Here is a 71354-nt window from a genome sequence, read left to right as displayed (position 1 = left end):
CTTGACATTCAAGTAGATGTTTTTAATTATGATGTGAGGCCATAACACATAGAAGTTTATTTTAATCACTTGTCCTATGATAACTTAGATAACAATTATGATTGTTTTCCTATTCTTTGATAACAATTAGGACTCTTAATTTTAGTGACAATAGTAACTTTAAACATTAATACACAAAACTAATATATATAAAAAAAAGAAAATTTTGTACCTTTTTGATTGAGAAATAGAATGAATTTTTAATGGAGTTCATATTAATTTGGATTTAGCATTCAACTAACCCTCTGTTGTAAATCGTGTTTTGTTCTGTGATCGTCCCATGTTAGTGATTCCTATAGGTATCAATTTATAATCTTTTTTTTATAAGAAATATCTATCTTTAGTCATGTAGTCGACATTGATATTTATATGTGTAAATCTATATTTTATTTTTATATAATAACGAGATACGTTACCCGGACGTTGCCCCGAGAGATATTATATTTTTTGTGTTCCGTACTATGTAAAAATTATTACATGTTTTTAGAAACATTATATAGCTCAAAACCTGAATTGATATTGATTTTTTAATGAGTAACATATTATAAATTAGAAAAAATCAACAGATTAATATATTATATAAATTCTAAAAGATAATAAGTATGAAAGTATAATATTTAAATAAAAAAACAAATTAATAATAAACATAATTAAAGCTAATTTCCTAAATCATTGAAAATAGAAAGTGAAAAAAAATAATCCACAATAATAAAACATCAACCGAAATAACATTGAAACTAATAAGTATTGCAAACAAATTTTTCGGAGATGGTTAGGTGTATATATTCCAAATATACACCCTACTATTATGTGTATATATCTATGTAATAGTTCATTTGTAATAAGATGAGATAATCTTAAAAATGTTACAAACTTAAAATATAATAATATGTAATTAAATAAGTGATCTCTTGTAAACAAATTGAAAGCAATTTAAAAGATCAAAACATAATTTTTAAGTCCAAAATTAAAAATATAAGATGGGTCCAAACGAAAATGAAGTAGCCCATTAAAAAAATGAAAACGGGCCAGAAAAATAAAATGGCCCGCTACTATTCTTTGCACGCATTTCCGTACCTTTGTTTTTAATATATATATTAATAAGTCAAGAAAAGTCAAAATTGAAATCTTGAGAAAGTCGAAAGATATGATTACACGGATTGTTTATAGCATTTTAAAGATAAGATAAATCATTAAATATAAAAATTTAAATATAAAAATGTAAGTAAAAACAAATTAAAAAGAATATACTTCTAAAACATTAAACACATATATTATATTTCATCTTTTGAAATATTTTTTTGTACATAATATTTTATATGTTGAAATTGTTTTAACTAATTAAATGATTAATTTTTTTTTAAAATCTTTTCAAGTTGATGGCTAAAATCAAATATAAATTAAGTATTAAGGGTTAAAAAGTGTAAATTATTGATGGAAAATCAAAAAGTGTAAATTAATGAGACTTTTTCAATAAATACTAATATAATAATATATTTGGATAATGATTATTAAAATTTTGAATTTATAATTAAATTCAATGTTGACATAAGCGAAAGTCAATCTGATAAAATTAAAAGATTTGATTGATAAATAAGTCATTAGTTCAACTGTCTTATAATATATATTAAGATATGTTTTTAAAAAAAATTAGCTATTTAGCTCTCTTTTGGAAAAAAATTGTAATAATAAATGTACTAATAAAACTTCTGGAACAGACTGAATTGAAAGACATTAATGTTTAAACATAAAATTTTTTAAAAGTTGTACGTGTACTCCCTTGGATCATTTTAATTAATTATGACATCATCATACTTTATTGATTTAAAATTTAAAATATTCTTTCTTTTTTAGATATATCTCATTAATAAAGATTTCTATTGAATGCTCACACTATTATATTATATATATCTATAAATCTATTAAAAGAGTAGTTATCTTAACATTTTAAAATCTCTTTCAATTTAAAGCTATTTTTAAAAATTGACACATAAGCTTTTATCCCATGTGTCATTTTTATAAATTTTTATAATAGTTATCTTATTTAAACATATTTAATGAATTCCAAAAATTCTATATATGGCAAAGATATTTTAATAAATTCTCATCAAATATAAATATTAATAAACTATTTTGGGTTTATGGAATTTTTTATGGTCATCGTTTGATTTTGACAAAAAAAATATATTATTTAGATTTTTACATGTATAGTCAACTTAATCAGGTTTAAGAAAATTATTAACATGTAAGTTTGTTTGTTACTCACACATATAAATTATACTCGGTAATTTATAAATAAATTTTTTATCATTAAACCAATTCTTTTTATTATCCGTGTCAAAATTATTTTCAAAAAAAAAATTTAATAACCGCACATCGTGTGGGTAAAACACCTAGTATATATATATAACATTTTATTCATCTTAATTTTTCGTTATAATAGGCCGAATACTGTGATGTCTTTTAGGATATGTTTTACTTTTTTTGTTTTTACCACCCGTATGTGTTTCAAATATGTGTCCATAGCTACACAAGTTTAGTTTCCGTTTAGTTTCGTCATTTATATAATAACTTGTCACAACTTTTTAATTTATTTAACGTTGTCATTATACATTTAACATGATAACATATTTTAAAGCTACCCGGATAGAACTCGGTTACCTGTAAAGCGTTTATAAGTTAGTCCGGGTTGAACCCAGGTTGATTAGCCAGTGTATATTGATTTACGGATTAGCCACTAGTATAAATGGAAATAATAGGCTAGGCCCAAAACCGATATTTGGCCCAACCCGAGGCCAATTCTAAAACCTCATTCAGTGGTACATGAACCAAGCAAACCTGTATCATTAACCCAATATATAACTGGTCTGACACATCAGAAAAATCATCTAAGCACCACCAATCAATAGCTAACCCCTTACAACATCCGCAATACGCAGCTAACCCGTCGATAGTATGGGACCTACCAATGTCCAATAAAAACAAAAAAGACATTGGCTTCACTCGTGGCGAGATAACAAATGTTAAAAGGGTTCAAATGAAGATCTGATTTTCAAGAGAGCTTTTTTGTATGAACTGATTAAGATAACAAATGTTAGATTTTTGGTTATTCGTGAGTAATCTACACTTTAAAAAAAAAAAATCATATGTGTTTCATGTTAAAATAAGTGGTTAATTGTATATATAAATAGTGAAATTTATATAAAGTAGAAGGTATTACCCTACACCCCGAGGCTAATTCAAGTATCGTAAGCATATGATTAATACAAACACTTAATTGAAAATCATTATGTCGTTATAGATATATTTACTCAAAAGTTTGTCATGTTAAATATAAATCTATATATGGGCAATATTAGGTTCCACCTATGGGTTATGAGATTTCGATTGTTGCAATCAGGCTATATATGTTTAGTAAAACTTTGACATATACTTCAAGGATAATTATAACAATACTTTTCAAAAGTTTGCAATATTGATTATATCTAATATTTATTTACTTTGCACAAGGAAACCAAAATATTTTTTAAAAAAATCATGTAAAAAAGTCAAAAGTAAAACAAAAAACGGAAAAATAGAGGGGTTAAAGTAACCATAAACCCAAAAATGAAAAGAACTGGCCAACTTGGACCATTTGACCCGTTAGCGTTTACCCCGATGAACTATAGCAGAGTATGTAATTGTCATTATATATTTATACTAGTCTTAATACCCGTACAATGTATTGATGTACGGTAGCTATATAGATTATGCCACATACATGATTCGTGAGTATGAATAAACTGTGGTTATAGTAAACCGATGAGCAGAGCTAAATTTTAATAAACAGTAATTACAAAAGTAATATATGTTTTGTTAGAGTTTGGGATTTACCTTAAATTTCTACAATCACATCAAATTCAAAACTTGTAAGCATAGTGGATGATGGCAGATAGTATTGTGATTTTGGAACATAAACTCAAAATTTTGAAGTATTCGTGTTAATAACTTATTATAAACTCAAATTCGGAACTTAATATAAGTAATAGGATTTGAAGAATTAGAAAAGAAAAAGACAATTTTATTAATGTAACATGTTTTGTATTTATGAGCAAATAGTTAAAGTTTAATTATAAGTTTAATAATGAAATTGAATCTATATACAATTAAAAAAGCTAATTTAATAATTATAAATATATTAAACGGACACGTGTCGGTCAAGGATTACGCAACATCGATCAAGGATTACGCCACGTATCGTTTCAAAAACATCTCAATCATGTTTTAGTTTATTAGTAGATATGATGTCGTTCAAGTTTGTAGTTTTGTGATACTTGGTAATATAATATTGAAAAAAAATATAACATCTGGTTAATTAGACGGCTTTTAGTTCTTTGCTAAAAGTCATATATATTTTTTTAAATATATCGTCTATTGCTGTCAAAAAATAAAGATAAAAATCAATTATAAATATTTAAAATATATACTTTCAAAAAATAGTATTAATAAATAAACGATTGAGTATATGTTAACTTTTATATAATGTTAAGATATTAAAATATATACTTTCAAAAAATAGTATTATAAAATAAACTATTGAGTATATGTTAATAGATATAATAATAATTGTAAATTCGATAAACCTAAATTTTTTTATCCAAATACGATATGGAGATATTGGAATTTCGTTTGTTTCTTACGATTGAAGTTAATTAGTTTTAACTAATTAACATTACATTTTAACATAATATATATGGTAAGTAAAAATATAGATATATATTAATAATAGTTTGATTAGTATAAGAAAAATACAATTTAGGATATAAAGTAAAAAAGACAATTATCGCTTAAAATATTAATATAAATCCATGTGTCGATTAAAGAATACCTCACTCTTATTTTAATTTATTGGTAGATGTTAACCACTAGATCTTTCTGATATACTCGTATATACTTGTAAATTTGTATAAGAGTTGCTAATTGACAAATGTTTCGTCCTCGTCATTTAACGTAAACTTCAATCTGAAACTAAGTGATCACTTATAACAATATTATGATCACGTATACAACCTTATGATTTCGAATTTGGAGTCACCATATAATTTATCAATAGTCGGATACTTTTCTAATAAAGTAGTTTCAACTTGATTATATTATATTAGGTTATATTATACATACACATTTTATAAATAGTCAAATACTTCTTGGAATCATACTAGCTTCTAAAATCAAACATAACTTTCATAGAGCATGGAAAACGCAAGTTGACTTGAGATTATATATTGCCTATGGTTGGATCGAGATACTATGATTCAGATCCAATATGCTTTGACCCATATACATTCTATAGCCAGATTAACAAGAATATACTAATTTAATTTATAGGGATATATGGAAATCGTGTCGCATTTGGATGATACACTTTGGTGTGTTGACGGGCTAGCTAGCGTATGTCAATCTATTTTAAATCTATTTAATTACTAATCATTCGAACTGAAATTATTATCTTTGTTAGTTTTCCAAATTTTAGCTTTTGATGGATTGACAAATTGAAAACCGGTTACAAAGGTCAAATCAAACATAACTCATATATTAAACGTGTTAGTAATATTTCGTCAACCCATTTGTGAGTACGTCGTCTAACCAATTTAACCTCAAGTCAAATGTGTTAGTCACGTCAACCCGCTTCTCTAGTCTCTACCCTAGCTATTTGACTACAATTTCTTTTTGTGTACGTACATTAATTGTTCGCAAGTATAACTTCGTATGTAATGAAAATTTATAGCCGGCCACTATATATATAAAATACATGCATGAGATGAGAGGAAGGATAGGTTTTATCAATCAGTTAATTAGCTCCAAATTTTGGGTACGTCTCCTTTTAAAGTGTCTTTCTAATCTTAAAAATGAATTGAAGTGAGTACTTACAAAATTTTAACTATATATGGCTTCGAAGTTAGAAACCGGCAAACGGAATTAGATCAAGTGTTTGGTGAGCGAGACAGTAGTGAAGATAAAGTTGATGATGATGCTGTTGTTGATCATTTGATCATGAAGAAATAAGATTGAACTAAACAAAGTAAAGCTAGTGGGAGTAGAATAAGATTCGATGAAAGTACTGAAACACTTTAATTATTACTATCAACCTGCCTATTCACTCAAAAGTCAAAAGACAATGTTAGAACTTATTTGGTCGTCCCAAAACTATAATCATTTTGGCTAGATATAAGGCCATAAGGGGGAGGGAGCAGAAAGGTTGAAACCTCTCATCTCCCTTCAAATAACCAATCAAATTACTCTATCTCATTTAAATCCTTTAACTTTTTTTGCAACCTTTTTCAGTGACATTCGATACTCTCAACCTTTTCTTTAAAAAATTTCAATACTTATCCTTAACATTAATAATTTTGCGTTTTAAACCCTTTAAAAATATAGTTTAACCAAATTATATTAAAAACTAACATTAATATTAATTCATAAGTTCGTTACACAAATATTAAAAATACGATAATGCTTCTAAAAGTCACAATTCCAACCATACTTCTCGGCAATAGCACGCTTTCGATTGAGGACCCATTCCAACATTGCCCCCGTGGCTCGATGATGTGATTTGTTGAAAAACTTGTAATCTTCATTTTGTTGCTTCGTGTCGATTAGTTGCTTTTTTTTTCTCCTTTTCCTCAATGTATTTTTCATAGGCTTGTTGATGCAACAATGCGTTCTCGTCTAACAATTGAGCTTTCTTCGTCGTGTTCTTGTATACAAATGTTTAGTGTTTGTGTGGTGTTTATATGTATATATATCAATCGTGGAACCGGTTTGGTTAATCCAAAAAACACCCCTAAACTTTCAAAACGATGCACCTTTAGTCCCTAAAATGGTAACTATACCGTTTGAAATATTTACATTTAACCCCCCCCCCCTAACGGTCACCTCTTGCAGCCACACCCCAGCCCTCCGCGAGAATGCAGCTCGCCAACTCCGTCTCCCTCCTCAACTCGCCGCAGTGGCGGTCGTAACCTTCACCATCTCGCGAGCTCGCTCCATCTCCCGTGTCATCTCGATGTCAGCTCCCTCCCCCTAATGAAAATATAAATACAAACTACTGAAATTATACAACATTATGCTAATTAAATACAACCTTATAGGTTATAGTTATTAAGATGTATTTGCCGTAAAAATTCATGGAAAACTTTTAATATAAAAAAATACAACTAATTTATGTACGTTAACTAGAGCTCTTAGTTTTGTATATTTAGCATGTTCCCAATCTATAACATAGTATATTAGGTATATATATGTAAGGATAGACGTATATTAACTTGTATTTTATTGGAACGGAAAATGTACCAACATGTAGGCATAACAGTATCGACGTTATTCCACAAAAATCGTACGTTATAGACGTTTGGAATAGTTTGAGTGTAAAAATAAAAGTATGATAACTTGCCGTTTAAAAATAAGGGATTTGTACATTAGAATGTAAACAATTTTACACGAATTGTCCCGTGTTTATCAAATTTTGCAATCACGTGCATTGTATGTAATGAACTTTCAAATTGTGTGCATTATATGTATCCGGATATATATATGATAGTCATATAAGCTGTCACTTGTAAATTTTTTAATTGGTCGAATACATACAATACACAGAATTTGAAAGTTCTTATCACACAATGCACAAGATTGAAATTTAATATACACTATGACAATTTGTGTAAACTTATTTACATTCTGAATTACTAATCACTAAAAACAAATGTAAAAGTCTTGTAATTTACATATCATGAAAATAGAAAAATAAAAATCGATGAGATATATGTACACTTCTACGTGTGTGTGTATAGATACTAGAGAGACAGAGACAGAGAGAGCGCGCTATAAATACAAGTGTGTAGGGGTATGTATCTCTCACTTTATAGTTCATACCATCCACAAGCCCCAACCTCTCAACCCCACTTTCACTTTCAAGTATATATGCCACAACAAAAAAAACTCTGTTTGCATTTCTGAATTCTGATTAAATTAAGTTTTAAGCAACAAAAGGAGAGTTGAGACTGTTTCTAAATATGGAAAGCAACAACAATCATGGCGGTGGGACAATGGTGGTGAAACAATCAAGATTTAAGCGTATTTGTGTATTTTGTGGTAGCAGCCCCGGCAAGAACCCTGTCTACCGCCTTGCTGCCATCCAACTCGGCAACCAATTGGTATGCTACTATACATCTACCTTCTTCCGATTTGATATATTTTTTTAAAAGAGGAAATGTTAATGGTCAACAGTTAGTTTTTCCCCATATTAGTAATTAAACTTCAATGCCTGTATTTAAACTAACTCCATAAAACCTTTCACACCTCCTTCTTGAACTACTAAGTCAAGAGCGCTTATTGGCAATTATTAGTAATTTGAAAGTTGTTAACATTTTTTGTTTCATCAAAGTATCACCTGATATTGCATGTAGTATAAGTGTGATCATTGTAAAGATCATATACTTTAGTATCATTATTTAGTGCATTATTGATACATATTTAATTTACTAATCTTTTGGAAAAAGCTAGTAAAGTAAAGACTCTTTTATAAGATTTTGAGGGACTTCATTTAATGAAATTTTTACCACAAGAATATACTGTATCATTATTAGTGCATTATTGAAACATATTTACAAAATGTTCTCTATAAAAGGACATATTTTCCAATTATGCGGTTGCAACAAAATTGATGTTTCTGGTAATTCTTTGTATTTTTGTGGTTCGTCATTAGTAATTTTGTCACATTTTGTCATTTGTTTATAATTCATCAACTGTCGGTACAACACTAGACTACATATTAATTATTACTTTATTAGAATTCTTAAGCCATAATTAGCAAAACTAATTCACCAAAACATGTTTAAGATGAAATGCATTAGTACATCCATACTCATGAACTCTCTTAAATCACTAAAACATGTATATTATGATATATTCATCATTATGTGTGATACTTTAATCATTTCTTGTATACAATTGGGTCGGGCTCAAGCCCGACTAATCCCAGGCTATATTATACTCCCTTGGTCACATATTAAGTGTCATACTTTGACCTTCTGAGTCTTTTTCTAACGACTTTGACCGTAAATATCTTTGTTTATGTTATATAACACTTGATCTAACATATATAAAATATTTGAGTTTTAAATGTACTTTTCATTGATATAACTTTCATCAACTAATATATAACATAAATATAGATATTTACGGTCAAAATCAAAGTTGGAAGAAAAAGACTTGACAAGTCAAAATAGGACGAACTAAAATTGGACGGAGGGAGTAATAACCTCTACCTATGAGAAAGTTAATACGAGTAAGTTATAGTTATATAGATAAGCCTCTCAATTAGTCTAAGTAGCTATCAACTTAAAGTATATTTTAAGTTAGTTTAGTTCTAAAATACTTAGATTAACTTAAATAAATATTTAATGATTGCGCGTGAGCATGAAATTTCTTTTCATAAATAAACACAATTAATTATAAATAACTAAACCAACAAAGTATATATGTTGTTTTATTATATTATTGAGGTTTTACTTTGATTATATTTACAATTAATATTAATATTAGAAGGAAATGCTAGATAGTGGGTATGAGAAACTAGATACATAAATCAAAATCTAGTTTTGTTTGTCTAGAGTTTAGACAACATCATTTAAAATTGTAAATAAAACTTTTGACGTTGATTTTGACATGAAATTAAAACTGTTTAGAGAAGTGTTATTACATGTACGCGAAAAACAACGTATATTGTGTAAACAATGTACGTGGACACTTTTGTTATAAGCTTATCATAAATCCAAAAACAACATCTCATATTGTGTAAGTTTTCAATTTCAAATATATCCTGCCAGGTTGAAAGGAACATAAACTTGGTATATGGAGGTGGAAGCATTGGTTTGATGGGCCTCATCTCTCAAGCTGTTTACGATGGTGGTCGCCACGTTATTGGGTTGGGCCACGTATTCTTTTCTTATTCTTCAAATAAATATATTTATTGGGTTGTGTTTGTATATAAAACATTAAAACCTAAATAGTTGTACTTGGACTACCTTTTTTTTAGAACAGACTTGGAATACCTTTTAATTTATGCTTTGTTCTTATAATCTTTGGACAGGGTTATTCCTAAATCCCTTATGCCTAAAGAGGTAATATAATTGTTACATTCAATATTTGGCTTAGATCTTTTTGATAATGATAGTTTTCTTATCTGTTTTGCTCCGTATTAGTTAAAATTAAAAATGGATAAAAATGTTTGAAATTGAAGATCATCGGAGAAACCATTGGAGAGGTAAAACCGGTATCGAATATGCATCAAAGGAAGGCTGAAATGGCTCGTCAAGCCGATGCATTTATTGCTTTGCCAGGTAAAATATTTAGACTCTTGTTTGTAGTATTTCGATATATTATATACATACTAAAAACCAATGTGTTATATATAAGTCTTTTAAGCATGAAAAGTACAAGCTATTAAAACACATACTAATTTTAACTAAATTTCATTTTAACCCTTTTAATTTTAACCAATATTCGTTTTAACCCCCCTAAAATTTATGTTTTTTTAACTTTTATCTCATTTATAATATACTAAAAACATATATGAATGTATAAGTGTTTTATACGTAGAATGTACAAGTTCTTATAGCACATGATAATTTTTACCATTTTTCAGTTTAACCCCTTGAATTTTATATTCTTTTAACTTTTGTTCCACATCAAAGTTTTCTTTCTACGAGTAATTTTCTTGACACTAAGTTTTTGGGTTCTCAGTTTTTCATCAAATAACTTTCACGTGGTTACGATTTTACTTTTAAACATTTGGTTTGACTATATTTATCCGTCTTTATATATATATAACGTTTTTAATATATAATAACTTTCATTATCGTTACGTTTTAGGTTCATGTAACATTTAAATTATTAACATAGTTATTATTTATGTTTTTATACAAAAGGTCTATACAAATTTACAAATCCTTTGTGCCTTACAAGTTCTTATAACATATAATAATTTTTACCAATTTTTTCGATCTTTTAACTTTTGCCTTACATCAAAGTTTTCATTTTCGTCACACTAAACTTTTGGATTCTTATCAGACAACTTTCACACAGTTACGAATTTACTTTTAAACATTTGTTTTGATTATTTTAATCTATATTTTTATATAAATAATAATTTTTATATAATAACTTTTGTCATCATTACGTCTTACGTTCTTATAACATTTAAAGCATTAATATAGTTATTGCATATGTTTTTATACATCTTTTTACTCTTTTGCATTTTTAATTATTATTGCTACATGTTCAATTGTATTTTTTAAATTTTGAGTTCGAGACATAAAATTGGGAACAAAACTTTGTCGTGTAGAAAGCGTATCCCACGGCAACGCGTGTGGTACAAAAACTAGTTTCAATCTATATTTAATCTACAATGTTTGTAGGTGGTTATGGCACACTTGAAGAACTTCTTGAAGTTATTACATGGGCACAACTCGGGATACATGAAAAACCGGTAAAGAATAATTTTTAGAATACGAAAATAAATAAAAGCACTACTCATCTTGATAAATTTATCATTGTGCATAAAATATTGATACATTATGCTATACAATTTGTATAATATGATATGTTTATCAAAATATGTGGTACCGATATATACTCTCATTAGAATATATGTGATAGGTAATACAAAATATTTGCAAAGAGCTTCAATAAGAGAAATGTTATATATGCAAAGAAATGAAAATGTCATTTTTTTCATGGCTTATAAGAATATAACATTTCACAGTTTATAACAATCGTAGTATTTTTTTTTTTAATTTCAATTTATACAATTTTCCCATTTAGACCACTATCTGTTAATATGCGGCCCACAGATTTTGTCAACACTCACCAAACGAGGCCCAACTTCAAATTCCTTTTTCCTTTTGGTTCCTATCGACTATCGAGTACCATTACCATACCGTCATTTCTAAGCAACCATTTACAAACAAAAATTCACCAACTACTAATTAAATCACTTTCAAAAGAATATTGTATGCAATTTTAAAATAGATAATACCCAGTTCTCAAGTTTAAAGAACTAGCTAGAGCCTATTGAAATCAGAAACCTAATATTGAAGAGATATCTATAATTAATTTCACATTTTATAGAAGTAAAACTGTTTAGTCAATTTTCGTTAGCGACAAAATGGTTTGAGCTTCTCATAATATGATTTATACAGTATAAATATAACCAAATAATTACATTTTCTTACTGAATACAGGTCGGATTGTTGAACGTAGATGGATACTACAACTCATTGTTGTCATTCATAGATAAGGCCGTCGATGAAGGATTTATCACACCTATTGCTCGTCGCATTATTGTGTCTGCTCCCACTGCTCAAGAACTCCTCTCTAAGCTTGAGGTACCACTTCTTTCCGCATACATCCCTCTATACAACCTCCTTTCTCAAATAAATTTTATTAGACTAACAAAGGATCAGTCCATTAGCCACTCGTTATATATATGTAGTTGAAAACCTACTAGTCCTGTACTAATATTTTTGACAAAAATATGTGAACTAGAGTTAAATTGATATATATAAACTTTAATAAAGGTGAAAAGCAAAATAATTTTTAAAACTTGTAAACAAGACTTAGGCCCCGTTTATTTAGGACTTGATAGACTTTATAAAAAAGTAACCAATCCATTAAGTCAATCAAAATTGTTTGTTTTTTAACTTAATAAATAAAAAAACAATCGTATTGACTTAATACGTTCAAAAATCATTTAATCATTTAGTAACTTAATCCATTCAGTCACTTGATGGTTGAAAAAAATAAAAACGCCCTTACATTATTACATTATTACATTACATTACATATTGTAAAACTATTTATAGATATATTATTTTATTATTAACATAAGGATAACAATATATATAGTGATAGATTTAACTTTAAAATGTGCTAAAGGAATATGTACCAGATCACAACGGAATGGCAACTAAGCTGAGTTGGGAAATGGAGCAACAATTGGGTAATACTACAAAGTCAGAGTTTGCACGTTGACTTTATCTTATACCACAAACTCAAGGCCCATTAACAACCACCACCAACAGTTTCCATCGCACTCCTTGACTGTTTGGAGGAGACTTCTATGTTCGGTATATACAGCAAAGACCAGTATTTCACTCAAATGCACGTGGTTTAACTTGTTTCCGAACACTCCTTGAGTGCAAGTCAATATATATCATCAAGTATATTCAACTTATTTCCTTTTGTAGTGTTTTTTTTAGTTTCATATTAAAGATGTATATAAATTAAAGTACTTTTATAATAATAGTAAAAACGTTTGCTAGTTACTTTTATTATGCTAAATGATACGAGTAGTTAGTTCAATATGATGAAGCTCGATGCCTAGATATACTGATAATATTGATGATATTTGGGACTTCTATCCTTCCATTGCTCAACACAAACTACTTCAAAGCATCGGCTAATGTAACTTCCAAAAGAGCCTTTTGTAATAGGTTGGTTACATTAGACACTTCTATACATATAATAATATAATAATCTATATAATAATAATAATAATAATAATAATAATAATAATAATAATAATAATATAACTAAAAGAAGGGGTTGGGGTACACTTGGCACCCCTAATCCTCCTCCTTTAGTCTAATCCTCCATCCTTATTAATCCTCTAATTTTTAATGTTAATCTAAATTTACACTTTAACCCCAATCTAAAACAGTTAATTTACAGTTTTTGATTTCCCATCAACAAATTACACTTTAACCCAATTTAAAAATATTTAACTTACACTTTTTGATTTTCCATCACCAATTTACACTTTAATCCAATTTGAAAATAATTAATTATACTTTTTGGTTTTCCATCATCAAGTTACACTTAAAAATAATTAATTTACATTTTTTGGTTTTCCATCACCAATTTACAATTTTACCCAATTTAAAAATAATTAATTTACACTTTTCGGTTTTATTAGTAATCTATAATATAACTCACGTACGACAACAAAAAAAAGAAGAAGTTACGATCAACTACAAAAGGGTTTTTCTTTTTATATACTTTGCACATAATTAATCATTATTATTATTTTTTAACATTGAATTCTTATGTTATTGTTATTATTATTTCTTTTTTATTTAGTTTGAGGTTCATTATGACTTTTTATTCAACAACAAAAATATGATCACATTAGTTCATCTTAAAGATCTTAAGCCAACACATATTAACCATCATTTACGACTCCGTGTTGTGCATGTATGGACTGTTTCGGAGTGGAACAACCCGAAGCAAATCAAAACGTTCGAGATGGTCTTTGTTGATGAATTGGTATGTATTTTTCAAATTATATAGTTTACACTTTTTGTCACACCCCACCTTAGGCGGAATCGTAGGATATGACTAAATGACATAGCATAGCACATGGAATTTGTAATAGAGTTATACTAAATGAAATCCAAATAAATGTAATTCTCACAAGCGGGATAAGTCTAGGCAAATAGGGTTCAATGATTAAATGCAACTAGGAGTCCATGAAGGATCTCTTTATTGGTCTTCCTAAAGTCCATAAGCTCACTCTCCTTAAGCATTGTTATTACCTGAAAATGAATGCTCGAAAATGTCAACATAACGTTGGTGAGTTCGTAGGTTTAAAGGAATACAAATGAGTTTGTTGTGCATGATATATGAGGTTTGGACAATAGTGTAAATATAAACATGTAGCAGCCTGTATGCAATCCAAATACTGATCAATGTCATCATAGTTATCCAACAACACAATCCCCATCACTCCTGCCAACAACTCAATCACACATTGTAATACCAACAACTACCAGCTGGAGTATATAGTTGGTCGATAGTTATCCAATAGTCTTCAATAGATATCAACAGACATCTATTGCATCATAGAAATCAACACAAACAAGCTAGCATACACATTTCATAATTACACGTATTTGTCCAAGAAAACAAACAAGTTTTGGCACAACTAGTAAAGAAATGAAAGGTGTTTTGAGCATCATTTTCCCCCAAATAAATAAAATAAAATGGGGCCACGAAACTCACCTCAACAAGCAAGTAGTTATGCAAATCCAACAAGGTCGCTAGAATCTACACAACATATAAATATGAACAAGTTACAATTATGGACATGGTCAAGAACCGTCCATTGTAACCCGTATTTGATGTAATACACATATGGCTACTTTCAAAATATTCACAACTGATTTGTCATATATTATTAAGCTACAAGTCACATAACTTAATATATGGTATTTGTTTTAATGATTTAAGATTAAATTCTACAAGTTCATATTTACTGAAATTTTTGGTAACTTTATCTATTTTTTATTAGGATGAAACGAACGATTCAAGATTCCAAATCTTAACTACTGTTACCTTAGAGTGTTATATACTTACATAAATTTTTACATAATTTATTTGGCACGTTAACTATTTTTAAAAATTCAATGATTACAGACTAGCCAGAAAAATCACTGTTTGCGCACAGAAAAGTTTTATAAAAGTTAAGGGCCTTCGAAGCTTCAAAAAAATCCAATTTTTTTACTGTACAATCTTAACATCTCAAAAACGTTTCTGGAGAAAAATAATTTTCTAGTTCATAAAATCGACCAAGATATGACTATTTGAAGTCGACCAAAATCTGTTCGGAAAACTCAGCTTTGCGCAGTTTTGTTATAAAATTCGTTTGACAACCTTAAACCTCATATTTTGACATGAAACCACTTCCACAAGAAAGTATACTTCCTGAACTTAATTTTAGACACCAAAAAAGTGACTTAACCATTTTCCATGACCAAGATACGACCTCTTAAAGTTAATAAACTGAATCTGTCCAGATTCTAAAATAACTCAAACTTACTGTTTTAAAGACTACTACAATTAAATACTTATATAAAAACTTTCAAATCTTTCCAACACCTATATACATCTGTTATTATGATTTTCATGCCTTCATAATTGAATTTTTTTAATTACATTAATTATTATGCTACAATAAATACGTAAACTTTTAACATTAATATGATTTATACTTCAAGCTTTTGATTTAACCCTTAAAAAAACCCTTTCATTCATTATTATAAATTTGCCATAATATATATTCATCAAATAGGTTACTTATAAAAAAAATTTAATAAATAAAAAGATATGCTTATATATATATATATATTATGAAAATAGAAGACAAGTGATTTTACCCCAAGATTGATGATCTTCTTCTTAGATACCTTGAAAAAAAAAGAATAGAATATAATCTTTAAGAACTTTATTATTAATTGTAATTTAAATCAAGATTCAATTGAATTATAATTAAACTTACCAATAAATTATAGCTTTGATCTTGAGAGAGTTTTCCCTCTTTTTTTTCTTTGGGTTGACGGCAAGAAGGAGAAGAGAAACAAAAATAGTTTTATTTTTTTTGTTTAGGTATTTACTTATATTTATTATAAGGATAAGTGTTTTAGAGTTTGAATGTAATTAGGATATATTAATATATAATTTAACAAGAGTTCTAATAGAAATACAATTTTTTTTTTCTTTTGGTCGTTGCCCCTCCCCCTTAAATGCTATACTTTCAAATTTTTATTTATTTATTTATTTTTTGTTGTTGTATAATCTTATTATTATTATTATTATTATTATTATTATTATTATTATTATTATTATTATTATTATTCTACTACTACTTGTATTGATTATAAATTACTTTGATAATTATTGATTTTATTCACCAGAAATCTACACTTGTTATACTATATAGGCACATTGACTAGTCAAGAAATTTGGAATTTAAGTTAGAGGCTATAATAAAGTACCGGTTTTGGTGACGGATGTCACACTTTTAGAATATAAGAAACTATAACTTTTTTATTTAACTAAAGTTGAAAAAAATAAGGTAAACTGAAATCAATATTTATATGAAGTTGATTTTCGTATGTTTCTTCTTTAGCTTTCGTATTGATTAAGTTGTGATATATGATTTAACTAATCTAGATATTATATATTAAATTTTGTATTTGTAACCTACATTAACTTATAGGATTTACGATTATATTTTCTATAGCCTTTTAGATATAAAGTCTAAATTTGCTATGAGTAGGTTTCTGATTACTTTAATATATTGACTTTGATTATTTTGATATCATTTTGAAGTAGATCATTAATGGTGTATACTTAAGATTTACAATTATATATATATATATATAACATCTTGTCTTGCAAGACATGAGAATAAAAAAAGGGTAAATTACAAAAATCATACATGGGGTTCGTTCAAAACTACACTGGTCATACTTACAATTTAAAAATTACGCGAGCTATACTTATCGTTGTCAAAAACTTACATTGACCATACCTATCACTGACGGCCGTCAATTTGGCCGTCAAGTCAATATATATATATATATAGGTTTTAGGTAAAATAAAACAAGTATTAATGTAAAACAAATAAAACAATAGGTTTTTCTATAGTGATAATCACCGTGCATCATAAAAATCATTGTACATCAATTGTTTCGTGAATCTTCGTGCATCAATTTAAACATGATCTAAGGGTCAAGATCATATCCTATTTGTTTTACTTTAATACTTGTTTTACAATACCCAATCCCTATATATATATATCTTAGATAGAACTTGATAACAACCTCTCGAATTAGGTAGGGATAAAAATGTATACATTTCAACATCCTCATATACCGTAGTAATATTGGGACCCAAAATCAGTGAAAGACGATGTTGGGTGTTATTAACTTTTTTTAAATTTATAAAATCTAGAAAAGAAGATATAATTTTCTACATGACTAAATCTAAACTTTGAATCTTTGGATCAAATGGTTAACAACATTACCTATGGAAACGAAGATCAATGACTTTATCCTCATGAGAAATTTTATACGCATACGTATTATTTCTTTCAATTTTTCAATGAATTTTAAAATTATTAATCCGCAGCAACGCGTGATACTTTTGCTTGTTTTATATATATAAAGTTATATTCATGACTATATAAAATATTAATGACTCATTCTAAAATCATTGTTCATACCTCCTTTTGTTGAGACCCAAATCCAAAGAAGGAAAAATATGTGCGATGTGAACGACTGGATAACAACTCTTATTCATTCGATATCAGTCATTCTTTTTATCTTTCCAAGTCCATAAGATTTGATGTTTCTATAGCTTGACGACTTATAAAGTAAATTGTTACACAAATCTCAAAATTTTGTGCTATTTGTAAAATTCACCAATTACGTACATATTTATAAGATGTAACACTAATTTCATAATCATAATAAAAATCAAAACCACATAGTAGCCAATTAATTTGAAAAGACTTATAAAAAAATCATAGTTTTGTTATTATGTTGTAAGTGAAATATTCATTTGAAAACTAAATTTTTTGTAAAAACTTGATAACTGACCAAAACACACTGTGATCTGAATTCAACACAATGCATGTGTTTTAATTGTGTTTTTGTGTAATCTTAAAACACACTTGTGTTAAGTTTTAAATCACAGTGTGTTTTTGATAGCGCGTGAAAATCAGAAAATTATTCAAACACACTGTGATATGAACTTAACACAATGTGTTTTCAAAAAATACATTAAAAACACATTGTGTTAAATTTAAATCATGGTGTATTTTGGTCTTCACGAAAATTTTAGTTTTTATATGATTAGAACCCTATGTTGTAAAACCAAAGTTAACTTCTATCAATTACGTTACTAATAGCAATAATTGAAATATATATATGCAGGTCAAGTTCTATCGGTTACCTTTTAGTTTCAATCAATTGTTTAAGGTTATTATTATCATATAAATTTTTACTTTATCAATTTAAAAGGCCTAGAATTCTTTAATACGTGTTAAATACATGAACCAACGGAGTAAAGTAGAGGAACATGAATGTTCATGTGTTTAGTAACAATAATACTCGACAAAGGCCCCAAAAAATGTACTTAACTTGAAATCAAGTACACAAAATGTAGTAACTCCTAAAAGATGTAGGTTTTTTTTTGGAACGGAATAATAAAAAGGAGAACATGCACCGAGATTCGAACTCCTTACCTCTTCCAAGAGGCTAGGTGCGCTCAACTACCGCACCAAGGAAGTGATTCGTAAAAAGATGTACATTGATCGGGGCATTCTTGACCTCAGGTGTCTTTTTAGCACTAACCATTGTTCACCCCATTAACGATATACTGCTCCATTATCACACTTAAAACAAAGTGCAGACAAAGTTTGTACTCAAAACTTCCTTGTTTCTCAAAAGTACTTTAAGAGGGGAAGGAGTAGAGGCGGGGAAGGGCACGGGCCCATGTGGGGTGAAGCGGACACACCGCCGCCGGTCATTTGGGGTGGGGAAAAAGGGAGCGGTTTTGGTGTAGTGAAGCCGAGGAGAGAGAAAAGCGTGTGGGGACCGCGTGCAGGGAAAGAACCAACCACAGCAGGCTACGTGGACCTTTGACCAAGCCTAACGCCTAGTATGTTGTTGTCGTTTGTTTTTTTCTCTTTTTAAACAAATTTTTGTTTTACCTCTTTCTTTATATATATACCCTTTTTTCTTCCCAAAACAACACATAACTACTCCCATTTTTACACAACTACTCCCATTTTCATTACATTTTTATAAAATTCAAACAACTCAATCTTTTCATCACTAATTTCTTACACCCATCACCAAAAAGTATGGCTTCCGGTAATTTGAATAATTCGAGCGACTCTCCCGACGAATCAAACGATAGCTCTATGGAATTCTTTCTTAACGCGCTACACTATCTTGAAGATACGTCAAGTTCTAGTGCTCCTCAAACTCGCCGGTATACGGACCGGGGTCGGGAAATTGGTCTTGCCACTCTTTTGAACAATTGGTTCGTTCAAGAACCAAAATACGAAGACGATTACTTTCGTAAGAAGTTTCGAATGGACAAGACCATGTTTTTAGATATCGTGTGAGACATTGAAGCAAACTTCCCGTATTTCCAAGAACGTTACGATGCAAGAAAAAGTTTTACGGCGATACAGAAATGCACATCCGCCGTTAGGCAACTCGCGACGGGTAACGCACCAGACGAGTATGACGAGTACATGTGCATGGCCGCCAGAACCGCACGTGAGACCCTTGATTATTTTTGTAACGCCATCATTCGGTTGTATAGCCGAGAGTACCTACGCAGGCCGACGTCACACGACGTTGCGCGCATCTTCGAGGCCCACGAGCTTCGACATCATATGCCCGGGATGCTTGGTAGCATCGATTGCACACATGTCGAGTGGTCGGCATGTCCTAGATGTCAAGATTTGGCGTATATCGATAATTAGTTTTTTTTAGTATTATGTAATGTTTCTTTTTTTTTAAGTATTATGTAATGTTTCTTTTTTTTTTTAAGTATTATGTACTATTTCTTAGTTTTTAATATAATAAAAGGGTATGTTTTTTAATTTTAATATAATTTGTGATTTTTTTAAGTAAAAATAAATGAAAATTAAAAAGATGATGTGGAAATTGGGGTTGGGGTGAATGGCGCCACCCTTTTGGGATGATTTGGGGTGAATTGGGGAAGTTTGAGGTGAAAGGTTTTTATTGAAAAATGATGATGTGGAAATTTGAGGAAGATTAGGGTTGAGGTATCCACTCTCACCCCCTAAGTAGACCTATGTATTATGCAGGTATCGATACCACTCATTTATGCTTTATTAGTATTAACCCTCTTGTTTTAATATTTGGGTATACTCGTATAACATATGTATCAATTGATATCTACATCTATCTACAGTACTACTATTACTATTGAAAACCCCATGTTATAAACTTTATATATCAATCAATCTATATCGATAGTACTACTATACATAACCGAAGCCCCATGTTAGAAACTTTATATCAATCAATCTATATCGATAGTACTACCAGTGTTTTAAATACCGGTACGTACCAGCCGGTATTACCCAAAATACCAGATACCGGGTGAACCCCGATACAACTATCCTGGTATTTTGTCCGGTATTTTCACTATTCAATACCGGCCGGTATTTCCGGTATTACCATATACCGGTATTTTGAATTTTTTTTTTAAATTGTTTTATGATACTTTAATGTTATGTTTTGTTATTTGTAAACTTTAAAACTTATATTTTGTTATCAAATATCTATTTGATATTATTTTTTAGTGGATTGATCTTGTATTTTGACTATTTTCGTTAAATTGTAACAAGTTTTGTAAGATTTTTATAAATAAAAATAAAAAACTAAATTATCGTGCCGGTACATATCGGCCGGTATACCGGACTGGTACGACCAAAATAGTGGTAATTAAAACATGAAATAAGTATCTTGTAATGTAATAAACTTTGAATGAATGTCTATAATAGTAAATAACTAAAGTTGTGTGTATTGTATGTAAACAACTCGAAAACATTGTTTATTGTATGTAAGAAAATGTATTCAACCAATTAAAATCAAATAAATGACACCTCTATATGGTTGTCACGTATGTTTTTTTACATACAATAAACATTTTTTAAAGTTGTTTACATATAATACACACAACTTTAGTTATTTCCTACTATAAACATTCACCCAAAATTTGTTACATTGTAAGATACTTATCCCTTAAAACATTGAGTACTGCTATTTATTCATTGTTTAGGCCACATCAAGTCTGTCAATGTTAGGACAATTTCAACGGGTGCATTATAATTTTGCACCATTTTATCTATACTTTTATACTGTTATATAAAAGAAATAACATTCTCTCTCATCAAATGTTGAAATGTAACCATGCGAATGTATAAGAATGTCCTTCCTTTATTTCAATTAAAATGATTCCTATTTAAACTATTTTCATAATTTCACTTCAATTGAATATCCACTTATATTGTTAATACGTGTATTTTTTGTTACTGTTGGTTGATATTGAAGCTACGGTATCATCGTAGTATCTCGCTTAATTAATTGTTCACTGATACTGTTTTTGGTAATCACGACATCGAATGCATTGTCAATGGTATCCGTTGCAACAGTTAAAAAAAAATCTACTGAAAAACTAAAATAGATACTCACATGTATTCGTGAATTTCCCATCTCACAATATGCGGAGATTCTCTAGTTGACTTTGACTTTTATGTGTTTGTGAATTCATGATCAATCAATCTAGTTGGCACACAAACTCTAAGTCATACAAGGATGTGATATAATGATACGTTATACATAATAAACTAAGCGGACTCATGTTATATCGATAGTGGTCATAACCTAGGAGGCTAAATAAGAAAAAAAATGTGGTACAACTTTACTTGAGCTGAAATATCATCAATAGTCATTATTGACATGAGTCTCATTCATACGTTCAACATGCCGTCTGATTATTTAATGTGCTTATATATTTAAGGGGTGGAATCTTTGTACATTTTACTTAAACATGAGCCGTTGCATCCAAATTATTAAAAAAACCATTGTGTTATACCATAGCCTTCGATCTGTTGGATAATTGTCACTTAACCTTTTTCATAAGGGAAATGATATTCGTACCATCGTTTTTAATTAATGTACCACAATGTATACCTTATAAAGTTCACTATACAAGCCGGTAATACATAATTATGGTACATTAATAAAAAGAAATAATACGAATATCACTTCCTTTTTCATGACAAAATAGTAACATATGGTAATCTCTCTAAAAGTTGTAGAAGTAGTTGTTAACATTAAATCTAAAATAACATTATGAGATAGGATAAGAGATATAAGTATGAACACATGTCATTATTTTTATATATATGTAAAAAAAAAATAAAGCATATAAAAAGATATAATGTTACTTTGTAATACAATAAGTATAAGTGTTACAATAATTCAAAATATATGTTATCTAACACACCATTCTTAAGTTTATTTTTGGTGGGATAAGATAAGAAAGGATTAGAAAAGTTTAAGTTTATCCATTCTTAAGTTTTTTTAGATAAGAAAAAAAAGCAAATGATAAGAAAAAAAAAGGGTTTTTTGTTCTAATATTTTCTGCTCAAAATGGCCAACAATAGATGAAAAGTTTTCATTGTTATCTAGAATTACCAATTTACCCCTCAAACTTATATGTGGGTTTTAATGAGCATAAGGTTATAAATGTAATTTACATCTTTTTATCCTTTCTTTTTATTCTCTACTAACTCAACAATTCATTCAACTATCAACTTTCTTTTCTTTTCTTTTATTTAAACTCAAGAATGCCTTTTTTGATATAAATTTTTTTCTTTTCTTATCCAATTCATTCTTATCAAATATTTTCTTATAAAAAATTCTCGAGAATACAGTGTTAGACTCTTTAGTATTAACTAATCATATGCTCGCGTGATGCGAGGGCAATTGTGATAGCGGCGACGACGGGGGATGGCGGCGGCGGTGATAGTCGTCATTTAATTTTATTAAAGGTATTATAGTTATATTATGTGAAAACATTTAAATCGGTAAATAAATGAGATCGGTAGCTTGGATTATTAAGTTTTTTCTTTTGGAAAATAAAAAGATCAATCGCTTTATAAGGTAGTTAAAAAAATTAAGATAAATACATTAGGTTTAGTTGGTTCAAGAGTTCAATATTTATATTCAAAATTGATAATTTATTAAGGAAAAATAATTCTTGCCATTAATTTTTATGGTAACGGCACTGTCAACAGGAGAGATGATTAGCCCATTTGTTAATTACTCGTATAAAAGTCCCCAAACAATGTGAGGGCGAGGCCCAAGAGGGAGAAAGAAATACAAATATTACAAAATAAAGTACAAAAAATTTTCAAACTTTAGAACGACAAAAAAATCTCATTTCATTTTCTTTCTTCTTCTTATTCTCTCTCCTTCAGCAACGGTTCGCCGTCGCGTAACGGTTGCGCTTTGTTCCTTTTTCTCTTTTTCCGACGTCAATATTTCCGCCGTACCACTACCAAGCTGATTCCTCTTCTACCAGAACTCTGTAAATTTTGCTTGCTTATATTCTTCACTTAACATTTACCACTTCACAGTTATCAGTAAACCGTTACGGTAAAATTTTCAGTTATTTTTAACTGCATTTTATTATTCCGATTTAACAGTAATTCGTTTTTATTAAATCTATAATTACATTATTGTGAAATGCTGAATTTTAACATGCTTTATTTAAGTTTTAATTGATTTATTAGTTTGTTGATTATAGATATAGATATAGATATAGCTACAGTACTAAACATATTGTTTAGGTTATGTTGCAGAGCATAGAAATTAATTAGCATCTGATTCCAGTTTTTCAATAATCTAGAGTTAGATATAGATATAGTACTTTAAATCTAGGCTTTTTCTTATTATTTTAAAAAATTGTATTTTTTTTCTACGCTTGTTATGTATCAATGTGGATGATTAATGTAGGTAAATTAAAACGAAAATGTAGTTTTGTATTTTAATTAAATTTTTACATTTAGATAATAAAATATGTGAGACTAAGTCAATTTTGTTATCTGTCACAAATAAAATGATTAATCGTGCTATATTTAAGCGTTGACATGTGAATTTTTTATTCGTTTCGCTTAGGTAACACATCAGAGCATTGAAAATTATTTATAATATAAGGTTGCTTGCAGCATCTCATGTTAAATGAGTATCTGATTTCAGCTCTAAAATATGTGCAGAGTAAATTGACTTTGAGTCTGTTATCGTTTCTTTTTCTAAATTATATTTGAGATATTCGAGGTTTGTTTTCTGCTTTCATTTAATTATGGATTAATGTCTAGGTAAAGTAAGAAATTTGTGAAGCTATCTTTTTTTTAATGCTTTGTGATTTCGATTAGTATACGACTATAAGCTTTTTTTTGAAGGTTTGGATAATAATGTATATGAGATGTGTGGCTTTCATTAGCATATATGCTTTTTTTACTTAGTGTAGGCTTTGATGTCTTCATTTTTGGAAGTGAAATTATAGAGTAGAAATGAAGAAAGTTGCACATGTGTTTGTTTGTTTTCTATTCGTAGTTGGTGACTGCGTGATTTTTAGTATATCGTTTCAAAGTTATCTCTCTCATGTTATCTTGTACTGTATGTGGTGTGATGTGTTGGAACGGTCATATTTAGATTTGTGTTTCTATGTGTAATCGTTTGATTTGTCATATTGGTGTCGCTGAAAGTTGATCTGTATGTACAGATAGATACCAATATTATGTTTTTTTTTTGGTGGTCAATGGGTGTTGGAAGTATGATGATGGGCATCTTGATGTTTCTTTTTTAGAGATAATACGCTTGAAGTTACAGAGTTTTACTTCATATTAGGCACTTGATACGTTGTATTATGAGTAGTTTAATTGGCTTTGTTTATCTATTTTTACATATGTGCAGATTTTTATTTGAAAGCAAAATGACTAAAACTTTTGAGTTTTGACTAACTATTGTGATGAGTCGAGAAATCCATGTATTGGCACTATCAACTATGTTTATATTGATATCTAAACAAACTTTTGCTCAGCCCAATAAGTTTTAAATCCACTTAACTGTGTTGGACTAATTCATTCATTTCATATTGTTTCAACTCTGTGTTTTAATGATTCTTTTCATCATTTCTGACAGATTTGCAAGATGATTGGATCCTTCCTTACCAGAGGGCTTGTGTATGTTGATCAAAATATCTATTATATCTTATTTTCAGTTGGGGGAACCTTAATTCACTTTCTTTATTGATAAAATTACTTGATACCATGCAGGATGGTGTTTGGTTATGCATATCCAGCCTACGAGTGCTTTAAATCAGTGGAGAAGAATAAGCCTGATATTGAGCAACTTCGCTTTTGGTGCCAATACTGGTATAGTGGTATTTACTATGTATTACTTATGTCTAGGTGATGATTCTGCTCGCCTTGTGCTCCAAACTTCACAGTTATAATTTTCAGGATCTTGGTTGCTGTATTAACTGTATCTGAACGGATTGGCGACACGTTTATTTCATGGTAGGAGCATCAGCTAGATGACTTATAAGTTTTTAATAATGTATTGTTTTTACTTGTTCTTATCTGTTTTCTACTTGTCAAGGGTCCCGATGTACAGTGAAGCAAAGTTGGCTTTTTATATATACTTGTGGTACCCCAAAACAAAGGTTACTTGTCTTTGTTTTTTTTTTTCTTTCGATCTTGATCATTTATGTTTATCTATGTTGTTCTGAATCTGATCTAATATTTTCAGGGGACACTATATGTTTATGATTCCTTCTTCAGACCATACATTTCAAAGCACGAAACAGACATTGATCGTAATTTGTCAGAACTGAAAACAATGGCTGCAGATGCTGCAGTTTTGTATTGTCAAAGAGCGGCAAGCTATGTTCAAACCAGAACTATTGATATTATTCAATACGTTGCTTCGCAATCAACATCACAACCACGACCTTCCCAGGTAATGTGATTCAAGGTGTTGAAAATAGATAGTTCAGGAATGAAAGAAAATTACAGAATGAATTGAACCTCTAAACATTGTACTTCCAAATTTGTAAAAAAATAACTTTGCAGTTCATATTTGGTAGTTTATTGTGTTTAGTAGCTCGTTTCATTGTTAATTGATACTGATTTATAACTTAAAATTGCAGTCACAGCCTACCAGAGTTCGTCAACCTGTACCTAACCACAAGAAGAAAGTTGCAGCTCAAGAAGAGACCAAAGAGCCGCTACCTAACCACAAGAAGAAAGTTGCAGCTCAAGAAGAGACCAAAGAGCCGCCATCACCTTCCACCAGCTTATCATCATCATCAATGGCATCAAGTTCAGGTATTAAAGAAATGGATCAATCAGATGCAGCAGCACCTACACAAGTGCCACCGGTTGCAGTTGTCTTGAAAGAGCAAAAAGCAACCACAATACGAAAGCTTCTTGGGACTGAAGAACCTAAAACAACTACTGAAGCAGAGACAAAACAAATCGAGCGTTCGTCTTCTTTGAATGTAAGTCCTACTCCTGCACCTAAAGACACCATCATGGAAGAGCCTGTTCGGGTAACACGTGCTAGGTTGAGGAAAGCTACCTCAATTGAATGAGTGTGTGAGATAACAAATGCAACTGTGGGAAATAACACAGATTGTGGTCCAGTGAATGGAGATAAGAAGTTATCGTTTACGTATATTGTTAGCAAAAGGCCCAATATTTTGGCAATAGAGTAAGAGAGATGAATGTTGACATATATCGATGCTATCCCTTTTTCTGTGTTTGCCATAACATATATTGATTTGCATAATACAAGTGTGTTTTCTCACCCATCTTTTTGATGATTGAATAATCGAAGGGGTTAAGAGGCCAGCCTGTGTAAGAACCAATGTGGCCATATAGGTCAAGACTGTAGCTGGTGCAGGGTGGGATTATAATCAGAATTATTAATTGTTTTGAGAGTCAGTTAGATTTTAAATATAGTGAAATTGAAAGGATTGTTGATAGTGTAGAACCTGGGAAGGTTTTAATAAGAGTTTTCGGTTGTGATGTATCAACATGATCAGAAGTAGTGACATATGACTGTATGAGTGTATAAAAAGGGTGAACTACCTTCAGAATTTTGAAGAGGCTGATTAACCATAAAGAACTGAAAACTGAATAAACACAAGATAAAGAAATAGAAAGATTTGGTATGTTACCGTTACGTTTGAGCTTGACCAAAAATTGATCAATTTTGTAAACTAACAAAATGAGTCTACTGCATAAACATAGCAAAAGAAAATGAAGTTTCCAAATTCAAAATCAAAGTTAGACGTTAGACTTGGTTTAGTTACATCCATAGTTGTCAAACTCGTACGAGTCACGAGTTGACTCGTACGAGTCGAGTCAAAATAAGGTGAAAACGAGATGAATCGGTGGGTGACTCGTGTTTGCTCCAGACTCGTAACATGACTCGTGTTTTGTTGTGCGAGTCGGTCTGAGTCATGTTCCGAGTCACGAGTCGAGTCACAAGTCACAAATTTTAACTTTTTTTTTCATTTTTTTTTATAAATTAACTCTTTTATTTGCTATTAGTTTGACATTATTTTAAAAGTATTTTCTATCTTTAGCTGAATATATCAATAAAATACAATATTTTACAATAAATACTTATATATGATTATAAAATTATATATTATAATATATCCTAACTCTTACGATTCGAGTCACGAGTCAAAAAATTAGATTTCGAGTCGAGTCGAAAATCACGAGTCGATAATTATGGTTACATCAGCGGTAGTGTGTCTTACAAATTTATGCTCATGGTGTCTCGTAGGCTGGACGAATTTGTGAATCAAATCCCTTTCCAGAGGGGTAGAGCCCGTGAAACCTGACCCGAAAGGGATAATCTGTAAAGTTAGCATATAACACGACTGTAAATGTAATTAACTCTACACATCATTTCTTATGGGTATGACTTATGTGGAATTCGATAGACAAAATATAACATGCATGTCATAAGTTTCTTCACTTCACTATGCTTATTAAAAGAGCAGTTTTTAAAGAACGTACCAATATGTAAAAACTACAATTGACATGTCACATGTATTCACATAGGAGTATTTGTCTCTAATGGAATAAAAATGATATATCGTCTCATTCATCTTTGTTATCGGATTACCTTGAATACTGTTAGGTCAGATTTTTTATTTTTAGTTAAAAAAAAAAATTAGAAAGAATTTTTATTTTTATCTATATATAAAAAGACACTGCATGATCTAAGCATAGTTCGACCTGTGTGGATTTATTGAAAGTCAAGGAAAAAAAGTAGCATGATTATGGCATACAACACTGATTTTTTTACTAATATTTGATTAATTATATTGGAGCAAGTAGAAATTTCATTTAAAAACAAAAACTCTTAGCGTAGGTTCTCAACCACAACACCTTCCATAAACCTCTAAAAGTCACTATCCACTTTGCAATTCGAAGATCGTTCTCATGGCATACAACACTTCTTCTTCACGACCCGAAGCTTGGGATGATTTTCAGCATAGAAACATAAAGCAGCGACGATCGTTATGGAAAAAACTTACAAACATATTTGGTTGCAAGAAGGTTGAACGTTTTGAAGTAGAGGATCCCGCAAAGACACCATCACACTATTCAAAAGTACGAGCTTCCTCAAACACGTCTATCTCCCCATCACCGTTGCTGCTTCATCCATCGCTACGCTCTCCAATAAGACGTCGTTATGGGTAAATAAATGAATACAATGTTTTATACCATTTGATTGTGTATTTTATTTTTCATTTTGCTACGTGACTGAACTGTTGTTGATAAACAATTTGGAATAAACCATGAAGTAAGTTGTGTTATGAACTAGTTAAAGTTTAAATGGTCTATAATAGCTCCTTTTTCTTCTTTATTTTTATTTTTATTTTTTTGACTAGTAAAGAAATTATTGATATTCTAAATAAAAAGACCTTCTAGCCAGATGCTAGAAAGTAGAAAAATCATAGTACAATCAGTAAATTTAGCAATACTACAAACAAATTTAACATCAAGTTTGATCTAGCTAGTAAGGTCATGTGCAGAATCAAGTTTAATTTTCTTGAGATGGGCATTTGCTTTCACTTTTCGTGTTTTAGATAGCTAAACCCAAATGCGGATTATTATGATTGTATTTGTCTAAACGTACTAAGTTGGATATAACGTACTGATGATTTATATTTTCATCAAAACTATCATTAGCAGGGATTAGCGAACTTAACATCCCTACCAATGTTAATTCCTAAAATTATAACGAACTAAATGCCAGAGTTATAGAGAGCATATCGTAAACAATTCTTTGCGAAGGGAGTAAATTAAAGAATGGATCAAAATAGTTGCAATATTTGTTTTTAATGACTAACTTTCGAGTTGAACATGTCTCACACCATCGAAAGGCGAGGGCATAGCTCAAATCTGGATATTCAGTTGTCTTAATCATATCAGAACTTGTAACATCCAACATTGAGTAAACATCCAAGAAAGAAACTATTCTAGGACTCTCACACACATTATGATATTTGGCTCTATCGAAAATCGATTTCCCCGTCTCCAATGTAAATCCTGGTGACTCTTGAAGACTTGAACTAGTATCATTATCACTTATAGCATGTATAGTGTTAAAAACACATGGTTGGATCAGTGATAAACACTCTTGACTCTGGCATTTATAGTGTTAAAAACACATGGTTGTTTCCACATGGTTGTCATTATCACTTATAGCATGTATAGTGTTAAAAACACATGGTTGTTTCCACATGGATGTCATTTAACCTCCCCATACACCGTCGAGGTATTGAGGCTCAAAACCCGCGGAAAGCGGTACTGGGCAGTTACTTACTTACTTACTTTTTTATATTTTTTCTAAAAAACAATAATATGTTCACACATTTGTCACAAGATAGTGAAGATACATGTACTTTTTAATGCTGGGAGCCATGGATTGTAAATATGGCCCAATCGGTGACCACCTATATATCATTTGTAATTGTTTTTAATAAAATCCCCAAATATGAACTAAGAGCAAAAAGGATTACAAAATAACATATAACATAACAAAATAGAAAAATGATGTAGAAGGATTACACCACACTACCATAGATACAAAAATAACTACTTTACTTAGCCTTATTTAGCAATAGATACAGAATAAAGTAAATAACTACTTACTTTCACAACTATTTACTTTAATGCACCAGTGTTCATATCAAAATCTGAAACATTTAACTAATCTCTGCAAAGTACAAAAACTTATTTGTATGCCTAGAAAGGTGCGAGATAGTGCCTGGTAGTTTTTAGCATATGAGCGTACTCAAATGCCCAATGTAATACGAGTACTACTATGACATTGCATTTAATTGAATGGATCATTCAATACACTTCATATATGAATATGATCATACATATTGGCCATAAAATGTCAACTACTTTTCAGGTCCCCTTTCATGTATAGCATTAACTTACCTACATTCTGAGTACTTAATTTCTACATATATCTATAGAACCTTTTTTTTTTTTTTTTAATTTTTAACTTAACATAAAATTTGTAATTTGAGGTGATTTATTTAAAGCCTATGTAACAATCACATAACTTTACAACAACAAACACTTTATAAATTAAGTTTATGCTACAACAATAATCATACTGAAAACCATAACCATAATACCCTAATCATATCCTACAAATTGATCAATGTAAATTATTGGCAAAAACTTGGATATGTGCAAAAACTTTAAATAAATTGATTCTCTCAAAAACTTACTTTTAGAAAGAGTAAAAGAAAAATAAAATAGTAATTAACGTTACTATAAGCTTTCTGAAACTTAGGAGTTTTACATGTCTCTTATGCCATAAAATAAATTTGAAAAAAGTGAAATGACGAAAATTTGAAACACAAAAGTAATGGTTTTTTTTGTTTTAAATTTTTAAAAAATGACACAAAGTTATGGGCTTTTTGGGTGGATATCAAAATGCACATTAGCCAATTAAACGTACAAGCAGTTAATGGAATCCAAAAATCTTAGGCCCTCCACGTACTACAATAATAATTCTTTAATGCTCACCCCTCCCTAAATATTCACATTTTCGATCTTAAGATCATTCAAATTATTTTAAAATAATAAAACAAATACTTTTTGAAAGCTTGTTTATATAAATGTAACTCGAATATTTTAACATTCTTCATGCAAAATTTTTGAAATTGGCTAGCTAGCAAAAATCACTTTCATGATACATTCTTCAATTTTACTTTTATTGACATGCAATTCAACGATAATTACAACCATGCGTTCCCGGGTATGGAAATAATAAATATGATGTAAGACATGCAATGCAACGACGTGTTATAAATCTTAAATAACACAAATGTTAAATTTACTCAAATGAAAGTTGTTGATCACATATATCTTGAGGTCAAGTGATCAGACTGATCCTTAAATTGAGCTCATGTAACTATATATGTAAGATACACGGCCTTTCTAGATATATAACAATATGTTTTCATATTTGTCTCAAGATAGTTTATGTATTATGTAAAATACCAATTAATGTAGATAATAACTCTTATAAATTGCTAATTGTTCAAATATATAAGTAATATAGTAACCGGTTACTGCCTCAACTGGTAAATTTGACTTTTTGAGGTGCTAAACTAGCTTTCAAAAATTTTACAATTATAGATACTTAGGTACTATAGTAAACTTCTTAATATGTACTGTAATACTTACGTACTCTATCATTCTTTATATTGATATTTTACACATATATACACACATTATATCTAAAAGTTTGCTTAGATACAATTAAGAGATACAATTTTTATACATATATTATAGTTGATTTTATTTTTGCATATATGATTTTTAATGAAATGTAAATTATTACAAATTTATATTTTCTTTTGTACGTTTAATTTATTTGACTTAAGTTATCTATTAATTTAGTCAAGCATAGTTTTATAATTTATCACACTTATAAAATTAAGTATATATCAGATGAAACTAAAGACTATCTAAAATGTAAAAGAAAAGAAAATAATAAGATCGTATCTAGTTCACAAAATTTGATGAAATTGATATGAATTGCATTCCATAATATGTAAAAACCCATTAAATTTGATGGAATATCTATTCTAATGTAAACATTCCGTTTAAAGATACATAAATCCCATTCCGTTAAAATGTAAACATTCTATTATTTGATGGAATATCTATTCCTAGGGATGGGGAAAGAATTTCATTCATTCCATTACTCAAAAAAGCAAAAACAATCCATCAAATTTCAACCGTTCTAATAAATTTCATTCATTTCAAAAACATTAATATGAACTAAACACGCACTAAGTAAATATTACTAAGAGAAAATTACATTTTTGGTCTTTCAACTTGGCAAAATTCGCAGTTTTTGTCTTTAAATGAATTAATTGTAAAAAAAAACTCTTAAAGTTGGTCTTTTTTTCATTTTACACTCCACGACCTAACGGAGTCCAATTTTCGTCGTTAAACCTTACATGTGCCAAATACGTGAGGGCATTTATGTTATTTCCATCTTTAAAACCAAAAGTGAAAAAATATACAACTTCAGGGACCAAAAACGTCAAAAATCTTGATCTGGAATAATGAACTTTTATACTACTCATGTCCTTTCCAACTCCCATTTTCTTCTTCCTTCATCATCCTCATTCATCCCAAAACCAAAAATTTACATCCCAAAACCCAAAATTTACAACTCCAATCTTCTGCCTTCATTATCCTCGTAATCCCAAAACCGAAAATTTACATCTGATCTTAATAAAACTCATTTACAACAAATATAATCATACAAATTCTAACAAACATCAACTATATAGATATGTATCTATTAGTATTATATATTTATAGATTAAAAAATATCAAAACTCAAATATACACTACAGCCACTACCAAACTCCGGCCACCATTACCACCACCAAATTATGGCCACCATGAGCACAACCGCCATCGTTCTGCTCATCTCTTATCGCCACCGTACCACCTATCATTCTGGGTTAGAATTTGTAGGATTAACTCCGGTTTATTTTGGGTTGAATATATATATATATATATATAATACTAATAGATACATGTTTATATAATTGATGTTTGTTAAAATTTGTAGGATTTTAGTTGTTGTGAATGAGTTTTAAGTTTGGATGTAAATTTTGGACTTTGGGATGAATGAAGATGATGAAAGAAGAAGAAGATTAAAGTTGAAAATGACATGGATAATATAAAAACTCATTTTCCAGATCAATATTTTTTACCTTTTGGGTTTCTGAAGTTGTATATTTTTTCACTTTTGGTCTTAAATGTGAAAATAACAGAAATTCCCTCGCGTGTTTGGCACGTGTAAGGGTTAACGACCAAAATTAATCCTCGTTATGTCGCGGAGTGTAAAATAAAAAAAGATCAACTTTAAGGTTTTTTTAATTAATTCAATTAAGGAAAAATACTGTAAATCTTGTCATGTTGAAGGACAAAAATGTAATTTTGTTTATTACTAAATTCCACCAACCTTTATATATTTCCCTCTCCTAAAATTTACCTCAGATCCACACCTAGCTTACATCAAAAGAAGTAAAACACTTTTCAAAGGCATCTTTCATTTAATTTCTTCATTCCACGAAACAAATTAAGTAAAAGAGTAGTAACCTTCAATTCTCTCTAAACTCTAATTTGCAAAATTTTGTTGTACTATACTCAACTCATGGCAGTCCTTTCACTCCCACCTTCTGAAACAACACCACCACCTAAAGTCAAGCGTAGAAGAAAACATCAAATTAATCCTCCTCCTAAACTCATCAAACAACAACAACAAAACACTACTTCATCAACATCATGGGACCAAATCAAGAATCTTTTAAAATGTAAACAAATGGATGTTTCGGGTCATAATCAAAAAATCCAACAAGCAAATAATAATGGGTATTCAAAGTTGATGAGTATTAATTCTTGTAGTTCCATTTGTAGTTTTAAAGCAGATGTTGCTGCTAATTCTACTACTAATAATAAGAGTACTAGGGTGGTTCATAGGGCTGATGATAACTCGCCGGAAAGTAGTACTGGCGGTGGTGGTCAAGATTCCGGCAGTCATGCTCTTAGAAGGAAGAAACATAGTAGTATTATTGCTAGTAGTACTAATAATAATAATAATGGTGTATCTTCTACTACTTCTTCTTCAAGTAATTCTACTAATAGGTCCATGAGTAGTAGTTCAGTAGTGAGATCCAACGGTCATGGGAGTTACACGTCATCATCTAGAGGCATGCAATTTAGGAAGCTTTCTGGTTGCTATGAATGTCATGCCATTGTTGATCCTGCTAGGTACGTACGTGAGTAATTACTAGCTAGCTAGCACACTGATTAATTAATTAATCTTTTTTTATTTTTATTTTTTTTAAATAGCAAGCTTGTTTTGTATCTTTTCGTTATATATGTACTCCGTCTTTTTTAAGTGACTAACTTCTAAAGAAATAAAACAAATGAATCTAATCTAATTAATATTTAGTGTTAAAAGTTAAATATTTAGCTAGCACACTTAATTAATCGTTTTTACTTTTGTAGTACTTAGTAAGCTTGTCGTATCTTTTCATTTTGTATGTATTTTTTCAACTAACTAGCTTCTAAAGAACCAAAACAAATGAATCTAATCTAATTAATAAATAGTGTTAAAAGTTAAATATTTTAATTATTGATTATATGTATAATACATCTTAATTAAGTGTGGTGATTAAAAGTACGTAAACAATTTTAACTACTTTATGTTATGTATAATACATTATGTGTGGTATTATATGCACATATATCTATAACTCTTATAAAACAATAATTAACCAAATATTTTAAAGCCCTCTTGCAATTTAAAACTAATTTGAAAAATTGTCACATAAGATTTTATCCTATGTGTCAACTCCATATTTTTCTTTAAATAAACTATATATTTAGAAAACAAATGAACCTATATATGTTAAAATAAATAAATATATATATTGTAAGAATCTAAGATCTTTCTCATTAGATAAAATGATAACTTCTCTTTAGTTTAAAAAATCACGTCTATACCTAATGATATTTCATTATTTTTTTTATTCAACATTTATGATTTATATGAGGTTCCTTTCGTTTTTTTTATTGTGATTATATAAAAGTTTGCTCAGGTCGTTGGTTAGTTGGAACTCTCATCGCATTAATCATTAGTGGCAATATTTAAAGTTTATAAGCTTTTTTATCACCACTAAATTATATTCATCTTATATGAGTTAAGAGCTTTGTATAATATCATAACTTTCTGAAAGAGTTATGTTAATTATTTCGTTCATATCACCATGAAAATTATGTACAGTTTTTGGTTTAATTCTTTTATCTTTTTTTGAATTTTATGATAATGGTTAATATAATCTCTTTTTTCTTTTGTTTTTTAACAATACAATTTTTCATTGTGATGATGAGAAAAATATTATGATGGTAGACGAAGAGTTAGTTCAAAACAAGTATATATAACAATTAGTTTAATGATTGGATAATGAATACGTTATTGCTAATTTAATTAAGCGAAACTAAATAGATTGTTCGTCTATATGTTTTTTTACGATCATTATTGATCCATTCCATTAACTCATTTGTTCACATATTAAGTGTTTCATTAAATATTTTTTTAAGCAAGTTTAACTCAAATCTCACTTTATTGAGCACCTTTTTAAAGCAGCCACACATCGTGTGGGTAAAAAAAGCATAGTATATATATATACAAGTACACAACACTTCATTCTAACTCTTTATTATACCATGCTACTTATACCTTTAAAGATACTATATTCATAGGAAATCCGGCCTATATATAGACAAAAATATGTGGATTTCTGTCTAATTATAAAACTTAAACACATAACATTAAATTGATAGACGACACTAAGTATTGTTAAAATATCTTGGTATTGGTAGACAAAAATATAATAATTTTTGTCTATTTATATATGTAGACTAATTTTGCTCTCTAACCAATGTCGTTGTTTATTAAACATACATTGGAAGGCTCCATTAGTTTTGCATGATTTTTATAAAACTTGTTAAAAAAAAAGATAGTTGGTAATCAAAGTAAGTGATGACTTTGTATTTATTAAATATTTACTTGGTCGACAAAATTAAGACAAAAAAGTTTATGCGATAAATGTGTCGAAATGTAAATAATTAAAATAAAAAGTTAGAGTGTTTACGAACTATTAGAATCTCTGTTGTCTGCATGAATTTTATAAAAATGTTCAAGTTATGTAACTAACTATGAGTGACCAACTAAAAACTATGTCACACATGTCATTTTACATGAATTGAACATTTTTACTAAGTTCATGCATACAACACAACTTCTGATAGTTCGTGCACACTGTAATTTTTTTGTCTGTGTGACTTGCACTTTTGGTACACTTGTCACAAAAATTTATGTGTAAATGATTGATTACGATCATTATTTTTTTGGGGAAAATGATTAATGTTCTTAAAGATTCTCCTAAAACCTTTAATTCTTGACATGTGGATTCCATTAATTCTCTTACCTAATCTCATTTCTTCATCTTATCAAATATCATGAATTTTTGATTAGAAAGATTTTTAAGTCGATTGGTTAAAAAAACTTATCATTTCCTTTTAATAAATTGTAACAAAATATATTATGAGACTATGCAGGCATGCAATTCCAAGAAGTACAATTTGTTTATGTTCAGAATGTGGAGAAGTGTTCCCCAAAAAGGAAAGCTTAGAGCATCATCAAGCTGTTAAACATGCCGGTACAACTATTTTACTTTCTGTTAGTTTTCTTATTTCATAAATAAAAATATATTATATTAAATATGTATTTACATGACTTTTTCAAACTCTATGAAGCTATTTACGAATAGCTAAGTTTTTGGACTTTGATTAGTCGTAACATAAGAAAGCAGAACAATTCGATAAAACTGTTATTAGCTCTTCATTTCTTTTTTTAGTAATGTTGTTTCTGACCATTTTGGTATTATATATTTATTGTAATATTTATGTCACCGAATGCTTGACCAAAAAAGATAGACATGAAGTGACTTTAGTGTCTTTACCTTGGACAAGTGTGTGGCTTTTCTTACCATGGGTAATCATGTCACCACATTCCTTTTGGCCGGGACCATTTTGTATTATTGTAATTCCTACGTTTGCCTTCACATCCTAAATGAGAAAACAACATTTCCCCATCGACATGTCCATATCATTCTCACTACTAATCATCTAAAAGTTATCATATGTTTGTGCATGTGCAATGTTACCCTTAATTCTTAGTATTTGTTTAACATAATCATCAAACCAATATTTGTTCATTTATTATATTAAAAAACATACCATAAGTATAGCATTCTATATTGCCAAATCTTATTAGAGTATTATTCTATTTTCAATATATAAAATTATAAAGGATTGTGTAGATGCATAACACAAATTTTGTATATAACTAGCATAATGTTTGTGTAATGTTGATCTTGTGTGTATTTTATAATTTGTTACATTAAAATTAAGACCTTTATGTTTATTTTTCTGATTAATAATTTTAACTTGACTTGATTTGATAGTATCTGAGCTGGGAGTCGAGGATTCGGGTCGAAACATAGTAGAAATAATATTCAAGTCCAGCTGGCAAAACAGGAACCATCCGATCTTCACAATTGACCGAATCTTAAAAGTCAACAACACACGTCGAACAATCCAACGGTTTGAAGATTGTCGTGACACCATCAAGCTCCGCGCCACCGTGACCGCCACAGCTTCTCGTTGCGCCGCCGACGGAAACGAGCTTCTACGCTTCCATTGTACCACACTCGGTTGCTCACTCGGCTTAAACGGCTCATCCAGCTTATGCGGCTCGTTCCCAGGCTGCGGCGTGTGCACCATAATCCGTCACGGGTTTCAAAGCCCAAAGTCGGGTGAAGGTGGCGGCCGGAAAGGTGTGTGCACCACCGCAAGTAGTGGAAGAGCACATGACTGTCACGTGGGTGGGGCGCGTGGGGTAAGAGCAATGCTTGTATGTCGAGTGATAGCGGGGAAAGTGAAGCGCGTGGCGTCAAATGCGGTGGTAGATGAAGATGGGCCGTACGATTCGATGGCCGGGTTACCCGGGTCATACTCGAATATTGAGGAGTTGTATGTTTACAACCCGCGAGCCATACTTCCTTGTTTTGTTGTTATTTACAAGGCAATGGAAAGCTGATGTCATATTATTATTTTTTTAATTAACGGTTTCTTTTTTTTTTACTGATTAGTTTATTGTAGCTAGACTTGTTAATGAGTTTTAATTTACTTAATCTTTGTACTACTTTTTTTGTAAATAATAAAATCAGTGATCATGAGTTTGTATATGCTAGGAACATAATTATAGTCTTTGCAAGCATTTTTCAATTTTCTTATATCACCTATATGATATATTTAAAGGAATATCAACAATTAGTTCGTTAACTGGTTTATAAAAATTTCTCTTGGTAACCGGATTTTTACTCATTGTCAGTGTCATCTCTGAAAATGCAAAAACAATCGAGGGTCTGACTCAAGAATAAATATTAGGCCCTTAAAATAATAGAGTAAGTGAAAATTTAAAAAAAAAACATTATACTACGATAATTACTATTTTCGTCATTCAAACGAAGTAGGACATTTGTAAGCTCACACATCAAACTTTAAAAAGAAAGTGACATACAATAGAATTATAAAGAACTTAAAAAACAGTTTCATGACACAAACTTTCGGATAGTTTATTTGTTTGTTAACAAAAATAGATACTAAATGGAAAAAAATAGATATTGTTAGAGGTTTAAATTGTAATTATGTAGAAATACAAGGGGTTATTTGTACAAAAATAATACTGGTGATAGAAGAAGTAAAGAATGAATCGTCTTTCTTTATTTTAAAACTACTGGGTAACCTCCAAAATCCTCCATTAAAGCTGTTACTTCATCTGCAGATATTTATTTTTCAAATTTCCTGACGGGCCCTTTAAAAAAGTACGTCCGGCTTGATGGCACCCTTGCACTCTCAGAGCCGGCCCCTGCTCATTGTGTGGACTGTGGATAGTCATGATCATGAATTTAAGGTGTATTTTATGAATACCAACACTATTTTGAATACAACGAAGTTTGACCTAATAAATGAAGCACATTCGTCCATGCTTTTCGGTGGGAACTATACACATGTTTATACTTCGATTTCTCTCTATATAAATTAAACTTTTTTTAAATAAACAGACTATAAGAAAAGCCCAAATACCCAAACATGTACAACGTGTTAGTTAATACATACGACTATATGAGTACAAGATTTTACTAACACAACCGAAAAGAACTTTGACTAATGAGACTACATTCCAACCTTTTCCAAACAATCCACATAAAACTATTGGTAATTGCTAATCCTACAAAAAAAAAAATTGTACGTAGCAACTATAATACGAATAATAAGTCCCTTCACATTTAATGTTAAAAACTTTAGTTTAGTTTATCAATGAGATTGTAGTGTTTGAAGTTGTTTCGACTAAAGCTTGAGCCAAACAATGCCCCCACACTTTCAAGTTACTAGGGCATTCCATCATACATGTTCATATGTTCTTAATCGTATCCGTTTTGAATTAGGTTTGAACTTAAGACCTATCTATACTATATTATAAAGCAAATCTCCCATGTTTACATTTTAAGTTTCAACATTTACGTTTTCAAAATGTCCATATTTCAATTCTATATTTACCTAACACCCTTTCTCTCTCCTCAAATCTCAACCAATCATTTGTTTTTTCTTTCCTCCATAAATCATTTATTCCTCCAATTCATTCAAATCTTTTATCTCAAAAACCGTATATCGATAAATTATAAAAATTATATGGGTGTTCTTAAAATTTAATTATCTTTCATTAGAGATGTCATTCGATATACTTTTGACGAATTTTTAAATCCGAGGGCGGAGCCCGTAAGGCTAAGACATATGGCTATCACACTCTATGACTTATCACCCCCATCATCTCACCGCAGCAACGCGCAGGTACTTGCTCTCATTATATCAAATTCATTTTTCCAATTTCTTTTTTTTCATGTCAATTAAGCTCATTGGAATTCATATATATATATATATATATAAAGGGAATATAAGATTGTCCGGCACTTAAAATTAGGTGTGAAACCCTTCACATACTAATATTTCATTATTTCTTGTTTAATAAATAAATGCATAGGCCCTCATTATTTTTATGGATTAAAAAAATAATATGGAGTGTTCCACACCTAAGCTTAAATACCCGACAACCTTATATTCTCATCCCTATATATATATACGGTAAAAAGGATTACGATGGTTCTTAAGGAATGGGAAGTGATCTTTCCCCCTCACCATTTTTTTACATTCTCTCTCCTCTTATCCCCTCCCCTCCCTCATACAAGGATTGCCCTTGTTCCCCCCTTCACCACTTTTTAATTTAATTCAGTAGGTGGGGGACCACTTGCCAAAGTGCTACAAACAAGACAGCTTCGACGACCACTATTTCCTCACTCCTCCCTTCCTCCACAAAATCTCTCTTGAGGAGTGGTGTTCACCACCGATACCATGAGATACCGGTTTGCTCCCACTGCACTCCTCGCTCCCTTACAAATAAATTATTTTTAATGTAACTCACGCATTTTTTTACCAATACCTAATATATATATATATATATATATATATATATTGCCAATGAAGGTTAGTCTAACTGGTCAGGACGCACTTCCGGTTTTATCCAAGGTCTTGAGTTTGATCCTTAGCGATGACAAAACCTTGGGGGTTTTTTCTTTGAATACTTGTAACGGCTCATGGTCAACATCTCGTTGTCTAGGGTATGTGTAAGACTTCATCATTATACGGCGAGGTTTCACCGATGTCGTATATACTGATTGAATGTTCGGGAAAAAAAAATTATTTTTGAGATTTATTTTGTTCCAAAGTTTTTAGAAGAAAGCTTTTATTATACTATCAGGGCGCGTTTGGTTCACATAATGTTTTTCTAAGGAATGAAATTTGTCAACGGAATTAGATTCCGAAGGAATGAAATTTGATAAAATGATTTTTGTTTTCTTAAAATTCAAGAGAAAAAATGAATCAAATTTCATTTAATAAACCCAAAAAATAAAAATTTCAATCATTTAATGAAATGTAAACAAACTTATCACAAAATGGAATTGAGTTCTAAATCCATCAAATTATATTAGAATACGTGAACCAAACGTATAAAACTTTGGGGTCCTTTCTCAAACATTTCAACCAAAATTAGTCAAACTCTCAAAAAGTCAAAATTGGTCAAAACTTCAACTTTTAGGCCTCAAATTCCCAAATTTTCAGAACAATCGACAGTTAATTTGCTGCAAAAAAATACAAAAAATCATCCCATTAATTGCTACTCATATCACACAAAAAATGGTAATCCCCAAATACTTATTTCATTAACAAATTTATACTAAATCAATTCCATTTTATTTTGTTTATATTTTTCATAAATAATTTATTTTGGTGAACAGATCCGATTCATTTTGCTACAAAACAGGCAAGGCAAGACCCGTTTAGCTAAATATTATATTCCTCTTGAAGAATCAGAAAAACATAAAGTTGAATATGAGGTAGTAATTTTTAGTCAATTTTTATTAATAAAGAAAATCATTTTTTTTTTATAAATTATATATATGTGTATAATGTAATTGTATATATGTATAGGTTCATCGGCTGGTTGTAAACAGAGATCCCAAATTTACTAACTTTGTTGAGGTAATTCTTTTTTATTTTATTATCTATTTATTTGTTACTATATTCAAAGAAAATAAATATAAAAGGTTAATTTTTTTAATTGTATATTTTTGTTGACCATTTTGGAATTGTAATTAAGGGTTGTGCTTAAAATTTTAATTAGTGTTTCTTGATGTGAAAAAGTTCAAATCTTGATCACTGCCACTTATGTTATTTATAAGAAAGATGTAGATGTATGCTTACATTTGCTAAGTTCATCAAGTAAATAAGGTCTCTTGACTGGTTACTTTAGCTCAAATAAACCCTTTCTAGAACGGTAGTTGGTACGGAAACCCTGTGTGTTATCGAGCGTAAATGAGAAGTGAAACTGTAGTGAGTGATCTGAGTTGCATTGCATTAGTTAGTCATAGAGAGATATTTTGAAGTTGATGCTTGTTTTAGCCTTTGCAGAGATGTAGGTTTCATTTTCTTCTAAATGTAATCAATAACATTAACTGGTGGTTTTTAAGTTCATGTATCACTATTATAAATAAGGGCATTGAACCTCTAGCGGCCCCTCACTGTTCGGTTCCATGGCCAATATGGGACACGTAGACTGCATAACATATTTAATATTATGTTTCTAGAAATGTTAAGCTACGAAGACCAATGAAGCGAGTGTGATGACTGGTATAAAAGAATTTAAATAAAAAGTTATTATAATTTGGAACACATAAGACCATATTGCTAATGTTGATTGTGTCTTCTTCGGATCATAGAATTCTGATAAATTATAGCTCGGACATTTATTCAATAGGACTATATAGATTCTGTGACTTAGGTGTGGTGTTTTGTAATTTGTTTTTGCAGTTTCGTACACACAAAGTTATCTATAGGCGATATGCTGGACTGTTTTTCTCACTTTGTGTTGACATAACCGATAATGAGCTAGCATATTTGGAAGGCATCCACTTATTTGTTGAAATACTTGATCACTTCTTCAGCAATGTTTGTGAGCTAGATTTGGTCTTTAACTTCCATAAGGTACAGTATGTTCATGCTTTTTTACAGATTTTTGTTATATACTTAATGTGGGTCTTTTATTTACATGCAAATTTATGCTCCCCCGAGAACGTAGGTTAGGGAAATGGTTTGACTTTTTGTTGAATTTATAAATCCCTAGTAATGCATAGCCGCATAGGTGTGCTGTTTTAGGCCTTTTTGAACCATTTTGCATGTTGGCTGCTCTGCTAGCAACCTTTGTATGGTAAGCGCATAACTATCCTAACACTAATGCAAAAGGAGAAATTTGTATTCAAACTTCTAAGAAGGGTAGGACAATACTTTTAGCAGTTTAAGTTTTTTGTAATGTAATGAACGTTGGTTAAGTTTTTCGAAATAGCCTTCTTTTCATCCGAAAAAGGTTCGATGTAAGACATTATGGAAGAATAGGTTTACAACAGATTTCGATTTGACCTGGTTACCCGGTCATAATGATAAAATAGCAGTTGTGACTTGTTGTTTATGGTGTCCATGTTGACATTGTTCTATGGCGGCGCTTGAGAACCGGTGAATCATTTAGCTGACAAGTTACCATAAGTGGTATCATTTTGAAGATTTCTTTGTGGCTGCAAAAACATCTTGTTCGTAGAATTCAGACTGTTCATTGCCTCTCTGAGCTATTTGCTATTTTAATTACCTTTGTCTTTTCACATTATTTTCAATAGTGATGACACCTAGTATTTTTTTGTGAATAGGTGTATCTGATATTAGATGAGTTCATTCTTGCTGGTGAATTCCAAGAAACAAGCAAGAAGGTATCTAGTATTCTTTCTTTCTTTATTATGAGATTACTTGTACTTGTTTGCAGGTTAAAATACATTCTAATTAACACCATAACAAAGAATATCCATAAATGCCGATAAGTTAGGTTTTGTAACGCTACTTGTTTCAATTCATAGGCGATCATAGAGAGGATGGGAGAATTAGAAAAGCAAGAGTGAAAGGCACTTATATGGTAGCTATACCTGAGCTCGTGTATTCTATCCGGAAATCAAGCACAGTTTCTGCTTTTGTCTTCTTATTGGCTCTTTGAGCTCTTAAACATTTCCAGCGTTCATAGTCGATATGTATTTTTTTAAGATGTTACCATGGCTATCTATGATTTGATCCATGGATATTGTACCTATGATTTTTGTATATGAAATATTGAATACAGCTATTTCCCTTCCAAACCTTTTAGTTACTACATATACCATTCTATTGCTATTAAACTGCTATTTTGCTTCAGGTAGAAGTCATTAACTCATTATAGTGCCGTTTGTATGCTGTAACTATAATATATAGTACTGCTTTTCATTTCATGATTCCAAAATCTATACCCACAAGTTGCAAACAACCATTCTTTGGAACTTCTTCCAAACATAACTTCAAATGTCGGGATGCTATCAACAAAAAATGAATCTCTCCTTTCATGACGATTTACTGATCTTTGTTGGTGGCTATAATTGGATAGCACTTCACCCTGCCAAGAACAAGGTAAAAGTATGGTATATACCTTATGACTTATGTGGTTCATATAGTTTCAAGGTTACCCCAAGTTTCGCATTCAATGAACCCTACGCAACTGGAACGTGTTTCCAAGTCCCGACACGAAAATTACTGGTTCACATCTGGCATGAATGTGAGAAATAGCCATCAAATGACAGTATAAATCTACAGCCAGCCTACTAAAGGTTGCAAATTGCGATGGTTGAGCGGGCTGGGTAAAGGCTGAAAATGCCCCCAGACGGGCCAAAGATTATAAACACAGTTTTGCTAGTTTCTACTTTCTTAGATCTGACACACTTTAGTGTTGAATACTTAAGTATGGCTTCAAAACTATTTTCCTACAACTTCAATCTAAATTTTTTTTCTTGGCACAGCTATTTCAAAGGTTATATGCATTTGGATAACATAAGGCCAAACCAAAGTAAAACCAGATATGGATTGAACTTATTAATAGACAGTTTCAACTTATTTGGGGTTTGCAACTTATATTAGTCTAGAATGAACTTTGGACTCTAGAGTGAGTATATAGTATACAAACTTTCTTCTATCATAAAGAATAATGATACATGACAGAAAATGCAATGGAACTTTACATGTACGTAATCAATTAATAGCAAAGCAAATCTTCACAAGAGGAGAAGGAGAAAAACCAAGAAAATCAACTGTCTAAATTTAGATCTTGGATCAATGAAAGCTCCTTTGATTACATGTCTAACAAGGTCACACTACTCCTGAAGGTAGACGTAGAACTAGCTGTCCGCCCATAACACTGCAACCAAAAACACTTCATCTTAACACGTTTTTGTGTAAAGGGCAAAAATATATTTTTGGAAACCTTGACCAGCTCATGTTTGACGTCCCCTGGCCTAACACATGGGGGTTAATTCGAGCTGACCAAGTGGCAAGGCAATGGAGTACTGTCGGTCAGGCACAACACCTGACCTAATGTTGTAAAGGACAAAATTGCTCCACCTTTAACCAACTAGCAACGAGCCCAAGGCATCTTTGAGCTTAAAAAATTACTACAGGAGCATGAAATAGGAAAACAATAATCGAACCTTTGGACATAATAATAGCAGAAATCGGCAAGTATAAATGTTTGAACAATTTCTGAAAGAAGGACCAATGAAGGCCACATTCCATAACCTAAAGCCGTCAAAAGACGTCCCCTGGTATCCACAACCTATATTATATAACATAACGAGCCAGTTAATCGTTATGGTAAGATTTATAGATATATTATAAGATACATTATAAGCTCATACCTGGAGAATCCAATGTGCACAGCTTAAAAACCTTGCAACCCCTAAAGCGAATACATAATGGGCTGTAAATGGTTCAACAATCTAAATAACAATAATAATTTCAGGTTAGAAGAAAACTTAGTTCTAGCAATTGAATAAAAGATTATGAGTTATAAATGTAGATTATAATTGACCTTGGTATTTTGCATGACACGAAGTTGTGGAAGTACAGAAACAGATTCAAGATAGACACAGAAAGCCCACATGATTCTGTATACCATGTAATGTTGTGTTGTGGGATGAACCAACAGAGACAATACAGCACAAGGAACAACCTACATTCAAATAGAACAGAAGATAAGCACGCTATTGAAAGGTTATATGTAAACCGGGCTATATAATATTAGAAACAGGACATTAGGATGGTTAAGAAGCTTACAACATACAAATTTGAGATGTTATCTTTTTCGAGCATGTAACTGGAATTCAAGTTGACACGCATCATATAGATAACCCAAATGGTTGTTGTCAATGTAGCTAAGTCGAGTAAAGTATGTACATCGCATTCCATAACAAAACTGCAGTACAATCTAGCACCTAAGAATATAGCCGTCAATTCTTGTGATTTGAGTGAAAGACCTGATCACAAGAAACACCATTTCATAACATGTTAACATTTGAGTCACAAAAAATTTCATCTATCAGTTTTCTAAAGAATTTCATTACATTATTGACATTGCAAAAGAGATAGAACCCACAATAGGCCTTAATTTGTTTATGAATGTGTATAGAAAAATCATTACTTTATTCTGGTTTCAAGGTATTTCAAAACCAATATGCGATGGAAATCGATTATTGATGATTTTAAGATAATTTTGGAATAATGCTAACAAGAAGATAACAAAAAAAAAAAAAAATAGAGGTTAAGAAAATAGGTACCAACACAAGTTTTTTCGGTTGCAAGTTTGTAAATAAGGACAGAAATGCCAATTGCATGGACAGCTTCCGCGGCAATAAAGAGGTTATCATGGTCATAAACCACCATACGTATAACAACTAGAGCTGCAACGGTAGAAACCAAGGCCATAAAGGCCTTGATTTTTGGGGGTTGATGACGCAGCCATGCCTGCAATGCCTGGGCACGTCTGTCCTTCATATCCCGTTTGTTTTTTTACAAGAAGATATTCGTAAAAAGGTGGGATAAAGCCGCGAAATGTTGAATTAGCGCGGCTGTTTTTTGTTGATTTAGAAATTTGCATGTTTAAATACCAAAGGAAAGCAATTACTTGAGGTTGAAATAAATTGGTTTTGTTTTACCCGAAGTGTTTGTTAGAGGTTTGTACTTGATGGTTTAAGAATTTTGGTTTTATATATGTCATCAACATCTGAGGATGGTTAAATTGATTACATGTTGTTTTAATTTTTTGACATTTGTTTATTGTCATTACATATATGCTTTATCAATATATATTGGTAAATTACACAGATTTTCCTATGGATTGACTGGATTTCATTAAACGTCATTAACTTTACATAACTACATAACACCTATAAAAAATAAAAACTCCAAAAGGATAAGTTGTCTATGGATTCGAGAAAGTTACGTGGAGTTCATAATTGCATAAAAGGAGTCAAAGTAAAGTAGTGGTTGCGGCGTGTTGAGGCACTCGTCTTTACCCAAACTTCAGACTACTCTCAAGCGGTTCCATTCCTTCTTACTGTACTTCTGGGTCAACCCGAATGGGAAAAAGTAGCTAACAAGTTTACATAATAGTTACAACTTACAGTTTCAACTAAAAGCTTCAACTATTTTTGTCAAATATACCCCAAACACTTTTAAAAAATAAAAGTTCTAATTAACAGCTTTGTTTACGGCTACCAAGTACAATCAATTTTACCAAACTGGTTATCAGCTACAACCAATTTACCAAACATACCCATATGGATTTGGTAGAGACATAAATACCCACGAACATATATAATAACAATCCTAGAACTCCACATACGACATGGTTTAGATACCTTAAAAATTGTTTGATCCGAATGAAACTCCTACTTTGTACAAATGGCCCAAACTGTAGGCATGGCCCATTAAGACTTCGTCTCCCTAGCCCATAACCCACATCACAGTTTCCAATCAATTTTTTCCCCCTTTTAATTCAACCTCACAAAATTTCTTCCTCAAATAATTTCTTCAAAACCCTCGACCTTCCTTTTAAAACTAAACAATAACAATGTCTTCTGAAGATGAAAAAAAGCTGAAAAAAGAAGAAGAAGATGATGATGAAAATGATGATAAGCCCATCACTTCTCTTCAAAACAAGAACAAAAAATCACTTTCCTTAAAAGATGCAAAGCAAAAGAAAGAAGCTTCATCTTCATCCTCTAAAATCAAGAAAGAAGAACAAGATTCCGGTGAAGATTTTACACCCAAGAAAAAAACACCTACTAATGTTAAGCCCAAAAAAGAAGCAGCCACTGCAAGTGCTGAAAAGGTTAAAAATTGTTACTTTTTTTTAAAAATAAATTCTGGGTTTTGTTTTTTGTGTTGAGTTTGATAGTGGGTCTTTTTTAGTTTGCTTAAAGTTTTGATCTTTTGATGTTTAATAGGCGGAAAAGTGTTGTACATTGCAGTTAGTATTTATTTTATGGGATGCGATTATTTTTATGTACAATTTTTTTCTGCTAAGAAGAAGATACCCATTAAAGTTTGTGATTCATTTTTAGATTTGGTGGTAATTTTTGTTTTTCTTGTGAATAATGTTCTTGTTTTGTTTTATTGCAGAAGAAGGTACCCAACAGTGAGGTCAAGAAGGAAAAAACTGGGACTTCTGACAAGGTTTGAGATACAAAATCTAAAGTTTTGAACTTTTTTATTGCTATGTAATAATGTATACCTAAATGTAGGTACAGTTTGAGTTTATGATGTGCTAATTAATTAGAAATCCAAGTACGTAGGAATGCTTTTTGACAGGAACTATTTCTACTTAGGGTGTGTTTGGATTAGCTTATTTTATGGCTTAAGGGTTTGTTGAATTTTTCAAAATACCAACAACCTCACTTATTTTAGCTTATGAGCTTATCAACTTGAGATTATGTAGTTGAATAAGCAATAAGCTCAAGTTGAAAAGCCAAAAGGCGGAAAAGAATGATCTTATAGGTATTAGGCTTGATATGCCCACAAATTATGAATTAGGTAATCCAAACACCCCCCTTAGAATCAAATCCAACAATTATATGACTATTGCTAGACCATGTAGTAGCTTTCGATTTTATATTAAGAGCTATTCCCATGTTAATTGCCGTATTAACGATATCTATTTTCTTAGCTCTGTAATTATTGAGAAAAAAAACCCTCTGCAATTCAACTATCAAGATTTTCCTTTGATGGATTGATACCAGTTTATAGCTACCAAATGCATAATATCATTTCATCCTAATCATTGTAATTCAAGTCCATTGTATTAGGAAATTCACTGGCCAAGATTGATTTAAAAAAATCCGTGCTCCAGTAATCTTTGTAGTAAAATCTTGGTCCTGGTTTTATATGATGGTGAATGAGTAGTTCTTTTTGGGGGCAATGTATATCCTTTAGATGATTAATGTGGCGTATTTCGAATTTAGAAAAAAGGGGGGAAAATAAGTGAGCAAAATGGAAAGAAACAAGAAGAAAAGAAAAGAGGTGGAAAGGTGGAAGATTCAACTGTTAAGAAGGAGACGAAGCAAAAGAAGGTGTACGATTTACCTGGTCAAAAACGTGACCCTCCGGAAGAGGTATGCTTTTCGGTTTATATTCCAGTTCTGGTACCAATATATGTGACTATACTATCTTCTCTTGGTGAAGAGTTGTATGAATTTTGGTTTTTAATGGATTTAGTTGACTCAAACCTATACAAATGGACCTATATGGAGCTATTTATGGACTCCAATACACCCATTTAGGCTGTTTAATGTTCGTCTATATTTTACTGGTTCGTTTGCTTTTTGGCGGAAACTAATTAGTGTTTCTTTGTTTGTATCTTATAGAGAGACCCGCTAAGGATTTTCTATGAATCCTTGTACAAGCAGATACCAAATAGTGAAATGGCTGCAATTTGGTAAGGACAGCACATCACCTTTTTTTTGTGCCTTTTAATCTCTTTCTGCTAGCGATTAGCCCATTATTGCAGTACTTATATTAAATGGAAATCCAAGTTAAACTTAGTAACCTTGCATCCTCAGTATATGATATCTAATGATGGTGATTTTGATCCACTAGATCTCTATTGGTTTGTTAATATGCGAAATTAATTAGGGAGGATTTGAGATATAAAACACTTGCTAGTATATTAAAGTCCATATAGAAGGTCATGTCACTGTCTCTTATAATGCTTGGATACAATCTTCTTTTTGGCTGTACATCTGACATATTTACTCTGGATTAGCTACAAGATCTTTAGCTCATCGAAAAATAACTTGGTTTTGGTTGTAATCTTCGTATAAACGTGCTATTCCGTAACTTTAATAAGTGAACCCTCCGACTATACAAGCATGGTAGTAACATTGTTTGAAGAAGTTTGTGCTTTGTAGTCCTATACTCTTTATTTATCTTAGTGAGTTACTAGGGAAAAGCTATGAGAGGTGGGAATTCTGACATATATACTCTGGATTAGCTACAAGATCTTTAGTTCATCGAAAAGTAGCTTGATTATGGTTGTAAACTTCATATAAACATGCTGCTTTGTAACTTTAATAAGTGAACTCTTCGGCTATACAAGCATGGTAATAATGTTGTTTGAACTTTGAAGAAGTTTGTGCTTTGTCTATACGGTTCATTCATCTTAGTGAGTTACTAGGGAAAGCTATTAGAAGTGGGAATTTTGATTCATTTACTAATGATTCAAAGTTCAAACAGTTTATTTAAATGTTTGAAGGGAAGCAGATGAGAACAAGTGATTGTGAATATAAGCTTGCTTGAATTTTCTGTAAATCAAATCTCTTCGTTTAATAACGTCAGAAACTGTAGGGATCGGAAAACATCTTGACTTGTTGAAGTAACTAAACTTTATAACATTGCCCAATAAGTTATAACAACACTTTCAACTAGTTTACTGCTGTAAATTCTTATTGTTAGACTTTAGTTACACATGTAAGGCTAATCTCAAATGCCAGATTATGACTTAAGCAGTTAGGTTTTCTACACTGTCGACGTTTTTTTAAGTATCATGGATCTTGTCTATATAGAAAAGTGATTTGACAGTGGGTTACAATCCAATAATCTCTGCATGATAGAAGTACAGATATGGTCCACTAAACTAAGACCCTTAGAAAATGTTACAATATGAATCAAGCCGTATATATTTCTGATTGTTGGCCCATACTTTAAGATAGAATCTGGTCGTTCTTTAGTGTGCGTCTTCTTTTGGAAGTTTTGTAACTAAAATCAGTCTGCACACATTAAGCTTGTCTCTTTTTTTTACTTGAACAAACCAGTCAAACACATTTTAGTCACTTTCTAAAATGGTGTGGACACCAAGTTTAAAGGATTAATTTAGGCCATTTCACATAATTTATATGATTGTTTAATTTTTCTTAGTTTCTAGATTTCTTGATAAAAGTTGTTCCCTGCAAGCTCTTGTTACTCCTAATAATATTACTAATAGAGAAACACAATTGCAGGATGATGGAATCAGGCTTGCTTGCAAAAGATGTTGCTAAGAAAATATTTGAGGCAAAACATCAAAAGGCTCAACAACAAAAACTTGGTTCACCCATGAAAAAAGTAGTTACTGTGAAGAAACAAAGTGCTTCATCTGTTTCAATCACGAAAAAGACCAATGTTTCAACTGAAAAGAAAAAAACCCTACCAACTAAAGCTCCATCTGCACAACCAAAGAAAAGAAAGATTGTGGATGAATCAAGTGATGATGATGATGATTTTGTTTTAAGTCGAAAAATCAAGAAGCCAAAAGTGGCTTGATCCCGGATCATGGTTAGGTATTTCTGTTAACTTAGAATGTAGTTTAGTTTCTATCTGCTGACGTTCAAAGATACTGTACTTTCTGAATATGAAATTGTGATCGTTTCACATTCAATGAATTCGCTTCTTGTCTTTTTAGTGGAGTTTCATTTACCATAAGCAAGCATTGTTGATGGAGATTTCATTATCAATTATATAAACTGAATGAAACAATCGATATATTGATTAATGGGGAATAAAACAGAGGGGATTATGTAAAATTCAGGGGGCTATGTATGTTTATCAAATTCAAAGGTTTAATTTGTAACTTTTTTTAAAGTGACTTTACTTAAGTTTAAATAAAGTCTGCAGTACGGATCATTTTCTACATGATTAATATACACTAAAAAGATACTTGTGAAATGTGGCGGCGATGATGATAGCAAGGGGCAATGGCAGTAGAGAATGGAGATTTTTTAGATAATAAGAGACTTATAGTGTAAATTAATATATATTAAAAATAAAATAGTCATTTAACATGTTTTTTTTTTTAAGTTTGTCTTTTTTTTTTCAAGTTTTTTGACAAGGGTGTAAATTTTTTTATAATACTAGTACAGAAGAAGCATAGATATAAAATTCTCAGAGAGATATCATCTTTAATTATGTCTGTCTTTTATTATCATTTATGTATCAGAATGTAATAATCAAATGTATCAAGTAACATCGAAATTTTAAAAATGATATGTCACGTTAAAGTTACATTGTACCTATAAAAATGATTTAGAAAATACAAAGCTATACGTTAACCTACATTTTCTAATTTTCCATAAACATATCATCATCATAAGTAAAACTATTTAAAAAAATTAATATACATTTTTTAACTTAACTTTATGTGTACATGAGTTTAAAATCTAGTTTAAATAACTAAAACAAATTTAATCAAGTAGTTCCTTTAAATACCAACTATCATATATTAATAAGTATTTGGAGGAATTGGAGGTACATAAAATTTAGAGTTTTTAAGTTGAAATTTTAATATAGATAAATTTTTTGAAGATTAAAAACCTAGAGTTCAAGTTTGTCGTTAAAAAATGCTAATCTATCTAAAAAGATTATAAAGTCTTTGAGCATTAGCTCAAGATTAAAAGGTCATCTTTCATTCAAGGGTCTTGTGTTTAAGCAATGGGGAGAATATAGAAAGTCCCTTTTATGAAGATTTGGTTTAGGTATATCAATGTTCAAGTCTGAAGGGGCAGAGTTTATCCCTATTAATTGTCGTGTCTTCAGATGGATTAGTAGGAGTTTCCCCCAACGAGAATTTGAAATAGACATTTTTACTTCGAGTGAACTATTTGGGACGAACTTGATTAAAACAATGTATGCTAAACCTGCCGCTAAATGAAATTTTCTGTGAAATTCACCTTTAAAAAATTAAAATGCTTTACCATCAATTCACACAATTACATTACCATTCTGCCCATTCAAAACGTTTCAATGTGAAAATGAAAAATCACATAAACTACATTGAAGTTTGATGGCCTAAATTAGATACCCCAATATCTAACCAGAAGTAGACACGTCACACCCAGTTTATATCTACTGGCTGCACACGTTACCCCTTTTCTACCCACCAGACAAGTGGCATCAGCCACTCCCCTTCCTTCCTTCCTTTTCCACAATTTAAATCATTCTACTTTTAAACAAACTTTATAAATTAATATAGTACTACTTTTTCTTTTTTTTTTTTTGGTTTGCTTAAGATTTAAATTAAATAATCACATGAAAAGCATACAGTAATAAAATGTCCTTTGTGCCTATGCTTATCTTCTCAAAATGTCAAAGTTTTTCATCTTTGTGTATATTTTATATGAGCTTAACTTGAATAAGTTAACTGCAATCATTTCTTTTTTATGAAATTACCTTCAATATTAACGATGTGCATTTTTGTAATATACCAATAATATGATATGTGTGTAACTGCATCTATGAATTTTATAGTCAACTGCATATTCAATTTTTCCATTATATATATATATATATATATATGAAAATGTGAAAACAAGTCTAAAAAACATAAATAATACAAACAAAAAGAGTTGTTTAAAAAACCAAAAAGTTCATTTTTCAATTAAAAAAAACATCATTAATTTATTAATTTTAACCAACACCACTTAGATAATTTGGTCAAGGGTATTTTCAAATCCATTATATGGATCTCGAAGGTGAGTTTTTTTTAAGATATCGGGTTCGAGTATTGAGTTCCATTAAAATTGACAATCGAAGCTAACTTAAAAAAATAATAATAAATAAATAACCTGTTTGGCTGTTTTCACTAAATAAACAAATCAAATATATTTAAAAGTCTCAAAACATACTGATGATATACATACATAATTTTTATATTTCCAAACCTCAATATCCAACTCATCGTCTCATCCTTCATTCATTCTCTCTCATTCTATACTCTTTTTCTTCAAATCCAATCTCTCATTCCCTTCAAAAAGATTCAAACTTTTTGTGAAACTCCATCTGGGTATTCATAAAATGAAACGGAAAGTTCGCGGCGGCGGCGGTGGGCAGAGAATTCCGGCGGAAAATGAAGTTGAAGTTGTTCAAATTTTACTCACTTTACCAAAACCAGTTTCACTTTCTGATTCATTAGCTCAATATACTTTTACTTGGGGCAGAAAAAAGAAAAGATCTGTTTTGGTTTCTAAACCGGAATCATCTCTGGCACCGGTGCCGGCAAGTCAACTGCCAGTTGATGAGAGTTTGCCAGAAAAACCACTTATTTTTTTATTTGCAGATATTAAGAAAAAGCTTAAGAAAAAGGTAATTCATTTTTTTTGTGAATAAAGTTTGGATTTTGACTTGTGGGCTTTGTTTTATGCATTGTTTTTTGTATCTGGCCATCTGGGTATGTCAACATTTGTAGTGATTCTTCAGTTATATGTATATCAGTATATTTGTAGATATTATGGCATGTTTCTGTATGTTTAGTTGTTGTTTTGGTGAACTTTTGATATAGTTGAAGTGAAGTTATAAGTGCTTGAAAGTAGATTCACATATTGACTACACTATCCATAATTCCGTAATTGATATGTTTCCATGAATGCCTTAATACAAAATGCAAACTTAGAAACACTATTAGTCACTTTGCTCGAAAAAGGTTAAAGCTTGACCGTTAAAAACCGGCACAGCATTGTAGGATTAGAAGTTGCATCTTCTTGACAACTAGGCCTGTCACATTATGCGATTAGCTTTGATATTAGCTGCATCATTCGTTACTTTAGTCCAGCTTTTGATTATAGTGCCATGTTAGAGCAATGTAGACCCCTGATATGCTCTTAAGTCTTAACTTGACAAAAATCCCCATTTAATGACCATCTTTGGTCCATTTAAGTATGATCCACGCCATTATTCTAAGTTGAACTACATTCTAGGAAGATTTGACGAACGCCACTCACTTGCAAATACTTCAATGTTTAACTGTCCTTGACATTACTCAAATTAATAGTCCAAGACGAGCTCTTCACATATTAAGGCTTGTCTCGCTTGCTTCTTTCAGTCAAATTGTGCATATATTGCTCGATATATTGAACTTATTTTAGGAGCCAATAACGACAACTTTTAAATTTTGGGATGAACGGAAATCTATGATATTTGCTGTTCTCCATCTTATAATTCAGCTTTGACTGTTCTCCATCTTAGAATTTAGCTTTGATTTTTTATTTGCCTTTATGCAGAAATTAGAAGCCATGAAAGCCCATCACCAAAAACTAAAAGCCATGAAAGCTCATCATCAAGATCTAAAAGCCATGAGAGCTTATCATCAAAAAATGACTGTTCAAAGTATGGAGTTAAAAGCAAAATGGCAAGAGGTAAGTAGTAACTAACCTTCTGTATCTATTTGGTTATGAATTTCTACTTCTAATAATTATACAATCCCTCATTTGATTTTGATTAAATCTATCTTATTTAATCCAGTGCATTTTATTTAGTTTCAGATTCATTACTCAAGACACTATTTTCAGTTATGGAATAGTTATATTAGGGCAAGAATGGCAGCAGCTGCCAGAAGGGAAAGGATTATGAGGATGAGAAAGAACAAAACTAATGGGAAGACTTGTTATTCACTGGCTTCATCTCAGCCTTTCGATCAAAGTAAAGGCAATGCTATGCATGATGATACAAAGGCCAGAACTGCCGCAGCTACTAGAAACACAATGATTATGAGGAGGAAAAAGAACAAGACTAATGGGAAGACTTGTTCTTACATGGCTGTTCTGCCTTTGGATGAATGTAAACATTTAGCGACAAATAGTGATACAAGGCCTATAACTGCTGCAGCTTCAAGAGGGGCAAGCATTATGAGAATGAATATTAACAAGACTAATAACGAGAGTTTTGATTCCATGGCTTCTTTTCGGATGGTGGATCCAAGTAAATACATAGCAACAGATAGTGATATAAAGGCCAGAACTGCTGCAGCTGCTAGAAAAGCAAGGATTCTGAAGATGAAAGAGAAAAGGTTTAATGCAGAGATGGCTTTTTCTGGGCTTTTGGATCAAAGTAAAAACATGTTAAGTGATAATGAAATAAAGGCCAGAACTGCTGCAGCTGCTAGAAAGGCAAGGATTATGAAGATGAAAGAGAAAAAGATTAATGCGGAGATGGCTTCCTCTCAGCTTTTGGATCAGAGCAAAAACATGGTTACAGATATTGATATAAAGGCCAGAACTGCCACAGCTGCTAGAAGGGCAAGGATTATGAAGGTAAAAGAGGAACAGATTAATCAGGAGACTTGTGATTTTATGACTTCTTCTCTGCCCTTGGTTCAAAGTATAAATATAGTACCCGATGATGACATTGTGGCCAGAACTATTGCGGCTGCTAGAAAGACAACGACTAGTGGGGAGACTTGTGATTCTATAGCTTCTTCTCAGCCGTTGGATCCAAGTGAAAACATAGTACCTGATAATGACACTAAGGCCAGAACTGTTGTGGCCGCTAAAAAGACAAGCATGAAAGAGAGCGAGACTAGTGTCGAGACTTGTGAAACCATGGCTTCTCAGCCGTTGGATCCAAGCATAGTCATAGTACCGGATAGTGATATTAGGGCCAACACTGCTGGGACTGCTAGAAAAACAAGGATTAGGAGGATGGAAGAGAACAAAACTAACGAGGAGAGTTGTGATTTGATGGCTTCTTCCCAGACATTGGATCAGAGTAAAAACATGGTAATGGATAATGATACAAAGGCCAGAAATGCTTCAGCTGTTAGAAAGGAAAGGATTATGAAGATGAAAGAGAAAAAGATTAATGACCAGTCTCGTGATTCCATGAATTCTTCTCAGCTTTCGGATCTAAGTAAAAACATGGAAATAGATAAGGGTATAAACTATAAAGGCCAGAACTGCTGCAGCTGCTAGAAAGGTAAGAATTATGAGGCTGAAAGAGAAGAAGATTAATCAGCAGACTTGTGATTTCATGTTGGATCTTTATATAGACATAGAAAGAGATAAGGATATAAAGGGCTGCTAGAAAGGCAAGAATTACGAGGTTGAGAGAAGTGAAGATTAATTGGGAGACTTGTGATTCCATGTTGGATCATAGTAAAAGAATAGTGAACAACTCTCTGCTGTTTATGAAAGTATCGTGAGAGTGTAGATGATCGTGGGTTTAACTCTTTGGGTAAAGTATAGCTAGTTCATTAAGGTGATTATTGTGGCATATTTTGAATTAAGATAGAGGCGCAGAAGTAAGGGAACAAAATTTTTTAAGTGAGATGAAGAGTTCAATGCTATAAAATTGTGAAATAAGCATACTCTTACATCTTGCTCCAATTTTTTAAAACTCCACTTGATAATTTATTCTTCTTGTTACACTTTTGCTGATTATTTAGTCTTTTTTCTGTATGTATATACTTTGAATAATGTGGGAAAAGCATGTTGACCTATTAGTTAATGCCACAACTGATATTGGTCAAATTATACTTATTTTTGCATGTTATGACCAAAAAACATGGTTATGGATATTGCTATATAGGCCAGAACTGCCACAGCTGCTAAAAGCAAGAATTGTGAAGATAGAAGAGAAGTAGATTAATCAGATTACTTGTGGTTCTGTGACTTCTTCTAAGCCCTTGGTTCAAAGTAAATACATAGCACCTGATGGTGATATTGTGACCAAAACTATTTTGGCTGCTAGAAAGACGAAGACTAATGGGGGGACTTGTGATTCTATGGCTTCTTCTCAGTAGTCGATCAAAGTGAAAATATAGTACCCGATGATGACCTTGCAGCCAGAACTGCTGCGGCTGCTAGAAAGACAAGCATGAAAGAGTCAAAGAGAACAAGACCAATGAGGAGACTTGTGATTCGGTTGTATCTTCTCAATAAGAGGTATGTTCACCCTTTCACAGTCAAGTGCTTCATAATGATACATGTGACTATATTATGTGCTTCTTTGGAGGTATCCATAAGATTTCTTGATTTTTGACTATTTTAGGCTATTTGATGAATATTTAGGCATGCCTAAGTCTATTTAGTAGGTGATAAGGACATAAATTATTTTAATTCTTATAGCAAATTGTATATATGACATGTTGTACTGTATGATTCTTAATTATTACAGTTCGGTATTAGAAGTGAAATATTCAATCATCACCTCCTTTCATTGGTGGTAGAAACTAATGTAGTTTGGGTAGATCAAGTTATTTTTTGACAAATTTGGAGGGATCATATGCTTTATAATGTAATGTGTATATATGTACTATATATATATATATATTGTTATTTGCGATAACTTAAAGTGTATGTAATAACACAATATTAGGTCTTTATCAAGTTTTTTTCTTTTCTGTTTGCTTGATGATCTTAAATACCTGGGAAGGCGGGAAGAAGACATTGTTATCTCTTGTTGCCTTGTTTTATTGATAATTTTACCATGTTTAGGAAACATTGTTATGGTAAAGTATTACTAGCCAAGTCCAAAATGGCAAAATCGATTGCTCGAGTCCCAAATCCATTGCTCCGGACATATACGACCTCTCACTACAATGGCTAGCTAGAGAACATATCTGATATGCCAAAGGAGTGTACTCAACTTAAAAGATGGATAACCAACCCAAGGCTACTTGACCAGGTTTTGACTTTTGATGCTATATTTTACAAGTATCACTGGCACAAAAATGGATGTAATGTACGTAATGTAAAAATAAGGCCCGTTGTAGACAAAACTCTGCAAATTTCTACATATTTTGGGCAATCAAACTTCGGTGCTTACAAAGTTATTTATAGATGCATAAATTCACGTTTGTCTGAGAATTTATAGACCTTGGACAAACCAGAAAAATGACCCCTAAGTCATACGCACGATTCATATTACTAATTTTACTGAGGTTATCAAGTCATCGAGTATAAATTTATAGAGGTTCTATTGTACATAAACTATTTTTATAAAATGAAGAAAAAAAGTTATAGTATAATAATAAACATAACAAAAGTTATTTTCAATGCCATGTGAAAAAATTAAGAAATAAAATTTAAAAAAAAAAAGATTTAGTAGAATCCATATGTCATCACTTAGTAGTTTTATGATGATTATTAAGATAATCTTCAAAAATTTATATCATCTTACAAATTATATTTAACGGAACAAAAAAAATTTACAGTCGTATACATTCATACATATAAGTTTGATGCACTTATATATTATATACATTAAATTAAAAGATGTAATAGTAATTTATATTGTTACTTTATTGAAGAGTAGTCTAGGTCTACAAGAACGTTAGAATAGGTTGTGACAACATTCCAAAATTGAAATATATAACTTTTTTCATCTATAAAAAGATGTGCAAGTGGACTTTTTTATGTAAGTTAAATCATATGGTTTAGTTTTTGGTTAATTGTTATAATTTGTAATGAGCTAAGGTAATTACATATATATTTTTTTATATATGTAAAAATATAATAAAAAATAAAATAAAATCGGGCCCCTTAAAAATCGGGCCTCGGCCCGTCGTCTACTTTTTTTCACCTCCTAAACTGGCCTTGTTAGTGTGTAAATGACAAGCTTAATTACAAGTTAATCGGGTTATTTAAGATTATATTGACGTACGTAGTTGTGCATATGATGAGTTAATCTACACTTGGTTGATGTTTGTAGTTATTAGTTTTAGAATTGTTTACTAAATTCATTACATTTGAAATTTAAAAGCACGTAAGTATTAAATTAATAACTATAATACGTAGATAACGACTATTTATCTTGTGGACGAGTATAAGATAGAGTCAACAAAAAATTTCTCTCAATAAGCTATGTATGAAAATAGGCTCGTTGTGTGTCGTTTGTTTATGAGTAGTACCAAAAAGAAAATAATTGATACAAGTGAGTATTGATCGTCGCATTGTGCCGTTTACAAAAAGAAAAGGTTTTTTTTTAGAAAAAACGGCAACTTGGTATTATTATTGAAGCTAGCAAGAGGCTAGAAAAGTACAAGAAGAAAACAAATAGAGAAACAAATCAGATTGTTAGTTTGTTCCAATATAAAGGAGTTCTAACCTAGGTCTTTGTGGACTTTAATACGCTAGTTAGCCATAAAAATGCCGAATGTTTAATGCATTAAAGTATGTCTTGGGTTGACAACTTGACATTCTTGTTAGAGAAACTTTTTAGGTTCCGAGCCTTCCAAATATGCCACTAGCCCACTACGATGTGAATTATTAACTGGATGATGTTTTTTTTTTTCCGAACATTCGGTCGGTATGTGACATCAGGAAACCTTACCGTATAATGGTGAAGCCTTGCACATACCCTAGACAACGAGATGTTAACCATGGGCCGTTACAAGTATTCGGAGAAAAAAAACCCAAGACTTGTCATCCTTAAGGATCAAACTCAAGACCTTGGGTAAAACCTGGAATGCCTCTAACCAGTTGGACTAGTCATTATTGGCTAATTGGATGATGTTGAATTTGGTGTCTGAGACAAATTTCTATCGAAGAGGTTTTTGGTTTTGAAAGGCAAATTGAATGAGAGGCGAGAGAAAGCTCGTCTGTGCAAAAATAAAAATAAAAATAATAAGGAAAATGTTAAATTAAGTTATTAGGACTTCACTTAACATGCATAAAAAGATTATATATTTCCATATAAATGTCTGCTTTTGAATTTTATGGTAGGTTAACTATTTAATTTACTTTAACGAAAGCTTTAAAACTTCGTTTTGCAAAACCTAAACATTAATAATCGTAAGAGTAAGAGTAATAACTAATAAGAGAAGAAAAAAAAGCCACAAGACTTTGGACTTTCAATTCTTCGGCCCAACATGTAGTGTGGTGTCAGCCCACCATGAATTGTGATCTGAATTCTCAACAAATAACAAAGTGAAAAGATTAATACCATACTTGTCCGTTTATAATTTTTGACTCGATTCGAAAAAATATTTTTTAACATGTAACTCGGAACATAACTTAATTCATAAGATAACTCGACTCGTAAGAGTTGAAACATTTTTAAATATTACATAATAATAATATAGTTATATACGTATTATAAACAAAATATATGTTGATTATCTTAATCTATTACCAAAATATTATATATTCAATAGTTACAAGTAATAAGCTTACAGTTCAATAAAACAATAGAAGATACATAGGTAACACACAAAATAATATAACTATTAATATAACATTATATATAACAATGGTATCAAACTACAATAACTATAAATTAGTGACTCGCATTGACTTGATCCAAGTTCACACAACGTCTCATAAAAATACGTGAAAAAAAAGTCACTTAACAAGTCGACTCATTATATAAGTTAACTCGACTTGTAAAAGTCATGGGCGTAGCTATTAAGGGGCCGGAGGGGGCGCCCGACCCCCTGAAATTTTTTTTGCGATGTAGAGGTATATTATTTTCATGTAGGAAAAATTTTGATATACTCGGTTTTGACCCCTTATTTACCCGAAAAATAGCGTTAGGAAAAAAAAAATTTAGATCCCGACCCCTCACTGAAAATTTTCTAGCTTCGCCACTGACTATTAAAAGTCTAACAATTCTGATTAATACAGGTTAGTTTGAATCTTTAACAATGTAATACTCCGTGGTATTTTAATCATAATGTAAGTGTATATAACTATAACTATTTGAGACTAACATTATGTTTTTGGGTTTGAATTATAAAAAATAAAAATAAAAATTATTGGAATTGAATCACCTCGATAATTAGGAAAAAGATTTTTAAACAAAATCAATTAAAATATCTTTTCATTTTCTGTGGTTTCATTTCATTCTCATTCTTAAATTGAACTCATATACATAACTTATTTTATAATTCTTTGTATTTTTTTTTTCTTTCCTAAAAAATCTCTAAGAACACAACATAAAATAAGCAACGTACCACACAACGTCACAACACCACCCACACGACACACACGCGCGCACATATGTTGGAATTTATTTATATTGATGCTCATAATCATGATGTGTTAAGTTAACGAGATAATGTCTTCTATACCATCATATAATCTTATTTGTTTATTAGCATAAAATTTAAATTTATACAATTGCTTTTCTCAGAAGATAACTACATTAAAATAATAATTCTTTTATTTTTGTTTATTTATTATTGGAAAAAGGGCATCGTATTAGTTTCCAACTTCTTTGTTTCACTTTGATAGATTAGTTCAATAATTCAATGTCAATATTTTTTATAAATTAATTTTTAACATTACTTCCAAATACAATCAATATTTTAAAACTTTGCAAAAAAAACACAAACCATGATTGTCATAAGTCATAACATTGTTTCTTCAATACTCTCCATAAACACAATTTCTTTTCTCCATAACCCTCTAAACCTATGCCAAAAACACTTATGCATTTGGCTGCGAAAGACATCTATGGTTTTCTATTTTTGTTTTTTAAGAAATCATGGAAAATAAATTCCACGTTTTAATCATAGTTTTTTCAGAAAAATTTTCAAGAAAACATAAAACAATTTTTTCACATTTCAATAGAAAAAGATGATAACAATTTTTTATTATTATTGTTTTTCACTTTTTTATTTCCCATTTCTCCCTTCTCCTCCCTCATATTTCTAACCTGTTTTTTAATTTTTGAAAATGATAAATGAGAATAACATAATCTATTTCGAACTCATTTTCAAAATGCTTATTTGTTTTATTAAAATTAAAACTCCTTTCATTTTCTATTAAATTAAAAATTAGAAATTTAGAAAATGTTTTTTATAACCAAACGTGCCCTAATATTTTTTATTTTTTTTAGAATGAGTTCGAATCACATATGCTAAGACTTTATTTTTTATTTTTTTCATAAGTGAATTTATGGAACCACATGCTTACATTACATATTGAAATATAAGATATAAATTTCTCAACAGAAATCTAGTAAATAAAAGCAACCAAGAAAGAATCTTAAAACTATACATATGAAAACGCTACCAAATACATAAAAATGGTAACTATAAATAATTTTCTCTTTCATGGTTTCACAAACTTCACATAATAATTAAATTCTGTCAAAAGTTTCCATGTAACAAAAATCATACCATACTCCTAAACCCTAATATAGATACCCCCAATCTCTACCAGTTGGACACGTGGCATCAGCCACTCTCTATACCATATTCTTAATTTTCTCTTTTTCTATAATTTTCATTCATATTTCCTATTTTCTATATCCCCCTCTTCTCCAAGCAACACACAAACACTTCACTTTCTCTCTCTATATCATCTTTTTTTTCCCTTTCTCTCTCTAAAATCTCATTCATTCTCCATAAATCTTTCTATAAAACAAAATCTTGATTAAAAAGTTTATTAATTTCTCATCCGGGTTTTCATTCTTTTTTCGTATACACCAAAATCTTGATTCATTAAATGGAACAGAGTATGAAACAGAGTATTGCCGGCACGGGTGGTTCTGCCACCGGTGGCTGCCGTATTCCGTCGCAAGATGAAGTTGAAGTTATTGGAATTTTACTGAATTTACCCAAGATAATATCAGTATCAGAACTACTCAGTCAATATAGTTTTACTTGGGCTAGAAAAAAGAAAAGATCTGTTTTGGTTTCTAAACAGGATTTATCTCTATCACTTTTTAATCAGCAGCCAGTTAATGAAGTAATTCAATTTTTACCAGAGAAAGTTACTGCGGCTGAAGCGGATAAAAGTCCTTCAACGCCACTCTGTTTTTTACCGTCTGTCGGTAAAAACTTGAAGAAAAAGGTAATTCAAGTTTTATAAGAAAATCTTGATGATCTTTTATTTTTATATATAAATTTTGGATTTTGACTTATGGGTTTTGTTTGTTACATTATTATCTCATCTGGGTTTATCTTAAACTGTTTAAATTTTTAACATTTTACTGTTTCTTGAATATTGGATAATATTCAGTCAATTATATTTAGGTTTCGTGAATTATATTGTAATTTGGTAATTAGGTATTAAAATTATGGGTTTTTTTTTTTGTTTTTAATTTCATCAGAAACTTGATATCTGGATTGTTATCAATGATCAATATTTTTGAAATTTTGATTATTTTTGATTATTTAACATATAGTTTTACTATTGATCTTTAATGGTTTTGCTTTCAATTCTTACAGGAAATTGCTGATTTATTGGAGAGATACAATATAATGCAACAAGAACGAGAGATTTTGTTAAAGGTAATGCAATAATCTTCAAAGACTTTACTTTGACTTTTTTTTACTGTCTTTCAGTTTTTACCGCAATGTTGATAATGTTATTTTTACATTTTAACAGAAAATAAAAGCCATGAAAACTCATCACCAGGAACTTACTGCCCAAAACCTGGAGTTAAAAGCAAAAAGAGATGAGGTAATTTTAATATTGAATTTATATTATATTATTATGGATATGGATATACTCTAAAATATCAAAATATTAAATATAATTGATCTATTTTGATTTCAGATTATTTATTCAAGAACAAAAGAAGATTTTCAGTTATGGAATAATGATCCTGTACAACATGTTTATCAACAAAATAAAATGACAATGTTTGCCCCTCCACAACAACAACAACAATGTCAACAATTCATGTTAGATCCTAATCATGGCAAACTAGCTTGCTCTAGTAACAATAACAATGGTACTAGATTTGGGATGCTCAATCATATTGATCCACGTGTCCACAATATTCATGGAGAGGCTTATGATTTCATGTCTCTATTTCAACCATTGGATCAAAGTAAATGTATAATATCGGATAATGAATTAAAGGCTAGAAATGCAGCAGCTGCCAGGAAGAGAAGGATTTTAAGGATGAAACATATCAAGAACAAGAATTCTTCTTTGTTGTCCATGAAGATGTCTAGAGGAGGTTGTAGATGACATATATAATGTGTTTTGACTTGTGTTGGTCAACCTTTGTGGGGTTGTTTTGGTAATTTCATCTTAAAGATGTCTTAAATTACCAGTATAACTTTTTTGCCTACTCTTATGGCTCATATTTACTTATCTAGTTGGGTATTTTATATGGATTTTTGGAGTTCAAGTATTGAGCAAATTTTGAAGGATTGAGTATATAATTTTTGTAGATAAGAAATTAGAGTTAATAATCAATCTTGATTTTCAAATTAAAACACATGTTTTTTATATGTTCTATCATGATATATTGTGAGAATATTTGCTGTATCTTTGTTCTAGCAAGTCACGTGAAACAAGCTAGACTTGCAATGCTAGTCATAAGCAAAAGCAAAGGGTCATTGTTGAAATGTACAAAATGCTAGTTGCATATCAAAGTATCAAAATTCAGGCTTTTAAGTAATGACTTTAAAAAGAGAAGATAACCCCTTTTATATTTTGTGCCTACAAATCTTTCATATACGTATTAGTGTGGCAGATGCAAAATGGAAAAGATTAGATAAGATGATATTAAAAAAAAATATTTTTTAACACATGACTAGACATAAAATATACATTTATTTAATATTAACAAAATAAACCTAAGTCCATGTGTGACATGAACCAAAAGCACTTTCAGTAGGACCTTAAAAACTAAAGTGTTAACTTTCATGGGACGTTTAAAGTGCGAGAAAATCAAGGTCCACTGGGCCTTAAAATTGTATAAGTTTTGAGTTAACACTATCATCTAAAGCGGTCACCAACGAAATAGCTTAATAGTACAAGTATCTTCAATAAGTCTTTCAGAGATACAAGACTCAAATTCGAGTCGAGTCTTATTAATTAAGAGGATATAGTTTTATTTCAAATAAATGTTGTGTCTTTAGTCAGTTTAATTAAATGATTTTTTTCTATAAAGTATTGAGGGCGAGAAATTCTTTTATGTAGACCGATTAAGATAATGTAAGTTGGATCCTTTGTTGCAAGTCAAACGATCCACACTTAAAAAAGAAAAAAAAAATCATCTAAAGCGGTCATAACTCTTATTTAGGCAATGGCTTCTTGGCTTAAAAGATTTCCTTGAATATAAAAATAAGATGCACATCTAATGACAGAATCCAAAACCCCGACTCCTTTGAATTGTGTGTACCTAAGGATTATTGCTCAAGAGTCAAGACAAACAATTAGAGGTTACGAAATACACAATTTATTAATGGAAATACCATTATATGCTGTTTTTTAGATGTACAATTATGCTTTTGAACGCTTGCTTTTGATATTGTCAAGTTGTTTTAATTTAAAAACAGATCATTATGAGAATTGTGATTATACAATTGTTAAGTTGTATCTGGATTCTAGTTTGCTATTCCTTTAAGCCCATAAAACCATGAATATCATGAGCCCTTCGATCACGACTAGCGGATAGAAAACCTCCGATCACGACTAGCGGGTAAAAAACCGCCGATCACGACTAGCGGGTAAAAAACCTCCGATCACGACTAGCAGGTAAAAAACCTCCGATCACGACTAGCGGGTAAAAAACCTTCAATTCTTTCGAATGGTTGAACAACAGTTACAGAAAAAAAGATGACATGTCCATCACCATTCTTTTAAGTCTATATATACCATTAAATATGTACGTTTTAAAGTTATGTATTGTATAATAAGGGTGTTGGCATCACCCGGATTAAAGGCGAGTGGTTCTCCCGACCACTAGTGGACCGGCGCCAACGTTGAACCACTCACGGGTGGTGAGTTTTGGGTGAAAGTTCCACTTGCGTGGAAGACGAGTGGAAGCCGACCGTTGGAGCTCTTTTTGACTGTTTCACAATTTCCCTTTTTTTTTACCCCTTTTATCTATTTAAACAATCCTTTACCCATTTATTCATACACACACATTTATATTCACACATTCATATTTTACACACATATACCTATTCATTCATCCACACATTTCACTTCAAAAATGGCAAACAACAATGAAAATATGACTCTGCGGGATGTAAAAATGTCGATGCAAATCCACCTAAATCACGACGACAGACACCGATCTCTAGTCAACAATGTCATTCAGAGTGTGTCTGAAAACAAGGCGGCTTACCAAGCCCAGATCGACCGATTAAGGGCTCTCAATCGAGTTCTTAACCGCAACGAAAGTGAGTATGACGTGTATCTTCGTCATAAGATGGATTGGCTGAATCAGGTTATCTTTTAGCTTACCACCGCCTCTATGACTTTGACATCCACGTTTGGCAAGGCAGTCTCGGTGATGGTGAGGATGTGCCTTACTACTCTGACCCGGGGGAGGAATACGTATCTCCTCAACCCGGCGACAGAGTAGGGTCTCCCGAGCCCTACCGCTACATTCACTGTAACATCCCAAACTATTTATTTAATGGTTGACTTGAGTCGTTAAGTCAACGTAACGTGTCCGTTAAGTCCATGTTAGATTTAATGCTTATATGTAGTTAATGTGTTATACGTGTGAGACTTGAATGTCTTATTGATTGACGTAGTAATGTGTTTAAGATGTAGTTATATGCCTTTAGAGGTGTTCAAAGTGTTTATTGAGTTGTATATAGTTCATATAGGTGTTTAGGGCTAATAATGTGACGTTTGGAAGCTGAGGGACGAGTTTTGACATAGGGTGAAAGTCAAAAACGGGATTAGGGTCAAAGAGCATGTCTTTAGCTTCTAATTATTCATAATATCTCTTTGAGCCCTAACCATTCCCCATTGCCATAATCAATTCCTTGTTCGATTTCGTCTTCCTTTGGTTGATTCGAGAGTGTTTTGATCAAGTTTTTACATTCTCTTTATAATCTCCAGGTATCCCAGGTATAATAACATTGATTTCATGTCCTTTCAATCCCTTGATTCGATTCATAACTGATCTAGGTCTTTAGAGGGTTGATTGGAGTCAAAACCGTGAGTTTTAATCGATTCAGTAACCTAAAACGATTGTTGTTGTGTTGTAAATCAATTGGATGTTAAGGGTTGTTTTCATGACATCATTAGAGTTTTAAAATGATGAATTTTGAGGGTTAAAAGTCGTTCATAAGGTTTGGGGTCGTTTGGGGTGTGTTTGGTTAAGTTTTGGGGGTTAAACAATGAGGTTTGTGCAGATTCAGGGCTAGCAACTTGGTTAAGCTACTAAGCTGTTGCGCAACTAGAAAACAGTGACATATGGCTCATATTTAGCGACAGAATTTTCAAATAGCCATAACTTTTGAACCGTAACTCCATTTTTAACAAATAAGCTATCCACGGAATCGTGAGAGGGTCTACTTTCTAATGGTAATGTTTTTAAAAGATTATTGTGATGTCAAGTTTCCAGAAAGGTTAATTTAGTGAGTAAATGTCGAGTTTCGTCGAGTTATGTAAGCTCTAATGTATTAATCGAATGTCCGATGCTTCAAGCCTTGTCATGGGTCATGTTTATAGATACTTAGGCTTGATTCATGAACAAAAGTAAGTAGGTACCTGTTTAGCTTATTATGTCGTTTAATGATTATAGGTAGTCGGGAATACTTGCAAAGCTCGGTAAATTACGTTATCTTTTTGTGCTCTTCTAAGAAGTAAGATACACTACTTTGACATGCTGAGGGTTCAAAAAAAGATGGTTTTCTTATAATAACTTCCATTTGATATCTTGATCGTTTATGGGTAATCGGGATACACGGGAGGTGATATGGGCTATGTAAATGACCTTTGAGGCCTGATATGCATTCCCTATGATTTGAAATGAAATAATGTGATATGAAATGAAATGATATGGTATGTTTTGAGATGTATTGTATTGTGCATGTTTGTATGGCTTGTTAATCTAGTTCATTAGACTCTTTAAGTTGTCATGTCACGTGCACGTTTAAGGGCCCAAACGTAAAAGATGAATATGTGTTATGTTTAGGTAATGTGGAGTCGTGAACTATATTTAATGTAAATCGAGCTCGTATGTGATATGAAAGTGTTAAGCTTAACCCGTACTTAACCTTACCCGGCGGGTGCGAATATGGTTGCTTGGGTGGCTCCTTGCAACATAATTACGTGGTTTGAGTATCTCCGGGTGGAGTGATTACCCACCAATGTCTTTGAACATACGGACTACTCCTGGATTGGCTTGCCATTCCTTAACGACACTGATGGACCACCGTAAGGCTTATCCATCCGGTCGGGTGTGACTTATGTCACACTTACAAAGATGTATACGTTATATGAGATGCGTGACTTATGTTATAATTATAAAGATGTTCAGATGTTATATGTGAGATGCAAAGATGACTAGGCACATTTAGGATAACCCATCCTAATATGAAAGATGTTGATGCTATGATATGTATGTGAGATGATATGTTTGATGATATGTGTCTTAACGACTTAATATGACTTTTATATAATGTTTTAAATGGACAAACGTTTTATAAACTATGTGTTATCTTACTTAGCTAATTCGTTAGCTAACACATGCTCTTTTAAAATGTGTTGTTCCATCAGGTCCAACATTAGTGAGCATGTAGATATGAGAAGACGTGAGGCATGGGTAGATGATCTTGAAGCTGGCTATAGTTTACCCATAGTGGTTGCTCGCTTTAGACATTTGTTTTATGTTTAGATAATAATGACTTGTCTTGATTATGTAGTCGGTTGTTTAATGTTGGGCAACCGATGGGTTTCCATTTGAACTTATTTTGATGATATGGCTAGTAACACCATTTAATGAATAAACCAAATAGATTATGCTGATTTGGACTTTTAAAGTTTACTTCCGCTTTTTTTTAACACCGTTAGGCGAAAGTTTTTGGAAATCCATGTTTTTAAATGATGGGTGTTACATTCATTGCAACGACGGTGATAAGATTGTGGACTCGGACTATTCCGAGTGTTAGGTTTACGTATTTTATTAAGTAATGTTTTATTATGTTTTATTTAGTATTATGTTATGTTTTATTATGTTTTTTTTGTTTTGTGTAATGTTTTATTATGTTTTATTTAGTATTATGTTTATGTTTTATTAAGTATTATGTAACGGTAATGAAATTTTAGTTTTAAAAATAAAAATAAAATTGTAGTGAGTGATGAGTGAGTGGTTGCAATGCCAACAAAATTAGGTGAATGGTAAGTGAGTGATAGATTTGAGGTGTCATAATGTGATTGGTTAAAAGTAATGATGCATCACCCTAATATGCATCATATTTGGTGACTCTAAGGCTAAACCTAAAGTTGCAAATTCCCTCATTGCCTAAAATAGATAAACCGAGGTACTTGACTTCTTGAAAAACCTTTAAAAGTTTTGTGAATTTTCATGAACTATTCAAACGCCTGGAAATGAATAAGGACTCCAATAGGCCAAGACCCATTTGGCTTAGAATTGTTGGTCTTTTGTAATTCAGGAAAAGAGGTGATTGACAGAAATTCTAACTTGAAAGCATCCTAACTTCTATACTCCCTTATAAAGAGTATTGGATCTCTTTATTCAGTATTTTTTTTCTTCCTAAAATACTCTTACTTAAATATAATACCCTTATATACCCTTCTTTCCTCATTCACTCTAATCATTACACACTCTCATTATCACCTTCCGTCGTCGCCCTCCTTCTCCACCGCCTCCTTCGCTCTCCACTACCGCCTCCCTTTCTTATTGTCATCACCTTGTAGCCGCTGCAACGCGCGGGAACTATGCTCGTATTTTTAAAACCGACTAAACAGAAATGTTGCATTTATTTTGATGCAACTAGATTAGTAAATAAGAATTCAAAAGAAAAACAAATATCCAAGAGAAGTAAAGGGGGATATGAACAATTTCAGCTATAAATGGCAAAATCTAATACGTACATATGTTTATGTTCTATATATAGAAGAAAGATTTATTTGAGAATATTTATGCGGAGACTTGATTTTTTGCTTGTTGAAGAATG

General features: G+C 31.0%; 9 protein-coding genes across 11 annotated transcripts; 8 read left to right on the top strand and 1 right to left on the bottom strand.

Annotated features, from left to right (window-relative positions):
• Positions 1-7963: 7963 nt before the first annotated feature.
• LOC122584850 (probable cytokinin riboside 5'-monophosphate phosphoribohydrolase LOGL10) lies at positions 7964-13389 on the top strand. 2 transcript variants are annotated; one of them, XM_043756921.1, is made up of 7 exons: positions 7964-8228; positions 9903-10000; positions 10166-10196; positions 10316-10415; positions 11493-11563; positions 12318-12461; positions 13025-13389. In XM_043756921.1, the coding sequence occupies exons 1-7, from the start codon at positions 8088-8090 to the stop codon at positions 13049-13051; spliced, it is 612 nt and encodes a 203-aa protein (XP_043612856.1). In that variant the 5' UTR covers positions 7964-8087; the 3' UTR covers positions 13052-13389. The 2 variants fall into 2 exon arrangements, with proteins under 2 accessions (XP_043612856.1, XP_043612855.1); XM_043756920.1 differs by having other exon boundaries at positions 13012-13389.
• Positions 13390-19783: 6394 nt separating this feature from the next.
• On the top strand, positions 19784-20416 carry LOC122591187. Its single transcript, XM_043763411.1, has 2 exons — positions 19784-20003; positions 20061-20416. Exons 1-2 carry the CDS (start codon positions 19784-19786, stop codon positions 20414-20416), a joined length of 576 nt encoding a protein of 191 aa, XP_043619346.1.
• A 3486-nt stretch (positions 20417-23902) lies between these two features.
• On the top strand, positions 23903-27344 carry LOC122609519 (putative HVA22-like protein g). Its single transcript, XM_043782557.1, has 7 exons — positions 23903-24128; positions 25677-25717; positions 25811-25909; positions 25997-26053; positions 26136-26199; positions 26286-26495; positions 26686-27344. The coding sequence occupies exons 2-7, from the start codon at positions 25686-25688 to the stop codon at positions 27127-27129; spliced, it is 906 nt and encodes a 301-aa protein (XP_043638492.1). The 5' UTR covers positions 23903-24128; positions 25677-25685; the 3' UTR covers positions 27130-27344.
• Positions 27345-34132: 6788 nt separating this feature from the next.
• Positions 34133-38932, top strand: LOC122585413. The gene is made up of 3 exons (XM_043757548.1): positions 34133-34888; positions 37244-37344; positions 38152-38932. Exons 1-3 carry the CDS (start codon positions 34272-34274, stop codon positions 38784-38786), a joined length of 1353 nt encoding a protein of 450 aa, XP_043613483.1. The 5' UTR covers positions 34133-34271; the 3' UTR covers positions 38787-38932.
• A 2903-nt stretch (positions 38933-41835) lies between these two features.
• Positions 41836-44554, top strand: LOC122580933 (AP-2 complex subunit sigma-like). Its single transcript, XM_043753079.1, has 6 exons — positions 41836-42004; positions 42103-42201; positions 42296-42346; positions 43175-43348; positions 44062-44121; positions 44266-44554. Exons 1-6 carry the CDS (start codon positions 42002-42004, stop codon positions 44305-44307), a joined length of 429 nt encoding a protein of 142 aa, XP_043609014.1. The 5' UTR covers positions 41836-42001; the 3' UTR covers positions 44308-44554.
• Positions 44555-45574: 1020 nt separating this feature from the next.
• On the bottom strand, positions 45575-47317 carry LOC122591177 (ER lumen protein-retaining receptor erd-2.2-like). Its single transcript, XM_043763400.1, has 6 exons — positions 47038-47317; positions 46538-46737; positions 46293-46433; positions 46120-46200; positions 45913-46037; positions 45575-45623 (listed from the first exon to the last, which is right to left on the bottom strand). Exons 1-6 carry the CDS (start codon positions 47252-47254, stop codon positions 45575-45577), a joined length of 813 nt encoding a protein of 270 aa, XP_043619335.1. The 5' UTR covers positions 47255-47317.
• A 985-nt stretch (positions 47318-48302) lies between these two features.
• Positions 48303-52195, top strand: LOC122584831 (hepatoma-derived growth factor-related protein 2). The gene is made up of 5 exons (XM_043756895.1): positions 48303-48593; positions 48884-48937; positions 49723-49872; positions 50125-50195; positions 51757-52195. The coding sequence occupies exons 1-5, from the start codon at positions 48333-48335 to the stop codon at positions 52055-52057; spliced, it is 837 nt and encodes a 278-aa protein (XP_043612830.1). The 5' UTR covers positions 48303-48332; the 3' UTR covers positions 52058-52195.
• Positions 52196-54453: 2258 nt separating this feature from the next.
• Positions 54454-59358, top strand: LOC122585246. 2 transcript variants are annotated; one of them, XR_006321674.1, is made up of 4 exons: positions 54454-54871; positions 55786-55920; positions 56041-58443; positions 58996-59358. XR_006321674.1 is itself a non-coding variant. In XM_043757364.1 (3 exons), the coding sequence occupies exons 1-3, from the start codon at positions 54584-54586 to the stop codon at positions 57469-57471; spliced, it is 1854 nt and encodes a 617-aa protein (XP_043613299.1). In that variant the 5' UTR covers positions 54454-54583; the 3' UTR covers positions 57472-59358. The 2 variants fall into 2 exon arrangements, 1 of the variants encoding a protein (XP_043613299.1); XM_043757364.1 differs by having other exon boundaries at positions 56041-59358.
• A 4403-nt stretch (positions 59359-63761) lies between these two features.
• Positions 63762-65590, top strand: LOC122585377. Its single transcript, XM_043757513.1, has 4 exons — positions 63762-64299; positions 64677-64739; positions 64837-64911; positions 65008-65590. Exons 1-4 carry the CDS (start codon positions 63952-63954, stop codon positions 65425-65427), a joined length of 906 nt encoding a protein of 301 aa, XP_043613448.1. The 5' UTR covers positions 63762-63951; the 3' UTR covers positions 65428-65590.
• The last annotated feature ends 5764 nt before the right edge of the window (positions 65591-71354 follow it).

Source organism: Erigeron canadensis, chromosome 1 (genome assembly GCF_010389155.1).
Source record: "Erigeron canadensis isolate Cc75 chromosome 1, C_canadensis_v1, whole genome shotgun sequence".
NCBI classification, from domain to species: domain Eukaryota; kingdom Viridiplantae; phylum Streptophyta; class Magnoliopsida; order Asterales; family Asteraceae; genus Erigeron; species Erigeron canadensis.
Note: the sequence above shows the minus strand (reverse complement) of the source record. Positions and strands in the feature narration are given on the sequence as shown.

Excerpts from the sequence above, each read along its gene's own strand:
- LOC122580933 (XM_043753079.1), top strand. Across the intron at positions 42,202-42,295 it reads AACATAAAGTTGAATATGAG|GTTCATCGGCTGGTTGTAAA; the intron begins GTAGTAATTTTT and ends ATATATGTATAG. Across the intron at positions 43,349-44,061 it reads TGGTCTTTAACTTCCATAAG|GTGTATCTGATATTAGATGA; the intron begins GTACAGTATGTT and ends TTTTGTGAATAG.
- LOC122609519 (XM_043782557.1), top strand. The coding sequence starts at position 25,686 with ATGATTGGATCCTTCCTTACCAGAGGGCTTGT. Across the intron at positions 26,054-26,135 it reads GGCGACACGTTTATTTCATG|GGTCCCGATGTACAGTGAAG; the intron begins GTAGGAGCATCA and ends CTACTTGTCAAG. Across the intron at positions 26,496-26,685 it reads CACAACCACGACCTTCCCAG|TCACAGCCTACCAGAGTTCG; the intron begins GTAATGTGATTC and ends TTAAAATTGCAG.
- LOC122584850 (XM_043756920.1), top strand. The coding sequence starts at position 8,088 with ATGGAAAGCAACAACAATCATGGCGGTGGGACAATGGTGGTGAAACAA. Across the intron at positions 8,229-9,902 it reads TCCAACTCGGCAACCAATTG|GTTGAAAGGAACATAAACTT; the intron begins GTATGCTACTAT and ends ATATCCTGCCAG. Across the intron at positions 10,416-11,492 it reads TGCATTTATTGCTTTGCCAG|GTGGTTATGGCACACTTGAA; the intron begins GTAAAATATTTA and ends CAATGTTTGTAG.
- LOC122591187 (XM_043763411.1), top strand. The coding sequence starts at position 19,784 with ATGGCTTCCGGTAATTTGAATAATTCGAGCGACTCTCCCGACGAATCA. Across the intron at positions 20,004-20,060 it reads ATACGAAGACGATTACTTTC|CAAACTTCCCGTATTTCCAA; the intron begins GTAAGAAGTTTC and ends GAGACATTGAAG.
- LOC122585413 (XM_043757548.1), top strand. The coding sequence starts at position 34,272 with ATGGCAGTCCTTTCACTCCCACCTTCTGAAACAACACCACCACCTAAA. Across the intron at positions 34,889-37,243 it reads GCCATTGTTGATCCTGCTAG|GCATGCAATTCCAAGAAGTA; the intron begins GTACGTACGTGA and ends GAGACTATGCAG. Across the intron at positions 37,345-38,151 it reads TCAAGCTGTTAAACATGCCG|TATCTGAGCTGGGAGTCGAG; the intron begins GTACAACTATTT and ends TTGATTTGATAG.
- LOC122591177 (XM_043763400.1), bottom strand. The coding sequence starts at position 47,254 with ATGAAGGACAGACGTGCCCAGGCATTGCAGGCATGGCTGCGTCATCAA. Across the intron at positions 46,434-46,537 it reads ACATCTCAAATTTGTATGTT|GTTGTTCCTTGTGCTGTATT; the intron begins GTAAGCTTCTTA and ends ATTTGAATGTAG. Across the intron at positions 46,038-46,119 it reads GTGCACATTGGATTCTCCAG|GTTGTGGATACCAGGGGACG; the intron begins GTATGAGCTTAT and ends TATATAATATAG.
- LOC122584831 (XM_043756895.1), top strand. The coding sequence starts at position 48,333 with ATGTCTTCTGAAGATGAAAAAAAGCTGAAAAAAGAAGAAGAAGATGAT. Across the intron at positions 48,594-48,883 it reads CCACTGCAAGTGCTGAAAAG|AAGAAGGTACCCAACAGTGA; the intron begins GTTAAAAATTGT and ends GTTTTATTGCAG. Across the intron at positions 50,196-51,756 it reads AGTGAAATGGCTGCAATTTG|GATGATGGAATCAGGCTTGC; the intron begins GTAAGGACAGCA and ends ACACAATTGCAG.
- LOC122585377 (XM_043757513.1), top strand. The coding sequence starts at position 63,952 with ATGGAACAGAGTATGAAACAGAGTATTGCCGGCACGGGTGGTTCTGCC. Across the intron at positions 64,300-64,676 it reads GTAAAAACTTGAAGAAAAAG|GAAATTGCTGATTTATTGGA; the intron begins GTAATTCAAGTT and ends CAATTCTTACAG. Across the intron at positions 64,740-64,836 it reads AACGAGAGATTTTGTTAAAG|AAAATAAAAGCCATGAAAAC; the intron begins GTAATGCAATAA and ends ACATTTTAACAG.
- LOC122585246 (XM_043757364.1), top strand. The coding sequence starts at position 54,584 with ATGAAACGGAAAGTTCGCGGCGGCGGCGGTGGGCAGAGAATTCCGGCG. Across the intron at positions 54,872-55,785 it reads AGAAAAAGCTTAAGAAAAAG|AAATTAGAAGCCATGAAAGC; the intron begins GTAATTCATTTT and ends GCCTTTATGCAG. Across the intron at positions 55,921-56,040 it reads TAAAAGCAAAATGGCAAGAG|TTTCAGATTCATTACTCAAG; the intron begins GTAAGTAGTAAC and ends CATTTTATTTAG.